The following is a 72,089-nucleotide window of genomic DNA, read 5'->3' as shown; positions in this document are numbered from 1 at the left end:
CAGGTGCTGCAGGAGGAAGACAGGAGGCGCGTTTCTTTAAAAAGTCCATGTGTGTTTATTTTTTGCATGAACCCCTAAGCAACAACAAAAGGTAAACGGCCTTTAGAGCCCCCCAAAACAACACAAAATGTCCTTAGTCGGGTTCTGCTCCCCCAGGCCTGTGGGCACACAGGCTGGGCAATGTCCAGCACACAGGCTGGGTCTGGAGCCACACAAAGGAGGGCTTTTCCCTCCCCAGACACAGACCATGTGCCAAACAGCCTTCATTATCTAGGCTGTAACCACACCCACAGGTGAAGGATGTGGGTAGCCGGACCCGCCCATCTCTCATAGCTACCCGCAACCAGGTGCACCAAACAACATCCTAGTGATTACATGCACTAAAGAAAAATAATCCGGGTTACATCACAGAGAGCAGCCCTCCCTGTGACACATACCTCCCATTCCTTATGCGGCCATTAGCCTCCAAAGGTCAGTACGGTGTTGCGACTCTCTTGGCCCCATTCCTTCTGTCTGGACTGACTCTCTGTTCCCATGTCCGCTACAGGGTCTCCTGCCTAGGCCACTCAGCCTTGAGCTAACAGAGGAGTCACTACTTCTACAGTATCTCCTCCATCCTTTAGGGAACCCCTAGTCTCTCCAGACCTCGGGTTGAAAGTGGCCACCATCTTCTTCGCATTTTTTGCAGCTGTTTATTGATCTGCCGCCTGTCCAGTCTTAGCTGCTCTACCTCTCTTAAGTATGCCACACAATATTCAAGGAGTTCTCGGATATTCTTAAGGCTCTCCATTGATTCGACAACGAAGAATGGAACCATCTCATCTTCACCAGCTACCTGCGCTTTGTCATCAGCTGGAATCCACACACTCGCCACACCAGACTTATCTATGATCTCCTGCATTATTGCATTATTTTTCTAAGTCTCCCAATGATTTTTCTCACCAGATTCTTGGGCACTTGAACAATGTCCTCCACCATTTCCGACCAATCTTGAGCTTTCTTTGCATGCTCCAGACGTTGAGCCGCTTCCTCATTCTTCAACAAGAGCCTCCATTTCGTGCAAAAACAGTGTAGGTGCAAGTCACTCAGGATAGCCACACGCTTCACCGTGATTTCCCTAGTCGACAGTATAACTAACTGCTTAGACTCTGGTGCCCAGTTCTCACTATGCGCTTCCACCTCCTTTCTAAATGCCTCATGTACAGCCTCACTGGCACAAGCTTCCCGCACGTCCTCGGGTACCTCTACCATTCACTGGAAGAGTGAAGTCTCACCTCCTCCTTGGATATAGCATTTGATCCTTTCATCCTGAGAGTCAGCGCGTTTTTTCAATTCGTCGACCTCCCTTGTGAGGCAGTCTGCATGGCACTTCCCCTGATGGAGTTCTTCCTCCCTGGAGGCCACTTCTTTGCTCAGTCTCTCCAGCTCACTTTCCTTCATTGCAATCAGATCAAGAGAGCGCGACAGTTCATTCTGTAGAGCGGAGAACTCATTTTTTTGACCATCAATGTATTTCTGGAGTTGGACCTTAGCTTCCTGCTTAGCCTCCTGCTCAATCTTGAGCTCTCGGAGAACTTTATCCCGCTCCCCTGCCAGGCAGCGCCTCTCGTCCTCTCTCTGGAGAAGCTCCTGCTGATGCATGACATGAGCCTCTCTGATACATGTGTTCTTCTCCTCCAAGTCTGCGGACAGTTCCCAGAGAGCTTGTTCACTTTGTGTCCACGTCTTTCACATTGAGCTTATTTTTGACTCCAAAGCCGCGATTTCCTCAGATTTCTGTTCTTTCAGACGCTTTAATGCGGCCTGTAAATCTGCCACTTTTTGCTTCTCATGAGAAAATTCTTTGGCGAGGTCCTGGAACTCCTGCTCTTTGTTGCAGCAGGTCATTTCCAGCTGAGACACACACGTGTTCTGCGTCCTTCTGCCAAGCAGAGTGCAGCTTTTCCTCGGTGGAGCGTATGGTATGAAGCAGCTTCTGCTCCTTCGCTTCCTTCTCTCCGAGCTGAGCCTTGGCTGCAAGACCTCGGACTCCAGGTGACACACCTGATCCAGCTGCTCGGAGTTGGCGACTTCCATACTCGAAACCTTCAACCTCTCGTTCGCCAGCTGTTGACAGACCTTGTGCTCTTTCTCCAAGCTTTGGATGTGCGCTTCCTCCTGATAGAAACTGTCGGCTCGCTCATTCCACATGCACATAACCTTTGTCAGTTTGTCGATTTGATCCTCTCGTTGTCTGGAGGCAGCGGTCGATTCGGACAGCTTCCCCTGCGGGCTCTCCATTTTTTCTTGGAGTTCTTCAACTGCGATTTTAGCTTTTGGAGCCCTACAACCACCCTGGGTCGGTTTTATTTTCCCTCTGTAATCGACTACCTCTGTGCTGGGGTTTGTCAGTGGTAAGGTGACCTCCTTATCAAGGACATTAGCCTTGTTTGCCCCTGACCCTGTCTCTTCTTCACCCCTTTTCTCAGAGGCTGTAGCCTGTCCTGCCTTTCTGCAGCCACCGTGTCCCCGGTGACGAGAGGAAGACTTGCCATCTGTACCCAGGTCCACTTTACCACAATCTTTTTCCATTGCGTCACAGTCTGAATGGGAGTCACCACTACTCTCCCTGTCACGCTGGGACATCAAGTCCCCACTTAAACAGGTGTCGGACCCCTTTCCTGGAGTTACCCCATTTTTAATGGTCACACTGTTGGTCACTAAGTCCCCAAGTTGGTCAGACCCACACTTTTCCCCGGTCACCCCTAACTCTGGGACATTGACCTTAGGGGGCGCTACCTCCTCCTCTTTAGGCATCACACCACCAGGAACCCTTACAGCTGCCTGCTGCGATGGGGCTCCCTTACGGTCATTCTGGCTCCCTGCTGAGCAATTAGATACTCCCCTTTCCTCCCACAATTCCCAAACCATTTAAAGTCCAGGCCTATTGCAATAGGGTATGGCAAGTCCAGGACTACAGGGACGTCATGGCTGGTAATAATTGTGGGTGTCTTAATGATTATCCTGGACACCAGATAATCCCTAGGGACACCATAGGTAAGCTATAGTCTGGACCACGGTGAGTCATTGGACGTGGTATATCTCGATTTTTCCAAAGCGTTTGATACCGTGCCGCACGAGAGGTTGGTACACAAAATGAGAATGCTTGGTCTGGGGGAAAATGTGTGTAAATGGGTTAGTAACTGGCTTAGTGATAGAAAGCAGAGGGTGGTTATAAATGGTATATCGATATTTGCAGATGATACAAAACTATGTAAAGCAGTTAATACAAGAGAAGATAGTATTCTGCTACAGATGGATCTGGATAAGTTGGAAACTTGGGCTGAAAGGTGGCAGATGAGGTTTAACAATGATAAATGTAAGGTAATACACATGGGAAGAAGGAATCAATATCACCATTACACACTGAACGGGAAACCACTGGGTAAATCTGACAGGGAGAAGGACTTGGGGATCCTAGTTAATGATAAACTTACCTGGAGCAGCCAGTGCCAGGCAGCAGCTGCCAAGGCAAACAGGATCATGGGGTGCATTAAGAGAGGTCTGGATACACATGATGAGAGCATTATACTGCCTCTGTACAAATCCCTAGTTAGACCGCACATGGAGTACTGTGTCCAGTTTTGGGCACCGGTGCTCAGGAAGGATATAATGGAACTAGAGAGAGTACAAAGGAGGGCAACAAAATTAATAAAGGGGATGGGAGAACTACAATACCCAGATAGATTAGCGAAATTAGGATTATTTAGTGTAGAAAAAAGACGACTGAGGGGCGATCTAATAACCATGTATAAGTATATAAGGGGACAATACAAATATCTCGCTGGGGATCTGTTTATACCAAGGAAGGTGACGGGCACAAGAGGGCATTCTTTGCGTCTGGAGGAGAGAAGGTTTTTCCACCAACATAGAAGAGGATTCTTTACTGTTAGGGCGGTAAGAATCTGGAATTGCTTGCCTGAGGAGGTGGTGATGGCGAACTCAGTCGAGGGGTTCAAGAGAGGCCTGGATGTCTTCCTGGAGCAGAACAATATTGTATCATACAATTATTAGGTTCTGTAGAAGGACGTAGATCTGGGGATTTATTATGATGGAATATAGGCTGAACTGGATGGACAAATGTCTTTTTTCGGCCTTACTAACTATGTTACTATGTTACTATGTTACCATGGATGCAGTGGACGTCCATCTTCCTACTGGGATCAGATAGACAGGGAGTGTGGCGGTCACCGGGCTCCCTGAGTCTAGAAGTCCAGACACATTTTCTCCATTGATCTCCACAGAACACCTCTGTGACGTCTTGTCAGATGTATATGTGACGCCCAAGAGACCGGGGTACCCAGCACCGGACCAATGGGGTCTGTCTGTTGAGGGGGGTGTCACGGGTGGCTTGACCCGGTGCTGTGGCCTCAGGCAATGCACAGTGTAAAGGGTATCGTGAGGGAACAGGCACTTACTTGATCAGCAGCAGGTTCTCCCAGCGGTGATGATCCCAATCCTGGATAGATGGCTATTGTCCAAATGAAAGACTGAGGCACTGAAATGTTTAACCAGTTTACTTTAACAAAAAAGGATTTACAACCAGTCCTGTCACCGGAGTCTGTATGGGAACTCTGAGTTACTTTGACCCTGCCGGGGTCTTCGCCTCTTATTGTACGCAATATCTGTGTGGCCCTGCTGCTGTATGTGAACTGGCTGCCGGCCCAATCTGTCCCCTCCGGGTCCTGGTTCGACGGGCAACCCAAGTCCTTTTATCGGCTTACCCCCTCCAGGAGTACCGCTGAACTCTGTGTCTGTTGCTGCGTCCGACCCTAGTGAAGCTGATATCACCTCACGTTTTTCCGGTTGCTGTATTATATGTAATGAATACAGCCACGGATCCGGTATCCGTCTTTGCGCCTGTTCTGGGTAGTGATTAATGCTACCCGGTTCTCACAATGTCCTTTTTCTCTATCCCTCTTCTCCTCAGGCCGGTGATTTAGGCCTGGTAACAGTCACAGGGCTGTTAGAGATTCAACTGTATGACCTAGAAAAAAGACGACTGAGGGGCGATCTAATAACCATGTATAAGTATATAAGGGGACAATACAAATATCTCGCTGAGGATCTGTTTATACCAAGGAAGGTGACGGGCACAAGGGGGCATTCTTTGCGTCTGGAGGAGAGAAGGTTTTTCCACCAACATAGAAGAGGATTCTTTACTGTTAGGGCAGTGAGAATCTGGAATTGCTTGCCTGAGGAGGTGGTGATGGCGAACTCAGTCGAGGGGTTCAAGAGAGGCCTGGATGTCTTCCTGGAGCAGAACAATATTGTATCATACAATTATTAGGTTCTGTAGAAGGACGTAGATCTGGGGATTTATTATGATGGAATATAGGCTGAACTGGATGGACAAATGTCTTTTTTCGGCCTTACTAACTATGTTACTATGTTACCTCTCACTCTCAGCTCCTTAGCCCAACTGCCATTTCTTCTCTCAGACCAGAATGGATCAAGGGGAGTCTCTGGAGCTCCCCCTTCTGGCCGGAGGTGGTAGTGCAGTCTTGCTATTTTAGTATTTGTACTTACTGTCAGTAACTATTTTTGTGGCAAATACCCCTAGGGGTGCCACATTCCCCCTTAGTTAAGAACAGTACTCCGGGACTGTGGGACAATAACATTTTGAAATAACAATTAATATGTACAGAATCTTAAAAATGAAAAGTTACAAAAACCACTCAAGGAAACAAAAATAGAGTTCTGTAAAAAAGTCACTTCAAATAGCGTCCATTAATACAGTTCTATCCTTGAAGGTATTAGGAAAGGCACTGTACTTAGTGTCCAGGAATTTAGTTCCATTTTTCCAACGGAGTTATCAATATAAAGTCTAAAGAAAGTTCAAAAAGAGCAAAAAGCAAAGTTCAAAAAGCAGTCTTTCCGGAGCTTTGATTTAGTGCCTCCGGGCTGATAAAAAGTTCAAGAATATGCAATAAGTTCATACAGACAAGTCTCTGTAGGCACTGGGCTTAAACGTTGCAGACTGATAACAATGACTATACTACATTTTCTGTTTAACTATATACGGCATAACATATATACAATTCACATTATGAGCTTTATAGTTGGTAATCTGCATACCTGGCCGGTAATTGACCCTGAGTACTACGCTGTGATCTACGTAATAGCGGTGTCTCTTCATGTGGTGTACTACTGTCTACTGCGGATGTAGTATCTGCCCGCTCTGCTAAAGATAATTCCACGACTATGGAGTTGGCAAGTCCACCGTGAATGGGATTACTCTGACCAGGAATCTGTTCTTCCTGGCCTGGAACCTCCTGTAGTACAGGGTCAGCCTCTTCCTGTCTTGGGACTTCTGGTATTGGGTTTGGTGTTGGGTAAAAGGCCACCATGGGAACCACTACTGCACCATGGTATGTTAGTAGGGTTTTGGGAAAGTCTCCTATACAGGTGTGATACACTTCCTCTTCTTTTTCCTTTACTGGTTGAACCTGTATGGGTTGAATAACTTCTGGTTCTGGCTGGACACCGTCTGGCTCTTTCAATGCTTCCGGACATAATTTAAGATTGTCTCTTGACACTAGTACAGATGTTAAGCCTCCGTTTTTGCTAATGAGACACATTTTAGGATTATCCACTCTTGTTGGTAAAACTGTGTAGGGTACGGCTTCCCACTGATTGTCCAGTTTATTGGTTCGACGATTTCTCTTGAGCACTTGGTCACCTGGTCTTAATGGGGTCGCTAGAGCATTCTGGTTGAAAGTTCGCTCTTGTCTTTCTCTAGTTTGCTGAAGGCTTCTTTCCACACTCTCTTGCACTTGGCGATACTGCTTTTGCCGTATGATATCCCAATTGGAGTCTTGAACTTCTGCGTCTGGTTTCAGAATTCCCATTTCTAGATCGATTGGTAATTGGCCGGGTCTTGCACGCATAAGGTAAGCTGGGGTGCAGTTGGTGGAGCTCACCGGGACATGATTATACAGATCCACCAAGTCAGGCAATTTCTCTGGCCATTGATTCCTTTCTGCCTCAGGTAAAGTCTTTAGTAGTTCTATTACAATATGGTTCATCTTCTCGCATAAGCCGTTTGTTTGTGGATGATAGGCCGTCGTCCGGATCTTTTTGCAACCATACATATTACAGAATTATCTGAAGATCTCTGATTCAAAGGCTGTACCTTGGTCGGTGAGAACCTGTTCCGGATATCCATGGGGTCTACAAAAGTACGTTTGGAACGCTTTGGCTGCTGTTTTTGCTGTCAGATCTTTTACGGGTATTACTACCAAGAAGCGTGAATAATGGTCCACGATGGTCAAGGCATAGACATAGCCAGACCGGCTTGGTGTCAACTTCACGTGGTCCATGGCTACAAGTTCAAGTGGTTGTTTGGTGATTATGGGCTGCAGTGGTGCAATTTGGTTCTTTTGATCGTTTCTTCTGAGGTTGCACGGGCCACAATTTCTGCACCACTGTTCGATTGATTTTCTCATCCCGACCCAATAAAATCTTTCTCTTAGAAGTACTTCTAACTTTTTCCAACCGAAGTGACCAGCACCATTATGGTAAGCTTCGAGGACCATCTTGACATCTTGTTTAGGCACGATAATCTGCCAAACCAATTCATGTGTTTTCGGATTGGTGTACCTTCTACAGAGCTTCCCTTGATACAGGAACATTTTGCCTCTCTCTTTCCAGAGTTGATGCGTCTCTTCTGGGGCATCCTCATCGGGATATGCACTTTGCTCAGTTAACAGTTCCTTCACCAACTTCACAGCCGGATTGCTGTCTTGGGTGTCAGCCCATCTATGGTGTGCTAACGGATTTAAATTCACCTCTTGTTGTTTCTGATAGGTACTTGACTGATGATGTTTTGCCTTGGGATGATGGAAGGCTGGTAGTTCAATTTCTTCAAGCTCCCCCATTTCTTCTTCTACATCTCTCAAGTGTGGCATCCGGGATAGGGCATCGGCATTTCCATTCTTGCGACCTGCTCGATACTTGATCTTGAAGTTGTAATTAGATAACCGGGCTATCCATCGCTGTTCTAACGCACCTAATTTGGCTGTGTCCAGGTGGGTCAACGGATTGTTGTCAGTATAGACAATAAATTCTGCAGCGGCCAGATAGTGTTTGAAACGTTCAGTCACAGCCCAAACTACTGCCAGTAGTTCCAATTTGAAGGAGCTGTAATTTTCTGAATTTCTTTCAGTAGGCCGGAGCTTTCTACTTGCAAAGGCGATGACTTTCTCCCGACCTTCTTGCTTTTGTGACAGCACCGCTCCTAGTCCCACATTACTGGCATCGGTGTAGAGGATGAAAGGTTGATGGTAATCAGGGTATGCCAGAACCTCTTCTCCGGTTAGTGCCTTCTTTAGTTGTTCAAAGGAGTCTTCCCTTTCGTCGTTCCACTGAAAAGGAGGGTTTTGGTTTGAAGGTTTCTTCGTCTGCCCTACCAAGGTGTCTTGCAAGGGTGCTGCCAACTTGGTAAATCCTTTTATAAATCTGCGATAGTAACCCACCAATCCCAGGAATTGTCTCACTTCTTTTGCGCTGGTAGGTCTTGGCCAATCCCTTATGGCGCTTATTTTCTCGGGATCTGGTGCTACTCCCTCCGAACTCACGATGTGTCCCAGGTACTGTACCTTTGGCTTGAGAAGGTGACATTTGGATGGCTTGACTTTCATGCCATACCTGGATAAGGCTTCGAACACTTCTGCCAGGTCTATTAAGGGTTGTTCGTAAGTCTTTGAGTAGACGATCACATCATCTAGGTACAGGAGGACGGTCTTGAAGTTCTTGTGTCCGAGGCAGCATTCCATCAGCCGCTGGAAGGTACCGGATGCGTTGCAGAGTCCGAACGGCATGCGATTAAATTCACATAGACCCATTGGTGTGGTGAATGCCGTCTTTTCCTTATCTCGCTCAGCCACAGGGACTTGCCAATACCCGCTTGTTAAGTCTAAGGTGGAAAAATAATTAGCAGATTTCAAAGCAGTTAAGGACTCTTCTATCCTAGGCAAGGGGTAGGCGCCTTTATGGGTGATGTTATTAATCTTCCGGTAGTCTACGCACATTCTCATGGTTCCGTCCTTTTTTTTGACAATCACTAGAGGGGCCGCCCAGGGGCTACAGCTGTCTCTTATTACCCCGGCCTGTTTCATCTCCCTCAGCATATCTTTTGCACATTGATAGTGAGCGGGCGGTATGGGTCTATGTCTTTCTTTTATTGGGGGATGGTCACTGGTGGGGATTGTGTGTTCTACCCCTTCTATCCGTCCGAAGTCCAATGGGTGTTTACTGAAGACTTGTTCATATTCCGTCACTAGCCTATACACCCCTTGTTTTTGATGGGTAGGTGTTGAATTTATGCCCACGTGTAGCTGTTGGCACCAATCCTCCATTTCTCCATCTGAGCCATTGCCTTCCACCTGACAGGTTGGTTCTAAGGGCTCAATGGTTGTGATGGCATTGTTGTCAACAGTATATAGCTTTGCCATTGTAGCATACCTTGGCAAAGTGACCTCTTCCTCTCCACAGTTCAAAAGTCGTACCGGCACTCGTCCCCGGTGTACCTCGACTATCCCTCGTGCTGTGAGTATAGTGGGCCTGCTGTCGGTGTACACTGGTTCTATTAAGGCTTGATAATCTCGTCCCTTAGTACCAATGGCTGCTCTACACCATACCAGCATTTCTGTTTTTGGTGGGATTACAATAGATGTTGGATCACTTACCCTCACACTGCCGATTTCTCCACCTGCAACTTCTACCTGTTGCCTTAACTTCAATACTTTTATTTCCCTCCGGAGAACTCTCTGCTGGCAGGATTGGGCAGTTTCAGCAATTTGCTGTAAGACAGAAATGACTTCGGAAAAGCAGTTCTCTAACACATTCATTCCTATCAATACAGTTGGTTCACAGTTCCGCCGGTCAACATCAACAACAATTATACCCTGTTTCTTCAATTCTACTTTACCAATCTTTATGGTCATCTCCCTGAATCCTAGTTTCGGTACCAACTTAACTTACCATTACTGGCCCATATATCTAGTTCAACATCAGAGGGCCCTTTATCAATATCTGCATCAGCCCAGTACCTCTTATAAAGGATATACGGTATAGATGAAATCTGGGAACCTGTGTCCAGCAAAGCGTTGAGGGGCATTCCGTCCAGCACGATAGGGATAATGGGTCGTCCTCCGATGTACCTGTCGTGCCAGGGTGTTGGGCCTTGAAAGTTCATTCCTGCGAAGCGGCCCGCATTCCCAGGGGATTCCCATTTAAATCACAATCTCGTGCAAAGTGGCCTGGCTGCTGGCAACGGCGGCAAATGGGCTGTCCATCCGGTTGGTAGCGGTCGCGGGGTCGTCCTCTCCATGTCGGGTATCTCCGGGGTCTCATCCATGGAACACCTTCTCTACGGTTTGACAACTCCATCTTGGGTCCTCTCATCTCCTGCATGGTTTTAGCCATTGAAGCAACAACATCAGTTAAAGAGTCAAGCTTTTGTTGAAGAGCCTCATTAGTACTGGGCCCCAGGGGCTTAGCAATGGCCCCGGACATAGCTGATGTCACTGGTACTCCATGTTGTTGAGGAGCCTCTGCCATGAGTTGCGCAGGATCCTGATCCCGAGGTGCCTCTGCCAGCTGGAGACGTATAACGCTCTCCTTTAATTGGGCAAATGTCAATTCAGGGTTCTTAAAAACAAGCATGCTCACATGCCCCCGGTGAGAAGGGGTGTAGAGTCCCTCAATAAATTGATCTCTTAGCAGTTTATCCGCTCCGGTGTTAAAAATGGGTTCAGCCAGTGTAAGTGATTTAAGGGCTTCCTGCAGGTTTAAGGCAAAGTCTCTCACGCCCTCATTAACTTTTTGTTTGCAATTAAAGAATCGTACTTTAGCTTTGCTGCTGGCAGTGGTTTCAAATGTAGCTTTTAATCCAGCAAATATGCGTTCAACAGTGCCTTTTAGATCAGCTGCCCATGCTGTGACTTCTCGCTTAGCATGGCCACTTAACTGCATCATCAGGAAACTAACACGCTGAACTTCACCCACAGGGAACATGTCAAAATGGGCCAGCATCTTTTCTCTGAAATCGTCAAGGGTATTAGGCTCACCTTCATACATTGGAAGCCATGGGCCACCCGGGGTATATGGCATCAGCACCGGCATGATGGGCGCCACTCCTTGCACCGCTGCGCTGCCGGACTCTCTATTGACACTCTGTCTTTCAGCTGCATTAGCGTTGCCGAGTGCTGCGGCGTCTCCGTGCTGCGACATACTGTGCCCCCTTAGTTAATCCGGACCCTTCCGGTCCTCCGCTTCCGTCGGGATAGTGTAGATTCGTTCCGCTGTGCAGCAGGATCGATTTTCCCCTTGCTCTGATGTCAGAGCGCTCAGCTTGGTGCCGCCCACAATGACACGCCCCCTGCTGCTCCCACCCACCGCGCTCTGTAATGGCGGATTCTGAAGTTTTTCAGTTAGACTGGGGCTCAGGTGATGGCGTAGCTCAATTAACAGTTTCGTGCCTAACGGTTATGAAGTGATTACCTCAGGGGATGGCGGCCATCTTTACTCCATTATAACCAATGGGGAAAAGTCACTTTCAATAGTTTTCAATGGGGAATGGATTTTTCTTTAATAAAGTCAATTTTCAAGATTTTTCATCCCAGTTTTCACAGTTTTGGGCTCCAATCACGGCACACAATACCCGGTATACGGGCTGGCTAGATCCTGTTCGTGACGCCAATTGTGACGCCCAAGAGACCGGGGTACCCAGCACCGGACCAATGGGGTCTGTCTGTTGAGGGGGGTGTCACGGGTGGCTTGACCCGGTGCTGTGGCCTCAGGCAATGCACAGTGTAAAGGGTATCGTGAGGGAACAGGCACTTACTTGATCAGCAGCAGGTTCTCCCAGCGGTGATGATCCCAATCCTGGATAGATGGCTATTGTCCAAATGAAAGACTGAGGCACTGAAACGTTTAACCAGTTTACTTTAACAAAAAAGGATTTACAACCAGTCCTGTCACCGGAGTCTGTATGGGAACTCTGAGTTACTTTGACCCTGCCGGGGTCTTCGCCTCTTATTGTACGCAATATCTGTGTGGCCCTGCTGCTGTATGTGAACTGGCTGCCGGCCCAATCTGTCCCCTCCGGGTCCTGGTTTGACGGGCAACCCAAGTCCTTTTATCGGCTTACCCCCTCCAGGAGTACCGCTGAACTCTGTGTCTGTTGCTGCGTCCGACCCTAGTGAAGCTGATATCACCTCACGTTTTTCCGGTTGCTGTATTATATGTAATGAATACAGCCACGGATCCGGTATCCATCTTTGCGCCTGTTCTGGGTAGTGATTAATGCTACCCGGTTCTCACAATGTCCTTTTTCTCTATCCCTCTTCTCCTCAGGCCGGTGATTTAGGCCTGGTAACAGTCACAGGGCTGTTAGAGATTCAACTGTATGACCTCTCACTTTCAGCTCCTTAGCCCAACTGCCATTTCTTCTCTCAGACCAGAATGGATCAAGGGGAGTCTCTGGAGCTCCCCCTTCTGGCCGGAGGTGGTAGTGCAGTCTTGCTATTTTAGTATTTGTACTTACTGTCAGTAACTATTTTTGTGGCAAATACCCCTAGGGGTGCCACATATAACTGATACAGGATACCAGACACGCGCTGTTCGAACACTGCTCCCAGCAACAGTCCCTTGACACATTTGCTGCCGCCCTTTTTGGGCCACCACCCCTATTTGGGTCACTGCCCCCTTTTGAGATTCCACCCCTTTTTGTTCAACCATCCCTGTTTGGGTCACCGCCCACTTTTTGGGACTCCACCCCCTTTCGGGCAACCATCCCTCCTTGGGGTGCACACCATGGACTCCCCACGGTCCTCTCAGGTCCTTCACCTCCTGTGCACAGCAGTCTATCTGCCCCAACAGTTCCCCACAGTGAGGCTCTGCACTGCTCCACACAGCGAGGCTCCGCACAGCTCTGCACGGCTCTGCGCCTCTCTGCACAGCTCCGCAAGGCTCCGCTTTGCAGATTTTGTAGACTCGTCGATCCACAGCAAGCCTCCCGGAGTTCGTGGACCCACGAATTCACAGCAATTACCTGCTGTACTCCTCCCAGGTACCTCCTGGACTGATGCCCGCAGTCTAGCACCAACTGTAGTGATCCTACTCACTCAGGTGCAGCAGGAGGAAGACAGGAGGCGCATTTCTTTGAAAAGTCTGTGCGGGTTTATTTGCTCCATAAACCCCTAAGCATCAACTATAGGCGGCAAAACAACACAAAATATCCTTAGTCGGGTTCTGCTCCCCCAGGCCCATGGGCACACAGGCTGGGCATTGTCCAGCACGCAGGCTCGATCTGGAGCAACACACAGAGGAGGGCTTTTCCCTCCCCAGACACAGACCATGTTCCAAACAACAGCCTCCATTATCTAGGCTGTGACCACACCCACAGGTGAGGTATATGGGTAGCAAGACTTGCCCCTCTCTCATAGCTACTCGCAACCTGGACCAAGGTACACTAAACAACATCCTAGTGCTTACGTGCACTACAGAAAAATACTAATCTGGGTTACATCACAGGGAGCAGCCCTCCCTGTGACACATACCTCCCATTCATTACGCGGCCATTAGCCTCCTTACAAGGGGTATTCACAAATTGGTAAGTTTTTTCACATCCATGGGACAGGAGATAACTGTCAGATCGCTGGAGGTTCGACCACTGGGATCCACACTGATCTTGAGAATCAGGACTCTAAAGAGCCCAATGTGAAATTAGCGGTAATCGATTATGTGCATGTCACGCCATTCATACGTAATAGGAAAGCCGGAGATAGCCGAATGCTGCTAACAACGAATGGAGTGGCTGTGCACATGATAGACCCCTGCTCTATTCACATGGAGCTCGAGATTGGTGGATGTCCCCGTGGCTCTCAGCTATATTTGAAGGTTTGTGTAAGAATGAATAAACCGACAGTGTGTTTAATCAAGCACCATTCCATTCACACGGGGCTCGGGATTGTTGGGGGTCCCAGCTGTCAGACCCACAGCTCTCAGCTGTTTGGAGGCTTGTGTAAGAATGAATAAACCGACAATGCGTATAATCCTTTTGGATTTACACGCTACAGACATTATCTCCACATGGGTTAAATAGGGAGTATGAAGTTTCATACTAATATATTGATGTTATCCTTTGTTTTCTCTAGATGACTACGGGTTAAATCATCCTCCGTATGGGTTTTATCCTTTGGCTAAAATTGTACAATATTTGTGATACTCATATTTGTTTATATCCTCCGTGGGTCATTTATCAATAATGTTGTCCGATAAGATTGTTTTGATTTAACATAGTGGTACCTGGTTGTATATTGTTTATTGTCTATCACATTACTTAGTCTAGTGCTAATATGGTCTCTCTTTCCCCCCCCTCCCCCTTTTTTTCCAGCATTCGAGCGGTGTATAGAGCTGGGGCCGTGATTTCTTCTGCGCGTGCGCACAATCTCGGTACTTTCCGACTTCTCTCGGCTCTCACTCGGTCTTCACCTTCCGCTCTGATGCACGTAACCTTTTTCACCTTGACCCGGAAGTACTCGTACCGGATCAGGTAAAAGCCGACCACACGCTTGCTTCTTCTCACATGCCTCCGTAACAGCGGTCACAGCTTTCAGGTCCCCTGCATTTTTATGCGACGCCTTCTTGTGGCTTACCATACAGGTATTGTTCTAGCGCTCATTCTGTGTATACTGTTGAGATACTTCTCGTTTGCCTTCCACTTACGAGTTTTCGTACGTATTTCTCTACAGTGGGTTTCCCTACCCGGTACCTTGTATTGCAAGTATGGTTTTTCCCTTCTTTGGTTTACACACATGGTGGTGGTATATTGGCACCCTTCATATTAGCAGTTATTTCCTTACTTTTCCAGGTACCTATATGCTAGTATCTTCTCACATATAGGGAACTATATTCTTATTTGTTACATATATGGTGACTCTTTAGATGGTTCTCCATAGACGCATTAGTTACATGTTTGGAAGCCTTCAATATATATAAATATTACTCAGTGAGTTTATATAACTCTAAATTAGCTCGATGGCATCTTTATTTTGTATATATACCATGTCACATTATACAAGGGAAACATGAAGTAATGTTTTCTGCAGTGTCTTTTTATTTTATAGTGGTTTTATTACCGTCTTTGAACTACATTATACTTATGCCTGTATATATTTCAGAAGGACATCTTAATCTCTTGAAAAAGGCTTGTCTAGCCGAAACGTTGAGGAAGATATTACATTTGTCCACGCAGAGTATATATTTACGTTTCTGGAAACCTGATGGTGTGTTATGCATTTATGGAAACTGCTGATGCATTGATGAAAACTGCTGATAAATAAATTACAAGCAAAATTTCTTTGGACTTTGTAGTGTGCCGGAGTTTTTTCCTTCTATATATTTTGATTCTCCTGAGCACCTCCAGTATTAGTGAGCATCTTCGTGATCGTGATATTAATGCGTATAATCAAGCACCATTCCATTCACACGGGGCTCGGGATTGTTGGGGGTCCCAGCGGTCAGACCCGCAGCTCTCAGCTATGTTTGGAGGTTTGTGTAAGAATGAATGGACCGACAGTGCGCATAATTGACCACCGCTCCGTTCACACAGGGCTCGGGATTGGTGGGGGTCCCAGCGGTCAGACCTGCAGCTCTCAGCTATGTTTGGAGGTTTGTGTAAGAATGAATGGACCGACAGTGCGCATAATCGACCACCGCTCTGTTCACACGGGGCTCGGGATTGGTGGGGGTCCCAGCAGGCGGACCCATACCGCTCAGCTATCTTTTGGAGGTCGATTTAAGAATGAATGGACCAACAGTGTGCATAATTGACTACCGCTCCATTCACACGGGGCTCGGGATTGGTGGGGGTCCCAGCGGTCAGACCTGCAGCTCTCAGCTATGTTTGGAGGTTTGTGTAAGAATGAATGGACCGACAGTGCGCATAATCGACCACCGCTCTGTTCACACGGGGCTCGGGATTGGTGGGGGTCCCAGCAGGCGGACCCATACCGCTCAGCTATCTTTTGGAGGTCGATTTAAGAATGAATGGACCAACAGTGCGCATAATCGACCACCGCTCCATTCACACGGGGATCGGGATTCCCACAGTGATTGAAAAGTTAATAACTTCTAAACTTGAAAACACCTCTCTAAAACACCATTGTTGCACCAAATACTAGACTCTTACGTAGACCATTGAATATCCTTTTCCATTGCATTGCCAGTATAATAAGAAAAGATAGCTTTAACAACTCACTAATTCCAAGGGATTTTTCTTAGTTTAATGATAGATACGTGCTCACATATACATACACCAACACAGTATCCTGACACTTAAAGACGAACCGTCATCTTTCCTGACATTTGTGATGTAGCAGTGACATAAATTCTCCCTGAAATAACAGTTCTTAGACCTCTGTGTTCATGGAGAGGAAAGCAAACAAGAAAACTACTGTGTGGGAACAAACGGGGTGGTAATGTTGTATGGGGTCCTTTAGGGACGAACTTTACTAATGTATTGGAGCACAGAGGGGGGCCATTACTACTGATACATTATTATTTTATAGTGGCTACAAAGGGGATATTACTACTATCTGATGGCACAAGGGGGGCTTTTATTTTTGGCTAAACTGTGAGGCACAAAAGGGGGTACTTGTAGTTTGTAGGGTACTAAGGGGACACTATAGTATTTGTGCAGAAGTGGGGAAAAAGTGAGCAGTGTGATTGAAAAGCATTTATCCAAAGATGTCTGTACATTATATTCTGATAGATGAGTGTTGGCGAGGAGAAGTCATAATGGAGGTGTGCGCCGGATAGAGAAGAAAAAAGAAGTACTTAAATTGGAGAAGACATTACATGTGAGTCGCTGGATTTATTGTATTGCATCTACTGGAAAAGTATGCAGGACGCCTGGTCAGAATGGTTATCTGTCCCAGTATGGCCACTGGTGGTAATACTGATCTCTGTATAGTGGGTTTTATTCAGTGGCAGTATTGTGGTATTACTCTGTCACTACTGTATATGCTGCTAATGTGTGATCATAGCATGGCAGTATTATTTGGGCCTTGTATTCTGAGATTAATGGTTTTCTTTACAATTAGTTTGGTGATATTGTTTTTTCATTAAGGGGAATGTGTCAGTAGGATCAATCCTCCTAACCCGTCTATATGGGCATGTAGATCATAGGAAGCCGAATAACATGACGCCTTGATATCTGCGATCCGATGTCTTATTCTAGAGAAACCTGTGTTTTTCTTAATATGTAAAAGAGCTGTTAAGATCTCTGTGCCCGATATAGCTTTCCCCAAGAATCTACCTGCAGAGCTTATTGTAAATGACAGCTCGTTAATAGTGTGAGACATGTAATGACTGACAGTCTGCGCTCCTGATCGACATGTCTCACACTGGTAACTGTGCCTTTTCATTGAAAATAATCTGTGGAGGCAGATTCTTGGGGAGATCTATGTACGGACCGTAGATCTTAACAGCTCATGTACATATTAAGAAAAATGTGGATTTCTCTGGAATAAGACATCGGATCGCAGATAACAAGGTGTCATTTTATTCAACTTTTTATGACCAAACATTTTATTTATTTATTATACTCACTTATGTAGCGCCATTAATTCCACAGCTCTTTACAGACATCATCTCTGTCCCCATTGGGGATCACAGTCTAGATTCCCTATCAGTATGTCTTTGGAGTGTAGGGGGAACCGAAGAACCAAGAGGAAACCCACGGAAATACGGGGAGAACATACAACTGCTTGAAGATGTTGTCCTTGGTGGAATTTGAATCCAGGACCCCAGCGCTGCAAACCAACAGTGCTAACCACTGAGCCACCATACAGTGCTATCCACTGAGCCACCATTAATCCCATTGGCAGATTTCCTTTCACTTTTTTTTTAAAGCTATACTGTCATATATTTTGAAAGGGACAAACTTAACTTTATAGACCTTAGCAAAGCCGCTTGGTTCTGTGCATCTGCGCGGACCGGTTGTGATTCATAGAGTGTTGCAGACTTCTTCTATCCGCCTATGACGTCCTTGTGCCTTAATAAAGCGTAAGGACAGACAGGGGTTATATTCATGATATGCCTCAATGTTTCTTGTTTTTTTAAGTTGCAGTTAATTGGACGTCAATGTCATGTATACGTTTTTGCCACTTTGTTCATAGTTCCAGATTTTTCACCTCCTCCTATAACCCGTTACTACTTTCCCGAAACAAGACACACGATACATAAAGTAACTGTTCTGTGGTATGACCTGAGATGTGTACAGCCTCTAATCCGCCTCAACATTCCTTAAAAGTATTTTTGCCTTTCTGGTCTGTGGATTTATACTTTTTTTTTTTTGTCTTCTTTTTTTTATTAAAATGCTAATTAATTATACAGGTCTTCAAACATATTTAAAGAAATGACAGATTTTTCCAGAGGGATTAATTAGATTTTGAATCTTTTATACTCTTTAATATTTGCAGAAGGGTGAACATACGCTACATGACACTATTACATTAAAAGATGCTATGTAGTAGATAAGCAATATGGTGCTAGAGATGTCAGCTCTGTTTTCCACTGTGTTAATTGAGTTTTTGTTTAATTTGACTGTTCTTCTTTAATTTACCTGTAGTCGTTGAGGTGACTGAAAGAGGGGGCTGATAATTTATGGTGTCTGGTGTGAGAAGAATACATAAAAATCACAATAAAGGATGTCATGCATAGTTTAAATAACATTTTTATGTTAAATACTTTTTTTTACATTTTTTTTTTGCAAATTTTCCTAGTGATTAAATTTTAAAAATAATCCTGATTTTATTTAAATCTTTACACTGCATAAAAAGCTGAATTTTTCTACATTGACCATGTACTTAGACCTCTGCACAGGTCACAGAGCATGTGTGGCGTTGCTGGGCCTCCCTACCCAACAGGCACAGTCATGGTCACACCCTCCGCGGCCGCGTGGAGTCCTGACCGGAGTTTATAATGTCTGCTAGTTATGGATCCTATCCCCTGTAGAACTTCCACATGCTTGCTGCGTCCCCTACATGGCTTTTTGCAAACTGCAAATAGGAATTCTTATAGCTTGCTTACAAAAATGGCTTTCTTCTAGCCTCGGTGATGTAAAATTTGAAGAGAAGGTTCCAGCATTGATAGTTCTGAGAGGTTTATTTAATGGGTACAGATTTTAGGAGCAGCTAGGAGAGCTGGATAGGACTGGCTGCTTCCCTATCTCCAATCTAGGCCTGGCAGCTGATATAAAAGAGCAGCTGAGCTGCTCTATAGTTGCCTATGCAGAGAGGTGGAAATACCTCTGGTATGCTGGTCAGACTGCCAGAAACTGATCAAGTGTAGGCCTATGTTTCTGGTGAGTCTCAGCCAGCGAAAAAAGGTGTGTGGATTGACTAGGAAGGACTCTGTCAGTGTTACTGTCACTGTATTTTCTTATATGATTTCAGTTTATGCCAGAAAAGGGTTGTTAGAAAGTTGCTGAACATGTTATGGTTTTTTTGTGTAGTAAACCTCCCTGAGTGAAGATGACACCTCATGCCTTTGTGTACCTCAACTGCTGCCAAAAGTGAGTGAATCCCTACAATTGGTGGAAAATGCGGGCACAAGTTCCAGGGAGCACAGAGGACTGCTGCATAAAGATTGTATGTTCTGGATAAAGACATCTACAGCACTCCATGCATGGGCAGACAAAATGGAGGAGCTTGTTATACATCTGATCCAGGTTAATATCCAGCAACAGCAGACCAAGCAGGAGACCAAGAAACTGATCATGCAGCAGCTTCAGCAACAGCTGTGCCACCAGCAGCAGATGGAGCTCTTTGCAGAGGCTGTCCACGGCAGGTAAACCGCACCAACCCAAAACAGAGGTGACAACACCCACCTGAGGAAAACAGTAAGAGGGGAATTGCAAAAGATGACGCTGGGTGACAACATCAAGGCATTCCTGACGGTTTTCAAGAGAGTGATGGACTAAGATAAGTTGTTTCTGGTGGGTGGAGGCTCTGGCGCTATATCTGACTGGAAAACCTGGATCAATTTATCCTTTCTCTGCCAATGCTAGTTCAGTCCTGGATTGCTCAGGAAGATTCCCATAATGCAAATGACCTCGTAGACTTGGTCTAGAGGTGCCGGGCAGTTGAGGCTTCCCTAGGCTGTCAAGGGAGCCTGACAACTCCTTTCAGGGATACCTGAATGAAGGGGTTCCAGGCTACGTGTGGGTGGCACTCAGGGTTCCAGAAGGGGTCAGAGCCGTGTTGTAGGGATACATCTCGGGACATTATCTGTTGGAGGTGTTGTGCTTCGGGCCATATATCAGTCAAGCGTCCCATGACCTCAGAGCCAATAGACTGCAGCCTAGGCCGGCGCTGCTTCTACCTTGCATACCCTGCCTGAACCGCTGTGTCTCAGCCTGGCGAAGGCAATAGAAAAGGAAAAAGGCCAATACATACAGTGAAGAAAATAATTATTTGATCCCTTGCTGATTTTGTAAGTTTGGCCACTGATAAAGATATGAATAGTCTATAATTTTAAGGGTAGGTTGATTTTAACATTGAAAGATAGAATATCAAAAATAAAATCTAGAAAATCACATTGGATAAATTATATAAATTTATTTGCATTTTGCAGTGAGAAATAAGTATTTGGTCTCCTACCAACCATTAAGAGTTCTGGTTCCTAAAGAACTGTCAGACGCACCTAATCAACTCGTCACCTGCATTAAAGACAGCTGTCTTACACAGCCACCTTTATAAAAGACTCTTGCCACAGACTCATAGTCAAACTCTACAACATGGGCAAGACCAAAGAGCCTTATAAGGCTGTCACGGACAAGATTATAGACCTGAACAAAGCTGGAATGGGCTACAAAACCATAAGTAAGATGCTGGGTGAGAAGGAGACAACTGTTGGTGCAATAGGAAGAAAATACAAAATTACTGTCAATCGACATTGATCTGGGGCACCATGCAAAATCTCACCTCCTGGGGTATCCTTGATCATGAGGAAGGTGAGAGGTCAGCCTAAAACTACAATGGGGGAACTTGTTAATGATCTCAAGGCAGCTGAGACCACAGTCACCAAGAAAACCATTGCTAACACATCACGCCGTAAAGGTTTAAAATCCTGCAGTGCCTGCAAGGTCCTCCTGCTCAAGAAGGCACATGTGCAGGCCCATCTGAAGTTTGCCAATGAACACCTGGATGATTCCACGAGTGGGAGAAGGTGCTGTGGTCAAATGAGACAAAAATTGAGCTCTTTGACATTAACTCAACTCGCCGTGTATGGAGGAAGAGGAATGCTGCCTATGACCCAAAGACCACCATCCCCACTGTCAAGTATGGAGGTGGAAACATTATGTTTTGGGGTTGTTTCTCTCCTAAGGGCACAGGACTACTTCACCACATCAATGGGTAAATGGATGAAGCCATGTACCGTAAAATCCTGAGGAACAACCTCCTTCCCTCCGCCAGGACATTAAAAATTGGTTGTGACTGGGTCTTCCAGCAAGACAATGACCAAAAACGTGCAGCCAAGGCAACAAATAAGTGGCTCAAAAAGAAGCACATTAAGGTCATGGAATGGCCTAGCCAGTCTCCAGACCTTAATCCCATAGAAAACTTATGGAGGGAGTTGAAGCTCCAAGTTTTCAAGCGACAGCCTCAAAATTTTAATGATTTAGAGATGATCTGCAAAGAGGAGTGGATCAAAATTCCTCCTGACATGTGCGCAAAGCTCATCATCAACTACAAAAAATGTCTGAATGCTGTGCTTGCCGACATTGGTTTTGTCACCAAGTATTAAGTCTTGTTTGCCAGAGGGATCAAATACTTATTTCTCACTGCAAAATGCAAAAAACATTTATATAATTTATACAATGTGATTTTCTGGATTTTATTTTTTATATTCTGTCAATGTTAAAATTAACCTATCCTTAAAATTATATGCTGTTCATGTCTTTGTCAGTGGGAAAACTTACAAAATCAGCAAGGGATCAAATAATTTTTTCCTTCACTGTATGAGAAGTGCACACCTAATGAATCAATAAAAATACATTTTTTATCAACACCAGGGACGAATCAAGACTTAACAGTGTCAAAAATGTAAACCCCCAAAAAAGGTACAGCATTACAATGCCCCTGAGGCCACAATAGGCAAAGCAAATGCTATACTGTGAGATCATGGACTTTACAAACAATGTGCTAATCTGCATAGAAAACTTCCTATATATTTTTATGCCATGACTTCTATCCAAATTAATGTTAAAGGGTCTATATGGTGTAGCTATAAACCACACCACTAATCATGGTGTGATTCAGTGGGTGTTCCCATTAAAGTGCAATGTAAGTGGGAGTCGCCACAAAAGTGCATGTGCACAGTATGTAATAACCATACCATAAGCAGCCATATAGAGATATGCGAGCTGTGCAGCCGGACAGCTCACAGACAGAGGAGATTAAAAGATGGATGGAGTGGGCAATCTTGGAGAGAGGGAAGGGGGAAAAAAGTTTCTAGCACCAACTCACTTCAGCTCATGTAAAGAAGTGATCATCCATGAATAATAGAAACCTGGGATAGAAGGGGTGTGAGGAACAAGCCCCATTGCTGTGGTGCAGTTTCATCAGTAATAGTGCTAAATGTTATTCCCCAGGAGAAGGGAACCGATGTTCGAGTTCCACATTTTGCTAGGCATAATGATCAGTTAGGGACCGAGGTGATGTGACAGGCATACGACAACCTCCTCAAGGCACAATCCAGGGAGTATAGTCGGTTGACTCAGATGAAACACTTTATACCTGGGGATCGGGTGCTGGTATTCGTGCCCACAGTAGGGAGTAAGTTCCTCACCAAGTGGCAGGGGCCCTATGAGGTGATTGGGATTGGTGAGGACCAGTATAATGTTTACAAACCAGCAAAAATGAAACCCCACCAGGTATATCATATCAGCTTGGTCAAACTTTGGCGAGACAGTGTTCACTGTTGGCTGGTTGAAAGTGCCCATTCCCCTGGCTTTGGGCTCATGATGTCTCCGAAGCTTTGCAACCTTATCTTTGCAAAACATACCAATAGCATTGGAAGAATTTCTAAACTACTGAAGGTTCCAGTGAACACTGTTGGGTTATTATCCAGAAGTGGAAAGAACTTAATTTAACCATAAATCAGCCACAACACAGTGCTCCCTACAAGATTTCAGACAGTTGAGTGAAAAGAATTGTAAAGGTACCTTCACACATAACGATATTGGTAACGATATCGTTGCTATTTGTGACGTAGCAACGATATCGTTACCAATATCGTTATGTGTGACAGCGACCAACGATCAGGCCCCTGCTGGGAGATCGTTGGTCGCTGAATAAAGTCCAGAACTTTATTTGGTCGCTGGACTCCCTGGAGACATCGCTGGATCGGTGTGTGACACCGATCCAGCGATGTCTTCACTGGTAACCAGGGTAAACATCGGGTAACTAAGCGCAGGGCCGCGCTTAGTAACCCGATGTTTACCCTGGTTACCATGCTAAAAGTAAAAAAAAACAAACACTAGATACTTACCTACCGCTGTCTGTCCTCCAGCGCTGTGCTCTGCACTCCTCCTGTACTGGCTGTGAGCCGGAAAGCAGAGCGGTGACGTCACCGCTCTGCTTTCCGGCTCACAGCCAGTACAGGAGGAGAGCAGAGAAGCAGAGCACAGCGCTGGAGGACAGACGGCTGTAGGTAAGTATCTAGTGTTTGTTTTTTTTTACTTTTAGCATGGTAACCAGGGTAAACATCGGGTTACTAAGCGCGGCCCTGCGCTTAGTTACCCGATGTTTACCCTGGTTACCATGCTAAAAGTAAAAAAAAACAAACACTAGATACTTACCTACCGCTGTCTGTCCTCCAGCGCTGTGCTCTGCACTCCTCCTGTACTGGCTGTGAGCCGGAAAGCAGAGCGGTGACGTCACCGCTCTGCTTTCCGGCTCACAGCCAGTACAGGAGGAGAGCAGAGAAGCAGAGCACAGCGCTGGAGGACAGACGGCTGTAGGTAAGTATCTAGTGTTTGTTTTTTTTTACTTTTAGCATGGTAACCAGGGTAAACATCGGGTTACTAAGCGCGGCCCTGCGCTTAGTTACCCGATGTTTACCCTGGTTACCGGCATCGTTGGTCGCTGGAGAGCGGTCTGTGTGACAGCTCTCCAGCGACCAAACAGCGACGCTGCAGCGATCCGGATCGTTGTCGGTATCGCTGCAGCGTCGCTAAATGTGAAGGGACCTTAAGACTTGTCCAATAGCCAAGGACCACCTGTGGAGAGCTACAGAAAGACCTGGAATCAGCCAGTACAATTGTGTCAAAGAAACTTATAAGTAAAGCACTCAACCTCCATGGCCTATATGTATGTTCACCACGCAAATCTCCCTTACTGAGCAAAAAGCATGTTCAAGCGTGTTTAAAGTTTACTCAACAACATTTAGACAAGCCTGTGAAACACTGGAGAATATAGTCTGGTTAGATGAGTCCAAAGTTTATATCTTTGGATGCCATAATGTTTGGAGACCAAAAGACACTGCATATCACCGCAAAGACACAAAACCAACAGTGAAGATTGGAGGTAGGAACATCATGGGGTGGGGCTACTTTTCAGCATACGGCGCTGGCAAACTTCATGTCATTGAAGGAAAGATAAATGGACAAATGTAAAGAGATATTATTGATAAAAATCTGCCATCTACTAGGAGGATGAAGATGAAACAAGGGTGAACATTTCAGCAAACAATTATCCCAAACACATAGCCAAGGAAACACTCAGTTGGTTTTAGAGAAAGAAAAAAAACCTGCTAGAATGGCCGGAGCCAATCACCGGACCTAAATCCAATAGAACATTTTTATAATGAACTAAAGATCAGAGTTCTTAGTAGGAGCCCACCGGACCTTCAGGATGTGAAGAGTGTTTGTGTGGGCCAAAATCACACCTGAGCAATGCATGCAACTAGTTTCTCCATACAGGAGGCATCTTGAAATTGTCAACACTAATGAAGACTTTTGTACAAAGTATCTACTATATAATTGTCTAAGGGTTACTTCCGTCTGTCTGCCTGTCTTTCTGTCTGTCTTTCTGTCTGTCACAGATATTCATTGGTCACGGCCTCTGTTTGTCATGGAAATCCAAGTCGCTGATTGGTCGCGGCAAAACAGCCACGACCAATCAGCGACGGGCACAGTCCAGAAGAAAATAGCAGCTCCTTCCTCCCCGCAGTCAGTGCCCGGTGCCCGCATACTCCCCTCCGGTCAGCGCTCACACAGGGTTAATGGCAGCGTTGACCGCGGTGTAACGCACTCGGTTAACGCTGCTATTAACCCTGTGTGACCAACTTTTTACTATTCATGCTGCCTATGCAGCATGAATAGTAAAAAGCCAAGACAAAAAGAAAAAAAGGTCGAGCTGCACAGCCTTATCTTTCAGCAGATCAGCGGCGATGATTCACAGCAATCAGCCTTCAGTGCAGGGGGTGCTCCCATGGAAGACAACTGTGTACACATGACTAAGAGCAGAAAAATGCGGCAGCACTCACCCTGTAGTGGTCCAATGCTTTTATTCAAGACATGAGGATTTACAGCTTCACGGTCCGAGGGAGTGCAGGTGAACGGGAGGTGAGCAGGGAACGACGACGGCCGTTTCACGCTGATCAAGCGCTTCAACAGGTCTTAATAGTAAAAAGATCTAATGTTAAAACTAATTAAAAGAATAAAAAATCGTTATATACTCACCGTCCTTCGGCCCGTCGGATCCACAACAGGCCTTTCCCACTCGTGACGCTCCGTTAACCGGTCCATGCTGCGATCTCGCGAGACCGCAATGCACTCTTCAGACCGGAGCGTCGGTAACCGCTTCGATCTGGGGGCCAACGGAGAGTGAGTATATCACTATTTTGTATTTTAATTCTTTTTTTTAACAGTGATATGGTGCCCACATTGCTATAGACTGCGTGGGCTGTGCAATATACTACGTGGGCTGCGCAATATACTACGTGGGCTCGGCAATATACTACGTGGGCTGGGCAATATACTACATGAGCTGCGCAATATACAACGTGGGCTGCGCAATACACAACGTGCGCTGCGCAATATACTACGTTTGCTGCGCAATATACAACGTGGGCTGCGCAATATACTACGCGGGGTGCGCAATATACTACGTGGGCTGCGCAATATACAACGTGGGCTGCGCAATTTACTACGTGGGCTGCGCAATATACAACGTGGGCTGCGCAATGTACAACATGGGCTGCGCAATGTACAACATGGGCTGCATAATATGATACGTGGGCTGCGCAATATGCTACATGGGCTGTGCAATATACTACGTGGGCTGCGCAATATATTACGTGGGCTGCACAATATACTACGTGGGCTGCGCAATATACTATGTGGGCTGGGCAATATACTATGTGGGCTGGGCAATATACTATGTGGGCTGGGCAATATACTACGTGGGCTTGGCAATATACTACGTGGGCTGGGCAATATACTACATGGGCTGGGCAATATACTACGTGAGCTGGGCAATATACAACGTGGGCTGCGCAATACACAATGTGCGCTGCGCAATATACTCCATGGGCTGCGCAATATACAACGTGGGCTGCGCAATATAAAACGTGGGCTGCGCAATATACAACGTGGGCTGCGCAATATACTACGTGGGCTGCGCAATATACTACATGGGCTGCGCAATAATACTACGTGGGCTGCGCAATATACTACATGGGCTGGGCAATATACTACGTGGGCTGAGCAATATACTACGTGGGCTGCACAATATACTACGTGGGCTGCGCAATATACTACGTGGGCTGCGCAATATACTATGTGGGCTGGGCAATATACTATGTGGGCTGGGCAATATACTACGTGAGCTGCACAATATACAATGTGGGCTGCGCAATACATAACGTGCGCTGCGCAATATACTACGTGGGCTGCGCAATATACAACGTGGGCTGCGCAATATACTACGCGGGGTGCGCAATATACTACGTGGGCTGCGCAATATACTACGTGGGCTGCGCAATATACAACGTGGGCTGCGCAATTTACTATGTGGGCTGCGCAATATACAACGTGGGCTGCGCAATGTACAACATGGGCTGCGCAATGTACAACGTGGACTGCGCAATATGATACGTGGGCTGCACAATATGCTACGTGGGCTGTGCAATATACTACGTGGGCTGCGCAATATACTACATGGGCTGCGCAATATACTGTGTGGGCTGGGCAATATACTATGTGGGCTGGACAATATACTATGTGGGCTGGGCAATATACTATGTGGGCTGGGCAATATACTACGTGGGCTTGGCAATATACTACGTCGGCTGGGCAATATACTACGTGGGCTGGGCAATATACTACGTGAGCTGGGCAATATACAATGTGGGCTGCGCAATACACAATGTGCGCTGCGCAATATACTCCATGGGCTGCGCAATATACAACGTGGGCTGCGCAATATACAACGTGGGCTGCGCAATATACTACGTGGGCTGCGCAATATACTACGTGGGCTGCGCAATATACTACGTGGGCTGGGCAATATACTACGTGGGCTGCGCAATATACAACGTGGGTTGCTCAATATACAACGTGGGCTGCGCAATATACTACGTGGGCTGCGCAATACACAACGTGCGCTGCGCAATATAGTACGTGGGCTACGCAATATACAACGTGGGCTGCGTAATATGCTACGTGGGCTGCGCAATGTACAACGTGGGCTGCGCAATATACAACGTGGGCTGCTCAATATACAACGTGGGCTGCGCAATATACTACGTGGGCTGCGCAATATACAACGTGCGCTGCGCAATATAGTACGTGGGCTACGCAATATACAACGTGGGCTGCGTAATATACTACGTGGGCTGCGCAATGTACAACGTGGGCTGCGCAATATACAACGTGGGCTGCGCAATATGCTACATGGGCTGCGCAATATACTACGTGGGCTGCGCAATATACTACGTGGGCTGCGCAATATACTACGTGGGCTGCACAATATACTACGTGGGCTGCGCAATATACTACGTGGGCTGCGCAATATACTACGTGGGCTGCGCAATATACTGCGTGGGCTGCGCAATGTACTGCGTGGGCTGCGCAATGTGCTGCGTGGGCTGCGCAATGTACTGCGTGGGCTGCGCAATGCACTGCGTAGGCTGCGCAATATACTACGTCGGCTGTGCTATACACTACGCATATATATTCTAGAATACCCAATGAGTTAGAATCAGGCTACCATCTATTAACCCTGTGTGACCAACTTTTTACTATTCATGCTGCCTATGCAGCATGAATAGTAAAAATATCTAATGTTAAAAATAATTTTAAAAAAATAAAAAATAGTTACATACTCACCCTCGGTTGGCCCCCGGATCGAAGCGACCGGTTACTGATGCTCCTCGCGATGCCACGGTGACCGCTCCATGCATTGTGGTCTCGCGAGATGATGACGTGTGGTCTCGCGAGACCGCTACATCATCATCTCGCGAGACTGCAATGCACTCTTCAGACCGGAGCGCGCGAGGAGCATCGGTAACCGGCCGCTTCGATCTGGAAGGTGAGTATAACTATTTTTTATTTTAATTCTTTTTTTTTTAACAGGGATATGGTGCATACTACGTGACTGGCCAATATACTACGTGACTGTGCAGTATACTACGTGACTGTGCTGTATACTACGTGGCTCTGTGCTGTATACTACGTGACTAGGCAATATACTATGTGGCTGGGCAATATACTATGTGGCTGGGCAATATACTATGTGGCTGGGCAATATACTATGTGGCTAGGCAGTATACTACGTTACTACGTGTCTGTGCTGTGTACTACTTGGCTCTGTGCTGTATACTACGTGACTGGGCAATATTGTTATGACCTGGTGGTTAGGAGCACCCGGAATGACCTGATAGTTAAACCTCATACAGGACGAGCTCTGGGATGTGGGAGCTCTGCTGACCGCAAGCCCTAATCCTATCACACACACTAGAAATAGCCGTGGAGCGCTCCTGACCAGACCTAGGCGCCTCGTCACAGCCTAAGAACTATCTAGCCCTAGAGATAGAAAATAAAGCCTACCTTGCCTCAGAGAAATTCCCCAAAGGTAAAGGAAGCCCCCCACATATATTGACTGTGAGTAAAGATGAAAGTCACAAACGCAGAAATGAAACAAGTTTCAGCAAAGGGAGGCCAGACTTACTAAATAGACAGAGGATAGGAAAGGTAACTTTGCGATCAGCACAAAAACCTACAAAAGACCACGCAGAGTGTGCAAAAAGGACCTCCGCACCGACTCACGGTGCGGAGGGGCCACTCTGCATCCCAGAGCTTCCAGCTAGCAAGACAAAATCATGATAACCAGCTGGACAAGAAAACAGTGAACAAATAAAGACTATCAGGAACTTAGCTTCTGCAGGAGAAGGCAGGTCACCAGAGAGATCCAGGAGCGAACTGAAGCAATGCAAAAAACATTGACAGCTGGCATGGAGTAACGATCTGAGAGGAGTTAAATAGAGCAGCCAACCAAAGGATAAACCACGTCACCTGTGTAAGGAACCTCAGAAGCAGCAGCTTCACTCATAGCCACCAGAGGGAGCCCATAGACAGAACTCGCCGAAGTACCATTCACGACCACAGGAGGGAGTTCGACAACAGAATTCACAACAGTACCCCACCTTGAGGAGGGGTCACCGAACCCTCACCAGAGCCCCCAGGCCGATCAGGATGAGCCAAATGAAAGGCACGAACAAGATCGGCAGCATGAACATCAGAGGCAAAAACCCAGGAATTATCTTTCTGACCATAACCCTTCCACTTGACCAGGTACTGGAGTTTCCGTCTCGAAACACGAGAATCCAAAATCTTCTCCACCACATACTCCAACTCCCCCTCGACCAAAATCGGGGCAGGAGGATCAACGGAGGGAACCATAGGCACCACGTATCTCCGCAACAACGACCTATGGAACACATTATGGATGGCAAAAGAAGCTGGAAGGTCCAAACGAAATGACACAGGATTAAGAACTTCAGAAATCTTATATGGCCCAATGAAACGAGGCTTAAACTTAGGAGAGGAAAGCTTCTTAGGAACGTGACGAGATGACAGCCAAACCAAATCCCCAACACGAAGTCGGCGACCAACACAACGCCTGCGGTTAGCGAAACGTTGAGCCTTCTCCTGGGACAATGTCAAATTATCCACCACATGAGTCCAAATCTGCTGCAACCTGTCCACCACCACATCCACACCAGAACAGTCCGAAGGCTCAACCTGCCCTGAAGAAAAACGAGGATGGAAACCAGAATTACAGAAAAACGGAGAAACTAAAGTAGCCGAGCTGGCCCGATTATTATGGGCGAACTCAGCCAAAGGCAAGAAGGACACCCAATCATCCTGATCAGCAGAAACAAAGCATCTCAGATATGTCTCCAAAGTCTGATTAGTTCGTTCGGTTTGGCCATTAGTCTGAGGATGGAAAGCCGAAGAAAAAGACAAATCAATGCCCATCTTAGCGCAAAAGGACCGCCAAAACCTCGAAACAAACTGGGAACCTCTGTCCGAGACGATGTTCTCTGGAATGCCATGCAAACGAACCACATGCTGGAAAAACAAAGGCACCAAATCAGAGGAGGAAGGCAATTTAGATAAGGGTACCAAATGGGCCATCTTAGAGAAGCGATCACAAACCACCCAAATGACCGACATCTTTTGAGAAACAGGGAGATCAGAAATAAAATCCATGGAAATATGCGTCCAGGGCCTCTTCGGGATCAGCAAGGGCAAAAGCAACCCACTGGCACAAGAACAGCAGGGCTTAGCCCGAGCACAAGTCCCACAGGACTGCACAAAAGAACGCACATCCCGTGACAAAGAAGGCCACCAAAAGGATCTAGCCACCAAATCTCTGGTACCAAAGATTCCAGGATGACCAGCCAACACTGAACAATGAATCTCAGAGATAACTCTACTAGTCCATCTATCAGGGACAAACAGTTTCTCTGTAGGACAACGGTCAGGTCTATCAGCCTGAAACTTTTGCAGCACACGCCGCAAATCAGGGGAAATGGCAGACAAAATTACCCCTTCTTTAAGAATACCCGCCGGCTCCGGAACACCCGGAGAGTCAGGCACAAAACTCCTCGACAGGGCGTCAGCCTTCACATTCTTAGATCCCGGAAGGTATGAAACCACAAAATCAAAACGGGAGAAAAAGGGCGACCATCAAGCCTGTCTAGGATTCAAACGTTTGGCAGACTCGAGATAAGTCAAATTCTTGTGATCCGTCAAGACCACCACGCGATGTTTAGCTCCTTCAAACCAATGTCGCCACTCCTCAAATGCCCACTTCATGGCCAACAACTCCCGATTGCCCACATCATAATTGCGCTCAGCAGGCGAGAATTTTCTAGAAAAGAAGGCACAGGGTTTCATCACCGAGCCATCAGAACTTCTTTGCGACAAAACAGCCCCTGCTCCAATCTCAGAAGCATCAACCTCAACCTGAAAAGGGAGCGAAACATCTGGCTGGCACAACACAGGGGCAGAAGCAAAACGACGCTTCAACTCCTGAAAAGCCTCTACAGCCGCAGAGGACCAATTGACCACATCAGCACCTTTCTTGGTCAAATCAGTCAACGGTTTAACAATACTGGAAAAATTAGCGATGAAGCGACGATGAAAATTAGCAAAGCCCAGGAATTTCTGCAAGCTCTTCACAGATGTCGGCTGAGTCCAATCGTAAATGGCCTGAACTTTAACAGGGTCCATCTCGATAGTAGAAGGGGAAAAAATGAAACCCAAAAATGAAACCTTCTGAACTCCAAAGAGACACTTTGACCCCTTCACAAACAAGGAATTCGCACGAAGGACCTGGAACACCATTCTGACCTGCTTCACATGAGACTCCCAATAATCCGAAAAGACCAAAATGTCATCCAAATATACAATCATGAATCTATCCAGGTACTCTCGGAAGATGTCATGCATAAAGGACTGAAACACAGATGGAGCATTAGAAAGCCCGAATGGCATAACCAGGTACTCAAAATGGCCCTCGGGCGTATTAAATGCCGTTTTCCATTCATCACCCTGTATAATTCGCACAAGATTATACGCACCACGAAGATCTATCTTGGTGAACCAACTAGCCCCCTTAATCCGAGCAAATAAATCAGACAGCAGCGGCAAAGGATTCTGAAATTTGACTGTGATTTTATTAAGAAGGCGGTAATCAATACAATGTCTCAAAGAACCATCCTTCTTGGCCACAAAAAAGAACCCTGCTCCCAATGGTGACGACGACAGGCGAATATGACCCTTCTCCAAGGATTCCTTTATATAACTCCGCATAGCGGCGTGCTCTGGCACAGATAAATTAAACAGACGGCCCTTAGGAAACTTACTACCAGGAATCAAATTAATAGCACAGTCGCAATCTCTATGAGGAGGTAGGGGACCAGATTTGGGCCCTTCAAATACATCCCTGTAATCTGATAAGAACTCAGGGACTTCAGAAGGAGTGGAAGGCGAAATTGACAGCAATGGAACATCACCATGTACCCCCTGACAAACCCAGCTGGACACAGACATAGATTTCCAATCCAACACAGGATTATGGACCTGTAGCCATGGCAACCCCGAAACGACCACATCATGCAGATTATGCAACACCAAAAAGCGAATATCCTCCTGATGTGCAGGAGCCATGCACATGGTCAATTGAGTCCAGTACTGAGGCTTATTCTTGGCCAAAGGCTTAGCATCAATTCTTCTCAATGGAATAGGATACTGCAAGGGCTCCAAGAAAAATCCACAGCGCCTGGCAAACTCCAAGTCCATCAGATTCAGGGCAGCGCCTGAATCCACAAATGCCATTACAGAATAGGACGACAGAGAGCAAATCAGAGTAACGGACAAAAGAAATTTAGACTGTACCGTACCAATGATGGCAGACCTAGCAAACCGCTTAGTGCGTTTAGGACAATCGGAGATAGCATGAGTGGATTCACCACAGTAAAAACACAGCCCGTTCCGACGTCTGTGTTCTTGCCATTCAGCTCTGGTCAAAGTCCTATCACACTGCATAGGCTCAGGCCTATGCTCAGAGAATACCGCCAGATGGTGCACAGCTTTGCGCTCACGCATGCGCCGATCGATCTGAATGGCCAAAGACATAGACTCATTCAGACCAGCAGGCGTGGGAAATCCCACCATGACATCCTTAAGGGCTTCAGAAAGACCCTTTCTGAAAATTGCCGCCAGGGCACATTCATTCCACTGAGTAAGCACAGACCACTTTCTAAACTTCTGACAGTACACCTCCGCTTCATCCTGACCCTGACACAAAGCCAGCAAGATTTTCTCTGCCTGATCCACTGAATTTGGTTCATCATAAAGCAATCCAAGCGCCAGAAAAAACGCATCAACATCACGCAATGCAGGATCTCCTGGCGCAAGGGAAAATGCCCAATTTTGAGGGTCACCACGCAACAATGAAATAATGATTTTTACCTGTTGAACGGGGTCACCAGAGGAGCGGGGTTTCAAAGCTAGAAACAGTTTACAATTATTTTTGAAATTCAAGAACCTAGATCTATCCCCAGAAAATAAGTCAGGAATAGGAATTCTAGGCTCTAACATAGGATTCTGAACCACAAAATCTTGAATGTTTTGTACCCTTTCAGTGAGATGATCCACACTAGAGGACAGAGCTTGAATGTCCATATCTACACCTGTGTCCTGAACCACCCAAAGGTCTAGGGGAAAAGAAAGACAAAACACAGTGCGAAGAAAAAAAAATGGTCTCAGAAGTTCTCTTATCCCTCTATTGAGATGCATTAATACTTTGGGCCAGCTGTACTGTTATGACCTGGTGGTTAGGAGCACCCGGAATGACCTGATAGTTAAACCTCATACAGGACGAGCTCTGGGATGTGGGAGCTCTGCTGACTGCAAGCCCTAATCCTATCACACACACTAGAAATAGCCGTGGAGCGCTCCTGACCAGACCTAGGCGCCTCGTCACAGCCTAAGAACTATCTAGCCCTAGAGATAGAAAATAAAGCCTACCTTGCCTCAGAGAAATTCCTCAAAGGTAAAGGAAGCCCCCCACATATATTGACTGTGAGTAAAGATGAAAGTCACAAACGCAGAAATGAAACAAGTTTCAGCAAAGGGAGGCCAGACTTACTAAATAGACAGAGGATAGGAAAGGTAACTTTGCGATCAGCACAAAAACCTACAAAAGACCACGCAGAGTGTGCAAAAAGGACCTCCGCACCGACTCACGGTGCGGAGGGGCCACTCTGCATCCCAGAGCTTCCAGCTAGCAAGACAAAATCATGATAACCAGCTGGACAAGAAAACAGTGAACAAATAAAGACTATCAGGAACTTAGCTTCTGCAGGAGAAGGCAGGTCACCAGAGAGATCCAGGAGCGAACTGAAGCAATGCAAAAAACATTGACAGCTGGCATGGAGTAACGATCTGAGAGGAGTTAAATAGAGCAGCCAACCAAAGGATAAACCACGTCACCTGTGTAAGGAACCTCAGAAGCAGCAGCTTCACTCAGCCACCAGAGGGAGCCCATAGACAGAACTCGCCGAAGTACCATTCACGACCACAGGAGGGAGCTCGACAACAGAATTCACAACAAATATACTATGTGGCTGGGCAATATACTATGTGACTGGGCAATATGCTATGTGGCTCTGTGCTGTATACTACGTGGCTGGGCAATATACTACGTGGCTGGGCAATATACTACGTGGCTGGGCAATATACTACGTGGCTGGGCAATATACTACGTGGTTAGGAAATACACTACGTGGACATGCATATTCTAGAATACCTGATGCTTTAGAATTGGGCCACAATCTAGTTAAATAAATTTAATTAAGCGTGTTCTATACATTTTCTTTGTGTCAATTCTCACTTTTACACATAACTTAATTTATGGACATCTACGGTCTGATTTCTTTGCCTTGGTGGATTGGGTGGGTTGTTACCGACATCTGGTGAACTTTTCATCTCAATTGCACCTTTAAAAATATATATATACACCTAGAAAATTGGTGACGTGTTCAATACTTATTACCCTATTACTTATACCATAATTTCCCACGGGATCAATAAAGTGTATCGTATCGTATCGTACCCGCTGTATGTGTGTGTATATATAAATACTAGATGGTGGCCCGATTCTAACGCATCGGGTATTCTAGATTATGCATGTCCACGTAGTATATAGTATATTGCACAGCCACGTAGTATATTGCACAGCTACGTAGTATATAGCACAGCCATGTATATATTGCACAGCCATGTAGTATATAGCACAGCCCACGTAGTATATTGTACAGCCATTTAGTATATTGCACAGCTATTTCGTATACTGCCCAGCCACGTAGTATATTGCACAGCCACTTAGTATATAGCACAGCCCACGTAGTATATAGCACAGCCCACTGTTATGACCTGGTGGTTAGGAGCACCCGACCTGATAGTTAAACTCATACAGGACGAGCTCTGGGATGTGGGAGCTCTGCTGACCGCAAGCCCTAATCCTATCGCACACACTAAAAATAGCCATGGAGCGCTTCTGACGCTCCCTAGGCGCCTCGTCACAGCCTCAGAGCTAGCTAGCCCTAGAGAAGAAAATAAAGCCTAACTTGCCTCAGAGAAATTCCCCAAAGGAATAGGCAGCCCCCCACATATATTGACTGTGAGTAAAGATGAAAGTCACAAACGCAGAAATGAAATAGGTTTCAGCAAAGGGAGGCCAGACTTACTAAATAGAGGATAGGAAAGGAATCTTTGCGGTCAGCACAAAAACCTACAAAAGACCACGCAGAGTGTGCAAAAGGGTCCTCCGCACCGACTCACGGTGCGGGGGGTGCCACTCTGCATCCCAGAGCTTCCAGCTAGCAAGACAAAATCAGGATAACCAGCTGGACAAAGAAACAATGAGCAAAAATAACAATAAGGAACTTAGCTTCTGCAGGAGAAGACAGGTCACCAGGCAGATCCAGGAGCGAACTGAACCAATGCTAAAACATTGACAGCTGGCATGGAGTAACGATCTGAGTGGAGTTAAATAGAGAAGCCAACCAAAGGATAACCCACGTCACCTGTGTAAAGGAACCTCAGAAGCAGCAGCTTCACTCATAGCCACCAGAGGGAGCCCATAGACAGAACTCGCCGAAGTACCATTCACGACCACAGGAGGGAGTTCGACAACAGAATTCACAACAGCCCACGTAGTATATTGCACAGCTATGAAGTATATTGCACAGCCATTTACTATATTGCACAGCCATTTAGTATATTGCACAGCCACGTAGTATACTACACAGCTATTTATTATATTGCACAGCCATTTAGTATATTGCACAGCCATTTAGCATATTGCACAGCCACGTAGTATATTGCACAGCCACAGAGTATATAGCACAGCCCATGTAGTATATACTCACCTTCCGTCCGCAGCTGTCACCGCCACATGTGCTGCACTGTTTCCTGCTGTCGCAGCCATCATCAATAACCACGGCCGTCATCACTGACCGCGACCGCAAATTTAGTCCCCGGCTTTTGGCGGCGGTAGGCCCAACAGCGCCCATGGTCCCATCCGGCTCCGCCTTCCTCATGGCGACTCCGCCCCTTTGCACCTTTTCTGGCAGGGCCTGTACTGGCAGTCCGCGACCCGCGGCCGGTAATGTAGTCCTCGGCTTAGCCGCAAATTTAGTCCCCGGCTTTTGGCGGCAGTAGGCCCAGCAGCGCCCATGGTCCCAGCCGGCTCCGCCTTCCTCACGGCGACTCCGCCCCCTTTGCAGCATTTCTGGCTGGGCCTGTACTGGCTGGCCACGACCCGCAGCCGGTAATTTAGTCCCCGGCTTTTTAGCGCGGTAGGCCCAACAGCGTCCATGGTCCCGGCCGCCTCCGCCCTCCTCATGGCGACTCCGCCCCCTTTGCAGCGGGGACTCGATCTGCATACTTCCTGGCCTCCCCTGCCCTTTTGTGTATGCCCACTGGCTGGCCGCGACCAATGAATATCCGCGACAGACAGACAGAAGTGCCCCTTAGACAATTATATAGATAGATATATATTGTAGGGTTTCTACTCATTCAGCTGTGATTGAGGTATGCACAGGAAGTGGTTTCAGTAAAAATGGCGAGGCTGGTTTATTAAAACTTCATAACATGCTCAGCATAACCAAACAAAAAGACAGCTTTTACTGCACAGAGTGAAACAGAAAGTACATAGTTGATACAGTAGTGTGGGTTCTTCCACTCTGGTTAGACCAGCTGTTGAGTCCTTTAGCAAATACATGCAATACTGGAGGTCTGCAAACCCCAAGACACAGACACTGAATGAGACAATTGTTCTCTTTTTTATATGCCATACCACGCCCCAGGGTGGGGATATGTAAGCAGTTATACCCACCCATCTCTTTGACTGCTCATAAACCCGGCTATGATATGCCCTATTAACTCTCTCAGCACTATAAGTGCTGGAGCCTGCTTTCCCTGGCTTACATCATCAAAGCTACCAACCTCGATGATACATATCACCTCTCATGGACTATCTGGCTGCCATCTTACATGCACCCTCTCTGCTCAGAGCCGAGGGGCTTGGAATCTATCGCCGTCAAACAGTGGACCCTCAACAGGGCATCAGCATTGCCATCCAGTTTCCCAGGAATATGCTCCACATGCAAGCTAAACTCTTGAACTGCTAGGAACCAACTTGTCACTCGGGCATTGTTCCCTTTCTTTTGCCTAAACGGCCGGGTATTTGTGACTGCTCGGAGATTTTGTTTTCATCACGGCAGCTGAATGATTTACAGCTACTAGCCTGCTTGATTACATGTGGGGATTCCCTAGGAACCAGGCAACCCCCACATGTACTTAGCCTGGCTAGTAGCTGTAAATCATTCAGCTGCCGTGATGAAAACTAAATCTCCGAGCAGTCATAAAGACCCGGAGGTCACCCGAGCGTGCTCGGGAAAACCCGAGCAACGAGTACCCTCGCTCATCACTAGTTGCAACCACTTTTGAATCAAGTGTAGAAGGTCGAACATTAAGGACCGAGGAGGTGTGTCACCGTTGCATCCTGTAAGGCCAAGTCATAATAGGCCTTCTGCGATTTCCCCTTTAGATACGGCACAAGAAACTCCACCTACTGCTCCGGAAGCAATTTTTCTAGTTCCGCCACTCTTTGAAGACCATCAGGAATGCCTCTGGATAATCACCTGGGATCATTTTTTGCAGGGCTCTCCTTACCGTCTTCCACACATGTGAGTCTTTAATTTGACTTGTGTTGGGGCGTTGCCCTGCCACGGATCGCCTCAGTTAGGAGTTCCATTGGCTGCCTGTGCTGCTGCTGCTTCTGCTTATGCCACTGCTGCTGCCATAGGTGTTGTTGCTGAAGATTAACCTGCACCAGTTGCTTTATCAACTCGTCTATGTTTTCTGCTTTTGCTCCTGCAGTCACTTTAACCCAGGACATGTGGTATCTCTGCGGCAGTCACACATGCTCAGGATTCGTGCGTGTGCTTCTAGCACCAATTGTAGGGTTTTTACTCACTCAACTGCGCTTGAGGTAGGCACAGAATGTGGTTTTCAGTAAAACATCCAGGTTGGTTTATTACAGCTTCATAAACCGCTCAGCACAGCCAAACAAAAAGACAGTCTTTTCTGTAACAGAGTGAAAACAGAATGTAAATACTCCATACAGTAGTGCGGGTTCGCTCGCTCAGGTTGGTCCAACTCTTGAGTCCTTCAGCAAACACAAGCAACACTGGAGGTCTACACACCTCCAGACACAGACACTGAATAAGACAATATGTCTCCATTTTATCTGCCATAGGTGGGGATATGTAAGCAGCCAGTCCCCCCATCTCTTTGACTGCTCGTAAACCCTGCCCTGATACGCCCTACCAACTTTCTCAGCACTATTTGTGCTGGAGCCTGCTTTCCATGGCTTAAGGTACCGTCACATTTAGTGACGCTGCAGCGATCTAGACAATGATCCTGATCGCTGCAGCGTCACTGTGTAGTCGCTGGAGAGCTGTCACACAGACAGCTCTCCAGCGACCAACGATCCCGAAGTCCCCGGGTAACCAGGGTATACATCGGGTTACTAAGCGCAGGGCTGTGCTTAGTAACCCGATGTTTACCCTGGTTACCAGTGTAAATGTAAAAAAACCAAACACTACATACTTACATTCCGGTGTCTGGTCACGTCCCTCGCCTTCAGCTTCCCGCACTGACTGAGCGCCGGCCGTAAAGCACAGCGGTGACGTCACCGCTGTGCTCTGCTTTACGGCTGGCCGGCGCTGACAGTCAGTGCGGGAAGCTGAAGGCGAGGGACCTGACCAGACACCGGAATGTAAGTATGTAGTGTTTGTTTTTTTTACATTTATACTGGTAACCAGGGTAAACATCGGGTAACTAAGCGCGGCCCTGCGCTTAGTAACCCGATGTTTACCCTGGTTACCAGTGAAGACATCGCTGAATCGGCGTCACACACGCCGATTCAGCGATGTCTGCGGGAGATCCAGCGACGAAATAAAGTCCTGGACTTTCCCCAGCGAACAACGATCTCCCAGCAGGGGCCTGATCGTTGGTCACTGTCACGCATAACGATTTCGTTAACGATATCGTTGCTACGTCACAAAAAGCAACGATATCGTTATGTGTGACGGTACCTTAACATCATCAAAGCTACCAACCTCAATGATACATATCTTCCTTCACGGACCTGTCCAGTGGCCATCTTATACATATATATACAGTACATATGTATATATATATATATGTAAGAATTTATGAATTTGTGTATAGTACAGATTATGTGTATCTTCTAGCCCTGACAATTTAATGTTTTGCTTGTTTACATGTTTGCAAGAACAGTCACATGGATCTGAAATGTATCCATATACTCTATGTAGAGTAGAAAATTACATAAATTGAAAACAGTAAAACAAAAAAGACACATAAACAGATGCGGAATTATTAAAATTATACTTAAAAATAATAAAATTATACTTAAACACATAAAATTAAACTAGATTGCAGTGAATAGAAATGGCTGGTAACATATGCACAGTGTAAAACGATGATAAGGAACATACATATAACACAGTAATTGCCATAGACTAGAGCCTATTGGATTGTCAAGAGATACTTGATAGCCTGTATATATATTAAATTGCTGGTAGTCTATTAAAACACAAGGTTGCTTGTACGTATCCAGGAGGATGGCATATTCTATGAACAAGAATAAAGCTGTAAACCTTGCAGAATCTGTGGGTGCTTTACATCATTTACCATTGGTTAAATTCAGGATCCCCCTTTACACGTCTCTGGGACTCCTCAATGGCAAGCTTGTCTGTTTCCTAAACTCCCATTTAATTAAATGGAGGAAGTCTCTCTATTTGGTCTTTTCCTCGATGTGACAGCCATCACTACAGGAATCAGCGGTCCCTCTGTGGTTTATCTGTCATCTGCAGTCGTCTCCTAGGGTCCCTGATGAACATCGTCTTTTTTTTCTACTTTCTTACAAAGCGGTTGTCCCATAAACAACATACAGTAAAGCTGCTATTCGCAGTATAGGTGATAAATATGTGATTGCCGGGAGTCACACTGCTTGGATCCCCACTTATTACAATTTAAGGGAGCCCAAAGTTCCCTGTGTGACCACTTCTCTATTAACTTTTTATGGTTGTCCATTTTTGGGGGAAAGTTATATTTTTACCTAAATGCAAATATTTTGGGCTAAGAATCATTTTTGCACTTGGGTTTAATAAAAAAAAAATTCACGATTCGGCTTTTACCAGCTCTTTCCTTCAGCAGTAACACAGGGGTGGGGGTCCCATTCTATCCTTCTTTTGTTGTGAAGTCTTACAGTTGACCATTAGCCCCTTGGAACTGTCTCTTGTAGTAATTTTCGGCATTATCCTCATACATATGCAAATGTTACTTTCAGGTTCCATCCCGGTAACGATATTAGATCACACACCATTTACATGTTTATGGTACGAGGTGCGCCAGTTCCCTCCTACTGGAAATGCCGCTATAAGTCTACCTGCCCGCGTTCCAACATAACACCGCCATACAAATGCCCGTCCTTCCGCATATACACACATATATCCAGGGAGGGAATGATTCTATTTACCAGAGCCTAATGCTTTTTATAATTGTTTTGAAAACAGATTTTGCTTGGTCCCAGGATGGCACCATCATTGTAAATTAAAGCATAATTAGCCTCTTCCCTTTTTATATTCATTAACTCTCCGGCGTTAATGATGCGGAGGGATGGAACGAGAAAGAGGGGTGAAAAAAAAAGGAGGAAAAAAAACAAAACAATTTGGATTGGGGAGTCCAGGAATTAAAGCGGTGATTTAGATAACGTGCTGGATGTATTGCCGCTTACGCATAATTAAACAATTGCTCAATTTAAACTTGGAAACGGGAGTGAATGTTGATTATACGGATTTAAGCTCGTGGGCGATTAACCCCTTATCTACCCAAGAGGCCTGCTCAAATGCTTTTCTCGTATTCTAAAGGCGTCAAGTAATGTTGGACTACCATTCCTATCATGCTGCACTGCATGGTTGACAGATTACTTTTTATTACATGTAATGGTATATAGCCATAATGCCTCGTTACATAGTGATAGGTAAGCTGGCCATTGACTAATGTAGCCCTACTGTATCTCTTTGCATGCACTATCAACCATGACCACCAGGCAGCGTCCTACTTTCATAACCACCATGCAATGTGTTAATTACAAGCCGTGGCCACCAGTCTGTGTCTTACCACCCTGCAATATATGTCTGCATTCCTGTATTACTAGCTTTAATTATTAAAGGGGTCTTAAGATTTCTGCTTTGCCGGGAGCGGTGCGATCCTGAACTTTGAGAGTCCAGACCAGCAGCATGGTCACGCCACTGATCGGAACTGTGGTCTCTCCCAGGCTATTAGCAGTAGTAACTTTGCCTCAGCAGCATAGGGACTAAAGCTGGTTGGATCCACCAATCCATTCAGCTTAAAGGGGTTGTCTGACCTTGGGGGTACAAGTCTGCAGTCATTCTGTGTGACTGCAGATTTGTGAATCCTCACAGCGCACTCACTGTTCTCTGGCACCAGGAGCGCGCGATCATGTTCATGTAAGCGATTTGCATACTTCTGGCCACATTCTGACTAGACGTGTTAGGCCTCAATTGTATTGAGCCAGGCTGTGTGTGTGCACGTCTAGTCAGTATGTGACCGCATATAGGCAAATTACATACTTGTGGTCATCATCTCGGCGCTAGGATCGGACAATCCCACCAGCGCGCGGTTCGTGTTATGGGAGGATTCAGAAGTCTGCAGTCACATAGAGGTACTGTAGACCTGTACCCCAAGGCTGGACAACCCCTTTAAGAACAGCACAAGCTGTCTGTAAAGCACAGGGCCTGCTCGCGCCGCTCCCTCCTGTCCTAGGTAAACAGCCAGGCTTGCGACTCCAGGGTGGCCGATAAACTAGACAAGGAGCTGTAGCTGTATAAAATTAAAAAATCTTTTTGTTCTTGAGGAAACAGATGATTTTTAAGAAGGAATAAATTGCAAAAATACATGGATTCAAGGATTTTTCAATTATACCCATTCTTGAAATTGAGAGAACCCCTTTAAATCATACTAACATTGCTGGTGGGACATTTAAATGCATTACATAGTAACATAGTAACATAGTTAGTAAGGCCGAAAAAATACATTTGTCCATCCAGTTCAGCCTATATTCCATCATAATAAATCCCCAGATCTACGTCCTTCTACAGAACCTAATAATTGTATGATACAATATTGTTCTGCTCTCTGAGAACAAGCAGTGCTCTATTCACCTTTCTCCGGTCCCCTGATGAATCTCCACCACTGGTCCCAGTGCAGCTGAGGCCAAAGATTATCTGAAAGGAAGCGACCCCTTTAAGTTTTACCCCCTGTCTTGTCTAAAAACACCCCCAAACCAATAATGAACTCCCACTTTTGTGCAAGATTTACATAAACCGCTCCCTTTTTCAGCCCATGATGTCCCCAAAATTGACAGCATTGATTCTGAAAAATTAGGACTTTCCTGGTGAAATTTGGGACTGCACAGAATTTATACTATACCATAAATGAAGATTTAGAACTGTCACGGATCCCGGGTGTAACTACTGCCGGGAGACTACTCGCCGCAGTAAGGGAGCCCAGTGCAGAATGGCAGAGAACTCACCAGGTAGCAAGCAGGACCTGAACCATGTGACAGAGGGGGAGTGGCCAGGGACAGAGCCAGGTGCCATGGTGCAAAGGAGGCGAAAGGCACCGGAGAGTAGTCAAACGTGCTGAGGTCAATAACCGGGAGATAAGCAAGGTACTGGAGGGTGAGGCAGAAGGATAAGTCAGGTGGAATCTGGAGGTCAGAAAGCCGAGAGAATCAAACAGAGCAGATGGAGCACAGAGAGCAAACAAACAACACAGTATGTACATGCACACCAGGGGGTCAGGCACAAAGACAAAACAAAAGTATAACTGACAGAGAATCCTAGTCCAGCATCCAGCGTGGGTATAAATATCCCTCCCAGATCCAAAAAGAGGCCACAACAATTAACCCTGAGAGGGCAGGGCATTAACCCTGTCCAAACCATGACACTAACATTTTCACTGCCACAGCTGCAAATCTGAAACATATCAGGCCTTGCGACCCTCCCATTATCGGTTTCTAAAAGGACATCACCGGCGATGTCCAGATGTAAGGCTTTATAGTATCAACTCATCAGAGAAGACAGAGGATTAGGGATTATAAAGTTTGTACATGATGTGAGTGCATCATGGTGGTTGCTGGTGGCTTCTTGAAGATTATTCTATTTATTTGTTCATTTATCTTGTTAATTAACTTTGTTAGCTTAGCAATCAGACAATCCCTGCATGTGTTGCTGCTGTTGAACAGCCGAGAGACATGGAGACTCTGAGACTCGAACATATTTTTCAAGCACTCCGGAATCACTCGGTTAGCACCTGAGTATGCTCAGATAACACCTTATTCCAGCACATTTCCTCATCACTAATCTCTATATAGTGCCATCATATTCTACATCACTTTACAGATGTAGTCTGGTTAGAAAAATACAGCCAAGTGTGCTTTATGGCCATGTCACGCTGTATTTTACAGTATTTTACAGTATATGCAGGTTAATATATGTATCGACGCTTTACAAATTTAACATCTCTGTAGACGCCTATTTATCCAGCAAAATTCAAATTTGCCATTCTGATCTCCATATTTTTGTAGTTGTATACAATAGTACATCAGTTTATTATTTGGGAGATAACACTGTGTGAGTGGAAACTGTGTGCAGCATGTAAACACAGGGAGAGATCTGTGCTGTTGTCCTCATGCTGGATGTTGTGAAGAAACAGCTACGGGGTAAAACCTGTCAGTACGTGTTCTCCGCATTTTGTGGCTATGAACTATGTGTGTATGTAGTGAGAGACTTAGATAAACATATAGAAGAAGGTATGCCCATCATAGTAATGAAACCCATTAGAAGCCAAATGTCACGATGCATAGTGCGACCCAATGGGGGTCGGTAAGCAGACGGCATAACAAACTCACAACGGGATGGAAAAGGGGGGAGGAAGGCCTTATCAATAGGGAAATGAAGGAATTGTGACCTCCTGCTCAAACCTGAGCCTTTCCCTGCACTCCCCTAACACCCTAAGTGTGTCCTTCCCCCCCCCCCCCACCGTCAGGAACCTCGTCCCTCACTGTCACCTCACACTGCCATGGCTAGTGCACTGGCTGGCAAGGAGCGCTAGCCTCACCACTGCAGATAGTATCACACAGGGGACAGTGACAAATACGAAAGGAACAAGGAGAAAACACCACACTTAGCTTCCAGACTCATCTGCCAAGCTCCACACCGCAGATGACACTGAAGCCAGACTCCAAACTCTACTCAGCGTAGGATATGACACCAGGACCTCAAACAGCTGATACATTCGGGCACCAGAGAGCTCCTCACACATCGGCTGGTCTCCAGAGAAACTCTATCACCAACAATCAGCTGATGCATCAGGTGACCATTTAAAGGATGGTGGGAGTGGTCACCACCCACATCAGCTGACCCAGGAGCACTGCCTTTCAGAGATTATCTACAGCATTCTGTAATGCTGTAGATAAGCCCCCAGTTCGACCTGCAAGTAAAGAAAAATAAGTTATATTATATTATACTCACCCGGGGGGGCGGTCCGGTGCATTCCAGTCTGATGGGTGTCGCAGGTCCGGGTCTGGCACCTCCCATCTTCTTGCGATGCCACCCTCCTGCTTCTTCATCCATCCCTGGCATCGGGGCTCCTGCGCAGGCGTACTTCTCTGCACTGTTGAGGGCAGAGTAAAGTACTGCAGCACACAGGCGCTGGGAAAGGTCAGAGAGGCCCGGTACCTACGCACTGCAGTACTTTGCTCTGCCCTCACAGGGCAGAGAAGTATGCCTGCGCAGGAGTGCCGATGCTGGGGAGCGATAAAGAAGCAGGAGAGCGGTGTCGCAAAAAGATGGGAGGTGCCGGACCCGGACCCGGACCTGCGACATCCATCAGACCGGACTGCCCCCCGAGTGACAATAATATAAGTTACTTTTCTTCACTTGCAGGTCGAACCGGGGTTTATCTACAGCATTATAAAATGCTGTAGATAAGCCCTGAAAGGCGCTGGCCGCATCTTGTAGCTGCAAAATTTGCTGTCAAGTTCCCTTTAATCCTCTGCTCTTTCTGGGATTTTCGGTCCAGTGGACAGTCATTTGTCTACACACAGAGGAAGCTGGCAATCACTGATAGGACCGCCCACTGGACCCAAAATCCTAAAAAGGATTAAATGACTAAAACACAAGTTACCGTATTTTGCGGATTATAAGACGCACTGGATTATAAGATGCACCCCAAATTTTGAGGAGAAAAATAGAAAAAAAAAGTTTTTTTAATAAAATGGTGGTGCTTCTTATAATCCATGCGTGTTATTGCTTACCAGGGGTGGTGGCTGTGCTGAAGCGGGGTCTCAGGGTCGCTGCTGGAGGAGGCATAAGTGGAGCGTTGCTGCAGGGTGAGATGAGGGGGTGTTCGGATGTGTGCAGTTGCTGGTGTTCCGTGGTGCGGGGGCTCTGCCAACATTTGGTGAAAGCCCAGAGCCCCCGCACTTACATGGTTTACTATGCGGTGGACTCCAGGAAAATGCTGCCGGGGGCTGCGCATGCGCTGATGGAGATATCGGCACCAAGATCTTGGGAGATGAGATTTCAGCGCTGAGCTATTGAATCCTTCCCCACAAAATTATATATCTATCTACTCAGCTCCCCTGCTCTATAATATAGTGTAGTGCCTGTCAACAGGTTTTTTTTCTGCCTCATTTGAGAGCAACATAATGTAGGGCAGGACCCTGATTTCAGCCATGTAAGTGGATAAATAAGTGACCAAAATACTTGACTTTTTAACTCCAGAGTGGCTACAATGGTTGCAATTTTGTATCCTCTTAAACAGGCTTGGACTGGCCTACAGCAGCATCGGGGAATTCTCCGGTGGGCCACCACACTCTTATATAAGCAGTACTAAGCATAATATACTTGAATCACTATGTACAAAGAAAAGTAGCATCATATTCAGTTAATAATCTACCCAGATCATTGCTATTTTAATTTGTGATTAATGTCTCATTAGCATGTAGCTGAAAAGAGGGGCCCCGGAGTTGGACACTGGTGGGCCCTGGGACACCCCAGTCTGACGCTTATCTCATCAACCATTATCTCTGAAGGATGAGTAGAACTAAGGGATATTCCTGAGCGAATGTAAAATGTTATGACCAAGTTAGAGATTGTTTGCAAATGCAAACTCTGATAATAGAGGGAAATGTTATATATACTAATGAATGTAACTACAGTATATACTCTGCAAGGCAGCGTTTTATGAAATGTTTTGTAGTCACATACAAAATCCTAAAGTTTTACCGAATCCTTATTCCTGACAGTTTCACCACTGGCAATAACTTCCCTTGTTATACCATCAGATTGGTAACTACTCCATATAAGTCATTCTGTTAATTCAGTGTTGGCCGTTGCTCACTGTAGAAGGCAGCAGGCTGCCAGGTATTAGATCTGTAGTAGATGTAATAATACCTATTTGCCTGCAAGCAAATCTGCTTGTTTATTGCACATTTCCGAACACTCCATGCTTTCCTCCAGCCATAAAACAACTTCACATTTCTCTGCTAGGCTTTTTTAGAATTTGCCAATTGCAGAACATTTAAATAGAACTACAGACTTTTTTCCAAGCTGCCAAAACAAGATGAGAACATGTTCGGTTCTCAGAGCAATCAGCGAGAATTTTATAATCCCCATCTGTTTATGCCAACAAACAATTTTCTAGCCAGAAACTTGTAAAAAAAAAAAAAAAGGGAAATTTGGCTACTGTGACTTGAATCAGTTTATTCCATAAAATTGCAACAGCCAAAGCAATTTAGATGCTGAACACTTACACCAAATTGTAACACATTCATTTCCTAAGACAATTACCTATTCTAAGGCTGAACTGGATCCGTGTAAGTGAGGAGCATTGTTGAGAAGAACGAAAAAAATCCAGGCGATTTTCCTTCTCCAAACAAGTACAAAATATACAGTGGGTACGGAAAGTATTTAGACCCCTTTAAATTTGCTACTTTTTGTTTCATTGCAGCCATTTGGTAAATGAAAAAAATTTTAATTTTTTCTCATTAATGTACTCTGCACCTCGTCTTAACTGAAAAAAAACAGAAATGTAGAAATATTTGCACATTTAATAAAAAAGAAAAACTTATATCACATGTTCATAAGTATTCTGACCCTTTGCTCAGCATTGAGTAGAAGCACCTTTTGAGCTAGTTCAGCCATGAGTCTTCTTGGAAATGATGCAACAAGTTTTTCACACCTGGATTTTGGAATCCTCGGCCATTCTTCCTTGCAGATCCTCTCCAGTTCCGTCAGGATGGATGGTGAACGTTGGTGGACAGCCATTTTCAGGTCTCTCCAGAGATGCTCAATTGAGTTTAGGTCAGGGCTCAGGCTGGGCCGGTCAGGAATGGTCACAGAGTTGTTCTGAAGTTACTCCTTTGTTATTTTAGCTGTGTGCTTAGGGTCATTGTCTTGTTGGAAGGTGAACCTTTGGCCAAGTCTGAGGTCCAGAGCACCCTGAAAGAGGTTTTCATCCAGGATATCTCTGTTCTTGGCCGCATTCATGTTTCCTTCAGTGATGACCAGTCGTCCTGTCCCTGCAGCTAAAAAACACCCCCATAGCATGATGCTGTCACCACCATGTTTCACTGTTGGGATTGTATTGGGCAGGTGATGAGTAGTGCCTGGTTTTCTCCACACATACCGCTTAGAATTTTTACCAAAAAGTTCTATCTTCATCTCATCAGACCAGAGAATCTTATTTCTCATAGTCTGGGAGTCCTTCATGTGTTTTTAGCAAACTCTATGGAGGCTTTCATATGTCTTGCACTGAGAAGAGGCTTCCGTCGGGCCACTCTGCTATAAAGGCCCAAATGGTGGAGGGCTGCAGTGATAGTTGACTTTGTGGAACTTTCTTCTGGAGCGCCCCCAGACACAGGGCCACGAGTTCTCAGTACCGGGTCTCTCTGGTTCGGTTCTGAGGTTGTCACAGTGGCTAGACCCTGTCCGCGACCCTGCTAAGGGGCGTCCAATAAAGGTGGTGCAGTCTGTCAGGGGTTCGTGATGCCACCTGTGGTGTTCGGTCAGGGTGACCGACGCTGCTGTGGGGTCCGCTGGGGTGATGGAATGGCAGCTGGATGGTAAACCTTCCCACAGGTGAAGTATGTCCCCAGGGCTTCCCAGTAAGGTAGATGGTAATGGTGTAGGCTGCAGTGAATAACGAGGACACAGGGTTGCAGTCTCTTTAAATCTTTACTGAAGGCTTCAGGATCCACAATCCAGAACACGTTTAACAGGGCTATCTGAGACCGGCCGGTCCGATGGGCACATCCAGAGTTTCCTTCGCAGATGGAAATCGTTGCCTACCACTAGCGCCTGTGTGTTGTAGTCCTACCCTGCTGAGCATTCGGAATAGTCCTCACAACTTCTGTTCTCGTTCGTTCGTTCTCTACAGCTCTCTCTTTCTTTAGTTCCAGATGTTACTAGTTCAACGTCCCCCAGGTATGTTATGGCTAGGACGCACCCGTATGACGGGAAGGCCTGGAGTTCTTCCGGGACCCTAGAGATGCCCCTCTCCCACAGTTGCCCCCTATGTCTTCGTAGGTGTTTAGGTGAGACAGCCAACCTATGATTAACTGTCCTGTGGAGTTCGGAGTAAGGCCTAGAGTCAGTTACTCCTGCGGTGTTCCGGCCACCGGCTACACGCCTCAGTAGGATGTTGCCTCGGTCTCACGGCACGACTCCTACTGGTACTCCTTTGTGTTTGATCTCGTTTACACTGTTCCACAATATCCTTCCCTTCGTGTCTCTCTCTTGGATACCGCCGCGGGGTGTGCAAGCGCGGTTCCGTTACGTTCTGTTCTGTTCGCTAGGCACCTGCCAGGTTCCCACGCCTGACAGGGACCCCCCTGTGTCTTCTCCCTGCAACACCCCCTGCCACGGGATGTTACCTGAATCCAACCCAGTCAGCTTCTGACTAACTTCCTCCCCGACCCCTAGTTTTACCAGTGTGAGGAGTGGCCCAATAAATAAAGCCCTTTGCTCCCCCTAGTGGCCGGAGTGTGAAGTGTAAAGTGTTCTGGTAATACCTGGTCAGGAGAACTCTTTTAGTGCCATCCGACGTACCATCACTCCCCTTAGTGGCAGAGCGTCATACTGCAACGACCAGGTCTCTGGGGCGCTGCACTTCCATCTCCCTACTGCATCTCTGGAGCTCAGCCACAATGATCTTGAGGTTTCTCTTTACATCTCTCACCAAGGCTCGTCTCCCACGATTGCTCAGTTTGGCTGGACGGCCAGGTCTAGGAAGACTTCTGGTGGTCCCAAACTTCTTCCATTTAAGGATTATGGAGGCCACTGTGCTCTTAGGAACCTTGAGTACTGCAGAAATTCTGTTGTAACCTTGGCCAGATCTGTGACTTGCCACAATTCTGTCTCTGAGCTCCTTGGCCAGTTCCTTTGACCTCATGATTCTCATTTGGTCTGACATGCACTGTGAGCTGTAAGGTCTTATATAGACAGGTGTGCGCCTCTCCAAATCAAGTCCTATCAGATTAACCCCTTAGTGACGGAGCCAAATTTTTTAAATCTTACCAGTGTCACTTTATGTGGTAATAACTCTGCAACGCTTCAACAAATCCCAGTGATTTTGAGATTGTTTTTTCGTGACACATTATACTTTATGATAATGATAAATTTAGGTCAATATGTTTTGTGTTTATTTATAGAAAATATCAAAAATTTGAGAAAAATGTTAAAAAATTAGCAATTTTCAAAGTTTGAATGATTATCCGTTTAATACAGATTTGTCACACCACAGCAAACCATTAATTAATAATATTTCCCACGTGTCTGCTTTACATCAGCACCATTTGTAAAATGTTATTTTATTTTGTTAGTATTTTAGGAGGTTTAAAAATGTAGCAGCAATTTTTCATTTTTTCAAGTCCACATGGAGAGAAATAGAACCGGAGAATAGAAGCCGCGCAGACCACAATAAAGGTATCAGAGTTACACACACACTCTGTTTATTAGCCTACGCGTTTCGTGGCCAACAGGCCACTTCATCAGGGCATCAAGATTCATCAGTAAAAACAGGTATATATACCTACAAATACAATAAAAAAAAAATATATACAAACATGTATAAACCCCACCCTCTTACGACATCACTTCTGGTGAGAACGCCCACTTTAAATCAAAAATTTATAAATACACCCATAACATTAATTACAAAACATTAAAATACATAAAACACAATAATCAATCTTTAGAACTACAAATATTAATCAATAAATAATAAAAACAAATATATATAAACATTTCTGGTATCTAGATCAACCAGGATCAGAACTCACATATGAAGAAACCTAAAAACTATCCTCCAGAGAATAAACCTCCGTCTTATACCACTACACCACCTGGTGGTCTTAGGTGAGGGCAACTATTTATCCTGGATCCACCAGTTAAACCCATTCAAGACGCTATCATATGTTGACCCATAATAAAGGAAAAACAAACACAGGGCTCATATAAGATAACAACATCACATAATATGAAGTAAAAAAGTAAGGGAAAGAATGGGTTCCCATATGTTCAATTTCCACAACTCTTTTCGGATATGAACCCATATGATCTAGAGGTCTACAAACACTACAAAGGAATAAGCAGCACCTCAAACCAGTTAACCACCGGAGTTCATGAAAAATGGGGGGCACTGAGGTCCATAGTCTCTCCCCCCGACGACCATACACGGAGGAACTCCTACAATCAAGAAAATCCATCACAGAAGAATCTCCGTGAGATGAAACTCATGATATTAATTACTTATAGGTACCTAGAAGAGGTCGCTAACCTCATTCAATCCACCAGGGCTTAAGGTGCCCAACTTAAATATCCAATATGTTTCTTTTTTACCCAGGACCTCCAATCTCCTAGGAGTATTAACAGGCACATGGTCAATGGGAGTAACAGATAATTTAACATTCCCATGATGAACTATGGTACAATGTCGCGACAATCCATGTTCAGAAAAACCTCTAAGAATATTAAACCTATGGGAGTTCACACGTTTGTGAAGAGGTTGAGAAGTTCTTCCCACATACTGTTTACCACAGTTGCACTGAATCAAATAGATTACGTAATCTGTCTGACACGTCATTCTAAAATTGATATTAAAAACCTTCCCTTTTTTTGCAAACGACGTGAAGCTGTCAACATTGTTACTAATAGATCTACAACATTTACACCTACGTCCATTACATCGGTAAGAACCGTAACAGCCAATCCATTCTTTACCTACTAAAGTGCATCCAGAGGAGGAAATCTTAACTACACTAGGTGCCAAAACATTTTTTATGGTAGGAGCCCTTTTAAATGTTACTGTTGGTTTCATGGGAACCACCTTATTAAGGATCGGATCATTTAAGATCACACTCCAATGTTTTTCTAATATATTCCGTATTTGTACATTTTGTGACGAAAAAGTAGTAATAAAATTTGTTTCAAAAAGGTTTTCTCTAACACCCTTATTTCTGTCAAGATGTATAAGCTCATTTTGGGAACAACCCTTGACGGAATTGTAAGCCTTTTTAACAAGCTTCACCGGATATTCTTTTTCCTGAAATCTCTCCCTAAGAATTTTACTTTGTTCCCTAAATGCTGTATCAGAAGTACAATTTTTTCTAATCCTATAATACTGATTCCTTGGGATGTTCCTAAGCCATGGTCTATGATGGTTACTTTCATAGTGAACATACCCATTGGCATCCACTCTTTTAAAATGGTTTTTGGTCATGATCTCTCCGGCATCATCAATATAGATGTTCAAGTCTAAAAAGGTGACACTTTTACTATCCACACAGGGAGTGAGCTCCAAACCCCAATGATTATCCCTTATGGCATCAAGGAAATCAAAAACCGTATTATCAACATTATTATAGATAATAAATATATCATCTATAAAACGTTTGTATAGAACCAGATTCTGTTTATGTTTACAATGGAGGACATACCAGGACTCAAAGGCAGCCATGAATAAGTTAGCATACGTAGGCGCTGCCTTCGACCCCATGGCAGTCCCCCGTATCTGGTGATAAATAGTCTCCCCGAATGTAAAAAAATTGTTCTCTAAAATAAAAGTCATGCTTTTCAACAGAAACTCTCTTTGGGCCATGGTCACATTCGATAATCTATCGATGTATAATTTAAAACATTGAAGGCCAATAGTGTGGTCAATGTTAGAATATAAACCAGTCACGTCAATAGATATAAATAAAAAATCATCACCCCATATAAGTCCCTGCAATTCCTGTATAAGGTGGGTAGAGTCCCTGAGATAAGAACCCAAATTTCTGACAGACTCATTCATAAAGGAGTCCACAAATGCTGCTAGATTTGATGTTAAAGAGTTAATCCCCGCTATGATCGGTCGTCCAGGTGGGTTAAACTCATCCTTATGAACCTTTGGGAGATGGTAATAAACTGCCATCTTTGGGTTTTTTACCCCAAGGAATTCTTTCTCGCTCTTATTCAGAATTCCCATTTCATCAGCTGTTTTAACTAACTCCTTATATTTTATTATCGCATTCTCATATTCAGCCCTGTTGGAAATATTATAAGTCCCCTCATCTGACAAAATCCTATTAGCCTCTCGGACATAAGCATCCAAATCTTGTAGTACCACTCCTCCACCCTTATCAGCAGATTTTATTACCAAATTTACATCATTTTTGAGAGTCTTAATGCCCTCAATTTCAATTGTTGTCAGATTGTTAATCGATCCTCGCTTAAAATTCAAGGACTCGAAGTCATTCAAAACCAAGTCTACGTAGGTTTTTAGATGGTGACCCTGGCTATGGAAGGGGTAAAATTTAGATTTATCCTTTAGTTGGCAATGTTTGATGTTATCACCAACCATCTCAACCGTCTTATTTCTATCATCTTTTAAGCAGAAATGTCTTTTTAAAGTTAATTTACGGATGAAATGTTGAAGGTCCATGAAAAGATCAACATCTTTAGATTTATTATTTGGGCAAAAAGACAGGCCCCTATTTAAAACCTTTGTTTTACCTATGGTGAGTTTGTGTTTAGAAAGATTAAAAATATTACCTCTTCTTTCAAGCTTACATCCATTTTTTCAAGGAAATTTACAACATTTATTTTTTTAGGGAACTATCCATGTTTGAAGTGACTTTAGGGGTCTCATATATTGGGAAACCCCCAAACGTGATACCATTTTAAAAACAGCACCCCCTGACATATTGAAAACTGCTGTCAGGTAGTTTATTAACCCTTCAGGTGCTCTACAGGAATTAATGCAAAGTGGTATGACAGAAATGAAAATGTGTATTTTTACCACCTAAATGTCGGTAACTTCTGAACAGGTTACAACAGCCGTCAGACTCTAAAGCCGCTATTTGGTCATGAATTGCCATCGCAAACATCAGGACCACACAATCATGATCTGAGACCACCAATTGGGATAAAGAGGAAGCCCCCACTTTCTATTAACCATTTATAATGATGTAGTCATTATTGAAAGCAGCATCTAAGGGGTTAAACAGATATGGACGGTGCAAACACTGATCATGGCTGATACAGCAAGTTGTCAGCTACAGTGGACAGCCTACAGCTGCTGGATTGTCACCTGTATGGGGAGGCTATTCTCTTATATCTTAGGTCAGTTAAAAGACGTATTGGCGGTCATTAAGGGGCACACAGCTGGACTCCAATGAAGGAGTAGAACCATCTCAAGGAGGATCACGAGGAAATGGACAGCATGTGACTTACATATGAGTATCTGAGCAAAAGGTCTGAATACTTATGACCATGTAATATTTCAGTTTTTCTTTTTTATTAAATGTGCAAATGTGTCTACATTTCTGTTTTTTTCAGTGAAGATGGGGTGCAGAGTGTACATTACTGAGAAAAAATGAACTTTTTTGAATTTACCAAATGGCTGCAATGAAACAAAAAGTGAAAAATTTAAAGGGGTCTGAATACTTTCCGTACCCACTGTATATTTGCCTATCATGGGAGGATTATCCAACAAAATAATGATAAAGTAACATGCACAATAAACACTTTTTTTTACAGGGACTCTGTCACTAGTTTTTTTGCTTTGTTATCTGAGAACAGCATGATCCAGGGGCAGAGACCCTGATTTTAGAAATGTATCACTTACTGGGCTGCTTGGTGTAGTTTTTGATAAAATATTTGTTTTGTTTCTGATTTAGCAGTCCTCTAAATGCTGACCTCTGTATAACCCCGCCCATACCACTGATTGACAGCTTTTTGTGTACACTGTGCATAGGCAGAAAGCCGCCAATCATTGTTGGGGACAGGGTTACACAAAGCAAGAGAACTGTATGTCATGAGTCAACTAGTCCTCTAGTGATAATCTCCTGCTGATAAAACACTGCTTTTATTGAAACTACAACAAGCAGTCCAGTAAGTGACACATTACTGGAATCGAATCAGGGTCTCTGTACCTGCATTATGCTGCTCTCAGATTAAATGACAGTGTACACTGTGCATAGGCAGAAAGCTGCCAATCAGTGGTGCAGCCGAAGTTACACAGAGCAGGATGACTAAACGGCACGAGACAACAAGTCCTCTTGTCATAATCTTCTGATAAAACACTAATTTTGTTGAAATTACATCAAGCAGCAGAGGAAGTGATACATCACTGGAATCAGGGTCTCTGCCTCCACATTATGCTGCTCTCAGACTAAATAACTAAAACTTGCTGACAAATTACTAATAAAAGGTCTGTAAACTGTACAGGTAGGTATAATAGGAAATTATTTCTACACTGGCTGCCCATATATATTATATGATTAATGCTGGGCATCACTCGGGGTGCAGTCACCTTTATTGACCTGACCCTATCTGGGAGTTGACAGACCCTACCTCCTAGTGAGTATTATTATATGATTATTGCAATTTATATTAGGCAGTACCAGCAGAGATCACTCTGGCGACATTTGCTATCAGCTACATGCATTGCTCCACATGGTAATGCGCACCTATGCTCTCAAATTTGATATTAGAATATCGCATAGTGAATATCTTTGTGGGACATTTGGCAGGAATTGTATTATTTATACATTATATTTCATTTCTCTTTAGAATGCCAAATTTCACCCATTAATATATCTGGCCGGAGCCTTTCCTGCTGGTATCTGCTAGCACTAGATAGACTTACCTTGCATGTTTATTCACGGAGGCATGTTTCTTAGGATTATTTTTCCTTAAGGGTCTGTCTGTTCATTATGTCCCCATATACAGAGGACGTTCATTACATGTGTACAGGCATATGTTTTATGCTGTTTTTTAAATGGTTATAAATGTTTTTAATGTCAAGCACTGTGTGTTTTTTGGGTCTCAATAAAATTTTGATTATCTAATAGCATTGTGGCTCAGTGTGCACCGTTTTTTGCGCTTCCTTTTTTCTTTTTCTTTGTGCATGACAATTCAGGCGCATAGGTAGCACCGGGCATATAACAAGTTTAACACCGTGGTGGTGCCCGCTCAACTCTCTTTCCAACCTAGTAGAGCAGATTTGGCTTTTTTGACCTGCTTCAGACATGATGCATAGCTAAACCCTGGATTCTGGCAGCTTTCCTTGGAGAATCTTAGTCTATTCCTTATGGGCAATGGCCTTTAGGTCACTAATATTCTTGGATTGTCAAAAATCAAAAAAATTATAAGAACATGCCCCTGCTTTGAACAAGCAAGACACAAAGGCAGTGAATGTTCCTAGGGATACAGCAGACAGCATAGTACTGAGTTCAAAGATAAAGCAATTCCCGCTATACGGACTGGATGTGGCAGAAAGATGAAGCCATCACCAGCTGCCACCAGATTCCTGAGGAGGAAGGTGATCAAAAACTCTTGAGTGACTGCAAAAGACCTGCAGCAAGTTGTGTTGGCAGCAGCACTGAAGAATCAGTAAGTAATATACTAAATGCTGATGGTCTCAAACTCCAAGACCTATACCTCTTCTGATCCTAAAACACAATAAAAGTCAGCTCCAGTATGCTCAAAACCATATAAATAAGCTTCAGAAGTTTTATGATTCTGTCAACTAGAACAATGAGACAAAGCTGGAATTTTTAGTCTTCATGGATTAGTAGAAAATCTGGAGGAGGAAGAATGAAGCATAAACTAAAAAGAACAACCAGCCAACAGTGAAGCATGGCAGGATCTTGATGATGCCTACACTGAATCATGGTGGTGGCTAAATGATGCCTATATTGAAGCATGGTGGTGGCTAGATGATGCCTACAGTGAAGTATAATAGTGGCTCAATGATGCCTACAATGAAACATGGTGGTGGCTCAATGATGCCTACAGTGAAGCATGTTGTTGTCTCAATGTGGCCTACAGTAAAAGCATTGTGGTGGATAGATGATACCTATAGTGAAGCATATCGGTGGCTCAGTGATGCCTACAGTGAAGCATGGTGGTGTCTCAGTAATGCCTACAGCAGGGGTGTCAAAATGCATTCCTCGAGGGCCGCAAACAGGTCATGTTTTCAGGATTTCCTTGTATTGCACAGGTGATAATTTAATCACCTGCACAGAATGATTCCAGCACCTTGTATAATGCAAAGGAAATCTTGAAAACACGCATGGTCTGAGGCCCTCGAGGAATGCAGTTTGACACCCCTGGCCTACAGTGAAGCATGGTAGTGGATCGATGATACCTACAGTGGAGCATGGTGCTGTCTTGATGATGTCCATGGTACTGCTTTTGCTTGTGGCAATCTGTATTTCCCATAAACTCTTTACTTCTGATGACTCCCTGCACTCTCTAGTGCACTGCTGCTAGCCCGTCATTCAAAAGACACCATGCTCTGTAAAAGCTTTTTTGGTGGTATAATCCTGAGCAGCGTACACTTTAGAAAATTGGTTGTATTTCAGAACTTTATATCGTGAGTGTGGATCATCGGGCAATAAGTAGGATTTTAGGTTTACCCCTATGAATTACCATCATAGCTATAGCAGAGCTATACCAGCTATGTTGCGCTCATTTTCTGATTAATCTACAGTATAAATGAGTTTTCCAATGGGGAGTTGTTGGCAAGAATAGTGCTGCATAATAAAAAGTCACAGTTTTTCGAGATCTGCTACCTTTGCATCTTTTATACCTATGCCCCCTGACAAAAACCCTTTGATAATGATGACCTAGCCTTTCAATAGGTTATTAATATCAGATTGGGGGAACACATTCCCTTACTGATCTGATATTGATGACCTATCCCGAGAAAAGATCATCAATTTTATAAGCCCAGAAACCCCTTGTTACCAAGTGGTGTTACACATTCCCTCTAAGGGTAAGTTCACACAGGGCGTTTTTTCTGCGTTTTTTTCTGCAGCAAAGCCTGATCATCTTGGCAGGAAATAAGCTGCACCAAAAACTCAGGTTTAGGTGTGTTTTTGGCCGTGTTTTTGGTGCGTTTTTTTCATGCATTTTTTTTTCTCTTTCTGCATGCCAATAAAGTTGAGTGCACACAGAGAAAAAAAAACAACTTCCTGTAGATAGAATGAATAGATAGGATAGATTGATAGAATTAATACATAGAATAGATAGAATGAATAGATAGGTAGAATAGATAGAATGAATAGATAGATAGATAGATAGATAGATAGATAGATAGATAGATAGATAGATAGATAGATAGATAGATAGATAGATAGATAGAAAAGATAGATAAGATAGAAGAGATAGATAAATATAATAGATAGAATGAATAGATAGATTAAATAGATAGAATAGATAGATTGATAGAATAGATAGATAGATACATTACCTGCGGTAACCTCTTCCCCGGCATTTTCCCACGGTGCAGAGTTTACCTCCGGTCAGGCAGTGAGCGGGCGCAGGCTCGGTGATTTCACCGCTAGTTACTGAGCCTGCGCCCGATACTTCATTCATTCCCCAGTAACTTACAGCCGGGAGTGGTCGCATTAGCATCGCTCCAGGTTGTAAGCTTTATCTCCCCCAGATACTGTGTGGGACACTCGGTATATTGGACTACGACGGATCAGCGAGTATACTTTTGCTTTTTTATTTTATTTTTCTTACAGAAGATCGAGGGCTTTGCTTTGGAATGGCAGAACAATAAAAACATGGCCAAAACTGTGTGGTGTTTTATTTCATTAAAAGATTTTTTTCTGCATGTGTGTGTGTGTTTATTTAACCCTTTAATATAGGATTAGTAATGGATAGGTGTATTATTGACGCCTCTCCATTACTAAGCTGGCTTAATGTCACCTTACAATAGTAAGGTGACATTAACCCCTTATTACCCCGCTTGCCACCGCTACAGGGCAAGTGGGAAGAGCAGGGCAAAGCGCCAGAATTGGTGCATCTAATAGATGTGGCTTTTCTGGGCAGCTGCGGGCTGCTATTTTTGGGCTAGGGGGGTCAATATCCATGGCCCCTTACCAGTCTGAGAATACCATCCCCAGCTGTGAGCTTTACCAAAGCTGGTTGTCAAAAATGGGGGGGACCCCATGCCGTTTTTTATAATATTTATTTAAATAATTTAAAAAAAAATCAAATCGTGAGGACCCCTCTATTCTTGATAACTAGCCTGCTGAAGCTGACAGCTGAGGGTTGCAGCCCCCAGCTGTTAGTTTTGTCTGGCTGGTTATCAAAATTAGGGGGGAACCCACACCGTTTTTAAAAAAACATTAAAGCACAGGAGCGGCAGATGAAAACTCCCATCCACCACTCCTGCACTCACTGTAATTAGTGGCTGTAGGTGTCAACTGATGGGAGCAGTAGTCCCATCAGCTGACACCAGTGATCAGAGGTGAAGTTTACACCTCCGATCACAGCTGATCGCTCCCGCTATCTTCTGACAGCAGGGAACAGCGGCTCTCTGACCGGCGGGGAGGATTACCCCGCCAATCAGAAGCGGTGTTTGCGGCGCCGTCATGCATATGACAGTGTGGGATACACTAATGTCGGGCAGGGGGGTCTGTTGCTGGATGACAGGTTGTATAGATGCATCATACAGCCTGTCATCTAGATGTAGCAGAGCCGGGTGTGACATCACATCCGGCTCTCCTTGACTTTTCAGCTGCAAATACGCTGCAAGAAAAGCCAACCTAGCGTATATGCAGCGTTTTTTCACCATTCAAGTCTATGGGTGAAAAATGCTGAAAAAACGCTGAAAGAAGTGACATACCCTATGTAAAAAAAAAACCGCTGCAAAGCACAAAATACTGACAAAAACCCAATGTGCGTGCATGAGATTTCTGAAATCTAATAGGCTTTGCTGGTATTGTAAAAGCAGCTGAAAATTAGCATACAAAAAGCAGCAAAAAATGCAGCAAAAACGCCCTGTGTGAACTTACCCTAAATGTGTTATTGAATAAGGTTTGCTCTCTCTGTATCTATAGTTCTGCTACGTTGTATTGTTAATGTGGACACCATTGCTAAGAGAAGATGGATGAATATCCTCAAGAGATTAAAGCACCATTGAGAGTTAAATGATTACTCTCAAAAAGCGAGAAGTTTAATTTGTTGCAGGGACGTTAAGTGCTTTTCAATTAATTTTGAGCAATTTAAAACAATGCAATGTGCTTAAATTGTACCTGTTGCATTTCCACCAGGGAAACGGCTATGGTTGCTAATTATAGGAATGCAGCTTTATCTACATACAGAAGGAACATCAATGTGATTGGAGCCCACAAATGAGCTAAAAATGTAATTAAAAATACATGCAGATACATTAGAGGGGTTGTCCGGCTTAGAGAACTCACTTCCATATACCATGGTAGGTAATTCTAAGTTAGTAGAGAGGATCCACTAGCTGAGCCTCTTGTTGGGTTATCTATATATAGAAAACTTGCTTCGATACATGATGTGTAACTGACATATAATCACAGATGTAATGGCAAATAATGTGTGTACAGACACAAAAGGGAGTCTGTCAGCCCAATCTGTAAATATAAGCTACTAGATGGTGGCCCGATTCTAACGCATCGGGTATTCTAGAATATGTATGTATGTATATAACAGCCACATAGTATATAGCACAGGCCACATAGTATATAGGAGCCATGTAGTATATAGCAGACAAATACTATGTGGCTGCTATATACATACATACATACTGTACATATTGTAGAATACCCGATGTGTTAATACAGGCCACGCAGTGTATAACAGTGGCCACGCAGTATATAACACAGCCCAAACAGTATATAACACAGCCCACGCAGTATATAACACAGCCCACGTACTATATAACACAGCCCACGCAGTATATAGCAGCCACGCAGTATATAACACAGGCGACGTAGTATATAACACAGCCCAAACATTATATAACACTGGCCACATTACTATATAACACAGCCCACGCAGTATATAACACAGCCCACACAGTATATAACACAGCCCACGTACTATATAACAGCCCACGCAGTATATAGCAGCCACGCAGTATATAACACAGGCGACATAGTATATAACACAGCCCAAACAGTATATAACACTGGCCACGTAATATATAGCACAGCCCACGCAGTATATAACACAGCCCACGTACTATATAATACAGCCCACGCAGTATATAACACAGCTCACGTACTATATAACACAGCCCACACAGTATATCGCAGCCACGTAGTATATAACACAGGCAACATAGTATATAACACAGGCCACGCAGTATATGACACTGGCCACGTAAAATATAGCACAGCCCACGCAGTATATAACGCAGCCCACATAGTATCTAACACTGGCCAGGTAGTATATAGCAGCCACGCGGTATTTAACACAGCCTACAAAGTATATAGCAGTGTGGGCACCATATCCCTGTAAAAAAAAAGTTATATACTCACCCTCCGGCGTCCAGCGAAGCTCTGTCGATGCACGCGCGGCTGCCGCCATCTTCCGTTCCCAGGATGCATTGCGAAATTACCCAGATGACTTAGCAGTCTCGCGAGACCGCTAAGTCTTCTGGGTAATTTCGCAATGCATCTCTGGGAACGGAAGCTGGCGGTAGGCGCGCGCAGCTCGGCGGACTACGGAAGGTGAGAACAGCAGGTTTTTTGTTTTTTTATTATTTTTAATATTACATCTTTTTACTATTGATGCTGCACAGGCAGCATCAATAGTAAAAAGTTGGGGACACACAGGGTTAATTGCAGCGTTAACGGAGTGCATTTCCCGCGGCATAACGCGGTCTGGTAATGCTGGCATTAACCCTCTGTGAGCGGTGAGTGGAGGGGAGTATGGAGCTGGCGCCGGGCACTGACTGGACGGAAGTAGGGAGGGACTAATTCTCGGCCGGACTGTGCCCGTCGCTGATTGGTCGTGACAGCCAGGACAGGCAGCTGGCGAGACCAGTCAGCGACGCGGATTTCCGGGACAGACAGACAGACGGAAGTACCCCTTAGACAATTATATAGTAGATACACATAGCCATGTAGTGTATATAGCCCCTTTAAAACTGACGCCTTTACTGTATTAGTCCCCATGTTGGCATAGTGGACTTACAGACAATGTATTGCTTCTCTGAATTATTAAATATGCAGATTGTCTTTTTAGAAGGAAGAGGACTTGAATTCTAGCATCACCTATTGGAAGTAGCGATCCTAAAAGTCAGTATCAACCCTTTAACTAGAGTTCAGGTCCTCTTCATCTTTATAGAGACAAGTAACATAGTAACATCGTTATTAAGGTTGAAGGAAGACTTTAAGTCCATCAAGTCCAACCCATATCCTAACATGCCCTAACATGTTGATCCAGAGGAAGGCAAAAAAAAACCCATGTGGCAAAGAGTAAGCTCCACATTGGGGAAAAAAATTCCTTCCCGACTCCACATACGGCAATCAGACTAGTTCCCTGGATCAACACCCTAACAAGGAATCTAGTATATATACCCTGTAACCTTATACTTATCAAGAAAGGTATCCAGTCCCCTCTTAAATTTAAGTAATGAATCACTCATTACAACATCATACGGCAGAGAGTTCCATAGTCTCACTGCTCTTACAGTAAAGAACCCGCGTCTGTTATTATGCCTAAACCTTCTTGCCTCCAGAAGTAGAGGATGCCCCCTTGTCCCTGTCTCAGGTCTATGATTAAAAAGATCATCAGAAAGGTCTTTGTACTGTCCCCTCATATATTTATGCATTAACATAAGATTACCCCTTAGTCTTCGTTTTTCCAAACTAAATAGCCCCAAGTGTAATAACCTATCTTGGTATTGCAGACCCCCCAGTCCTCTAATAACCTTGGTCACTCTTCTCTGCACCCGCTCTAGTTCAGCTATGTCTTTCTTATACACCGGAGACCAGAACTGTGCACAGTATTCTAAGTGTGGTCGAACTACTGACTTGTATAGAGGTAAAATTATGTTCTCCTCATGAGCACCTATGCCTCTTTTAATGCATCCCATTATTTTATTTGCCTGTGTAGCAGCTGCCTGACACTGGCCACTAAATGTGAGTTTGTCATCCACCCATACACCCAGGTCTTTCTTATTGACGGTTTTGCCCAGAGTTTTAGAATTAAGCGCATAGTTATACATCTTATTACTTAGTTGCGTATTTCATTTCCCAAAAGAGGTTTGCATTGCCTATAAGTCTCCTTACACTGGCTTGGCACTCCCCACAAGGAGAGCTGTTACCCCTTAGAACTCCGTCAGAGGCCTCTCATCCAGCCAAACCCGACTTCTTGTTTTGCATTGATGAGAGTAAAGCACCCAGAAACAGGTGTCTGCAAATAAGAGTGTCTGGTTTGGTTTTTATCCGTAGTCATGTGACAAGGCTCGACAAAGGATCAATATGGACTTTTAGGATTGTTACTTCCAATAAGTGGCACTAGAGTTCAAGTCCTCTTTTTCTCTGAAAAGACAAATTGCATGTTGCCTTAAATATTTAATGCTTTTTTGCTTGGAGTAATTGCTGTTCTCCTGAATCCGGTGTTGTTTTTATTTATTTTTTTGCTGCTCCTCTCCATTCATGAGATATGGCCCCCTCTTGTCTGTACATAAATCTAGTCTTTTTTATATGTAAGTAAGTAGGTGTGTTTTTCTTAAGAATCACACCTAGTTGTTTAAGAAGACTGTATTTGCACTGTTGAGTAAAAGGGTAACAATGTTTTGAACTTTTGACTTTCAGGCTCAATCTCACCATCCACTACTACTTCGAACGTGAGACTACCATCATTTTATAGACAATCATCTTGGCTATCTAATACATACATTTAACTTGCAACTATTTAGCATATGATTAGTTTCAGATTTTTGTCATGTCACAGCATTGTTACTGTTTTGCTCCAAAAAAATCCCAATTTTTTTTTTATTATTTTGTAAGTATTTCATAAATCCATCTTTGGCTTTCACCACTGCCTGAATCCTTGTGGGCTGCTCTCAATGGGATTCAAACATGTCTTGACGGAAATCTAATTCCAGGTCTCTTATACACATTCCCAAAGTTGGTGCATACTGGTCAACTCACTCGGGTATGTATACTGCTTTTTCTTCAACTCTACCCACAAGTGTTTGATTGGGATAAGGTCTGGGGACTGTGAGGGCCAATCCAGCACCTCTACTTCATTGTCATTAAACCATTTCTTTGCCAATCTCACGTATGCTTCGGGTCGTTGTCGTGTTGGAACATTATGTCTTCTTTTTCGTACCCATAGTACTCGAGTGTACGAAGAAATTCATCTTGTAGGATACTCACATACAGCTGATCATTGAAACCACCATCGGTCCTGGTAAAGTATGCAATGACTTTGGCTGTAAAGCAACCCCATATCATCAGACTTTCTCTACCAAACTTGACAGTTCCTTACATTTTTCGATCCATTAGCACCTTTTCACCTTCTTTCTTGACACCTTTGCACCCATCAGAGCCGAGTCTATTGTCTTTTATCTCATTGCTCCAAATCGCCCGTTTCCAATCTTCTACTGTCGACTGTTCATACTTTTTTGCAAATTCAAGACAACACTCCTTATGACGATTTTGTGGTCGAGACTTCTTTACCTTTTAAGGGCCACCATTCCAGACTAGTGTAATTTGCCTGCCTATTAGGAAGTATACGAGCCACCTCCACTGCCGTGTTTGTCTTGCTAGACCTGATAGACCTTGTGATGAGCCGACTTGTTGACTCCGATATTTTGCCTGGACGTCCACCTCTTGGCTTTTAAATGGATGGACGGACTTCATTTCGTATTCTTCCAGCTGTCATGGCGCTCACATGATGCAGTTTGGCAATTTTCTCGACCAAGAAACCACTACCGATGAGCTGGATGATGCTTTTTCTCTTGGGAAATCTTCTTCATGGCTGCTTTTTGATTCAAACCAATGACCTTTTGCTTGGGAATCAAGGACAGGTTGTGATTTGTAGTATTTAGGAAGAAAAAGACTTTTAAACCACCACCACTTTTCCAGTAACAATGCAGTAACATGACAAGAATCTCCATAAGTAATCATGCGCTAAAGAGTTGCAAGTCACATTTATGCATGAGATAGCCAAGATGATTGCCTATAAAATGATCGTAGTCTCACGATCAAAGTTGTAGTAGATGGTGAGAGATGGAGCCTGAAAGTCAAAAGTTCAAAACATTGTTACCCTATTGTTCATCAGTGTACATACAGGGAAGAGGGAGTCATATCTCAGAATTGGGAGTCACAGGAACAAACTAAAGACAATGCCGGATTCAGGAGAACAGCGGCATTTACACCAGGTAAAAAAATGACATATTTATGGCAAGTGAGAGGTCCCCTTTAAGTGTGATATTTTTATTTACTACACTTCATTTCGCTTACGACTTATGACCATATTGTTGGGACTAGTAAAGAAACAGTTAAGAAATCCTGTTCTTTCAGTCTTCCGTTATTAATGTATAAGACTTGGACAGATCTCACCTTTGCAAGAAGTTGTAAGGTGGCAGTATGTCTGGGAGCGTTTCTTACAAGGGTCTTATAAACCAGAGTCTCCTATTTCATATAACCTGATATTGTAAGACACAGTTGACATTTATTTATTTTTTTGCTTCAGCCTTGCCAGGTATATGAACTGTACAATAAGATCCAGGGACAATTAGAATTTCTGCCTCATTATCGTGGTAATCGTATCAGCGGGATAATGAGGTATTAATGGAGATTTAATGTGCATCTCAAAGCAGAATCCCTTGGAGAAAACACATGAGGAAATTGCTGTAAATTCAGTTAATGATGGAAAGGTCCCGAAACGAGATATTTCCACTGGATGAAAAATGCGCCATGTAAATGAGATAGAATCAAGGTCATGGGCTCAGCGGGGACTGTGCAGAGAGGAGGTTTTGGAGAGAAGGGAATATATCTGATGAAAAACAGAAGACATCTCGGGCACAACCAAATTTGGCGGTGATCCGTAAGATCAGGGAAAGCAACCATAATGAAAAACCATCAAAGAGTGTACCATTGAAAGCCAAGTGGGCCATTCTTCTGCTAAAAGTCAAATGGGTGTAGATATGTGTATGGATCAAGGCATGCATTCACGCCTCTCAAATAACTAGAGAGGACCAAAGAAATTTGCATGACCTATGTATAGCGGCAAGTCCGTTTACCATGGTTGTTGGATATGATCCTACCTGCCAGAATCCTGTAGTTTTTTTGTGATTTGTAGGCCACAGCTATGAAAAAGAATTGATAACCCAAAACACGTAGGCTTATGAATCCTAATCTTTTTTTAATCTTTATTCACAATTTTTTTTTTTTACATCCATAGAACATTATATATTTTCTATGGACTTTTTCATCCATTATTACATGGAAGCCAGCTCGGTGTGTTCTCCACCCTCCCTGCACAACACCCTGACCAGAGACAGTCCTTTCTCGAGGCTTCACTGCTTGGAATCCTTAGGTTTCCTTTTTTTACCGAAGCTATGACATGGTGAGATGAATATTCATCTTTTTTATGTATACAATTTTCTGCACCATCATTGTTGCCGAATGACACATTCTTGACTTCTTACAACACCTACAAGTCAGAAGAAACGTTAGGGATGTCAGGTGGTAGAAGGTAGTTCACACGGCTCCTATCTGGCAGCAGCAGAATAGTGATGTGACCACTGATCTGGGGTCCTGCAATTGATTCCCTCAACTGCAGAAATAACTGATAATGATAGATCTAAGCAGACTTTGGCTCAGAGTATCTCCAGGATCCTCCATTAAAGCCCAAGCTCTGAAACATTAATGGAATTCAAGGATCCAGTAGAAGATGACGACATTTAGACTTCACTTTGGAGCCAACCATTTGCAATCAGGGTCTATTTCTTATGGGTTTGTTTCACAATTAACCTGACCATTCACATTAGATAGCTATCTGCCCAACGAGCTAACCCATAATAAAAATGCATGCTCGGTTAGGCATGCACCTCCAGTTGCAGCTTATCTCACCAAGAACAAGAGGATCACACAGTTGCAAACCCAAATGTGGAATCCTTATCTCCCCAGACCTCTGCCATAGGAGGACAGCCAGGAGGCATCCATAGACATTAGCTAGTCAGACAATTTAGAAGACATTAGTAGGTTTGTCCAAATACCATGTAGCGAGTAGCCAGGATGGCTTTAGACATCATTGATCTTATGGCCCTGCAGTGATAACAACCAAGATATCCATGTAATTTTTGAACATGTATAGGTTTCGTATAGATGGGGGGATAATTTATATCTGTAGTGTATAGCTATGGCTTCACTTATGAACATGGCAAGAGTCTAGAATGATGAACAACATATTTAAATGGGGTTTTACCACAATTACAACTTATCACAAAGGAAAAGTAATACATGTCTGAAGCTGGGGGTCCCACAGATCCCAGTGTTCCCTCTTGAAAGTAACATGAATGTGCATGCATACTGTCACTCAATCCATTGTCTGTGAGACTGACAGAAATAACAGAGTGTTGTACTTGGCAATCCTCATTAGTTCCATAGACCAGGAACTGATTACCAGTACATATGTGCACGACTTGCTGCTCCATTCTAATTCCAATCCAATGGGGCTCCCAGCAATTGGGGCCCCAGTGATCAAAGACTCATTCATCCAGTACAGAGTAAAGACAATTGGGAAGGGAACATTGAGCGTAGTGAGGAAGGTCATTGGCAAAAAAAAATTTTGGACCTGATTCTGCAACCATCCCTGAATGAGGCACACGGATTATCTCATCTATATCTAATACATCAGGTTTATCGGACAATTCAATATCTATCTGTGTTTGCAGATACGCTCTGTCAGAGGTGTAAAACACAAACTGCAAAATTATTGCATATTTTAAGGGCTTGTCCTCACTTCTGTAGCCCTTTCTAAGTAAAAATATTTCTAAAGGTGCTATTGACATAAAATTCTCACCAGATGTTGGTAACAACTAGTGATGAGCGAGTGTACTCGTTGCTCGGGTTTTCCCAAGCACGCTCGGGTGACCAAGTATTTATAACTGCTCGGAGATTTAGTTTTCATCCCGGCAGCTGAATGATTTACAGCTACTAGCCAGGCTGAGTACATGTGGGGGTTGCCTGGTTGCTAGGGAATCCCCACATGTAATCAAGCAGGCTAGTAGCTGTAAATGATTCAGCTGCCGCCATGAAAACTAAATCTCCGAGCAGTCATAAATACTCAGAGGGAAAACCCGAGCAACGAGTACACTCGCTCATCACTAGTAACAACCCATCCAATCCACACAGGCAAAGGAATCAAACCATATATGTCCATAAATGATGTGTAATAATGAGAAATTACATCAGGAAAAAATATTGAACACATGAATAAAAAGAGGAGCAAAAAACCATGGAAAGTCATGATACCAGATGAAATCTATCACTAGTTAGAAAGCAATCCTGCCATTTAGTGAAAATTAATATCAGCTGATTCAACTGATGGCCTATAAAGGTGTCTCATTACCATGGTACCACACAAGAAACATCTCATGATGGGTAAAACCAGTGATCTGTCTCAAGACCTTAGCAACCTTATTGTTGCAAATACTGATGGCATTGGTTACAGAATAATTTCTAAACTAAAGGTTCCAGTGAGCACTCTTAAGTCCATAATCCAGAAGTAGAAAGAACATCATTTCACCATAAACTGCCCACGACCATATGCTCCTTGCAAGATTTTAGTTAGAGGTGTGAAAAGAATTATCAGAAGAGTTGTCCAAGAGCCAAGGACCACCTATGGAGAGCAACAAAAAGACCTGGTATCAGCAGGTACAATTGTTTCAAAGAAACATATTCACCACCTATTTCACATAAGCCTTATCATAAGACTTGACGACAGATGATTGGAGAAGAGAATATGCTTGTGTTAGGAGTTTAGGTAAATCACATGTTCCCAAGAGCCCCTCCAATTTTGAAAAGCCTAGGGACAATGGCGCCTTCCCAAACTGTGCATGCACTGCATGACAAAGTTGTATGTTTAGGATCTTATTCTTAGTGGTATTGGAAACTCCATATCTAGCTGGAAATCTTCAAAGGTAAGCAATTCAGAAGTAGCTGAGAAAATATCAAGGGCAAATTTGACACCATAGTTCGCCCAGACCACATCAAGCAAAGAATATAAATGTGGAAGGTGAAGATTAAAATAAAGGGACACCCTGGGCAAAATTAATGAATTTGCGAGCCCCTCAATATATTCTGTGCTTTTGCCCATACTCTAGCTACTATCATTAGAGTGATTGGAGCTGATGAGACTGTAATGTATCTATAGAGTAGATTAGTTAACCTTTCATAAGAACCCATCAGCGCTCTTGCTAGTGCAGTGGCGGCTGTCACGGGTTTACCGTGACTAAGAGGAAACAGAAAACTGCAGCGTCTGACTTCTCCTACTCCTGCATTGATTAGAAGCACTTCACCTTCATATTAAATGGTGTAAAGGTATATGAGTAGTGCAGGGGTTAATCTGCTCAGTTGAGAGCTCATGGAAGATTTTCTGCATTAAGGCTCTCAACTGTGCACTGTTAGCCAATCCCATTTCTTATAAAATCTGGGTTCTGGCTAGCACTCATTGTCAGAGTAGCTTATGCTGCATGGCTGGAGGTTTTTGATGGATGTTATTGGAGAAGGCGTTTGGTGGATTTTATCTGGGACTGTTGGTAAGTTTTGAATGTGTTATAATTCCCTTTCTACTACTTTGGTTTAACCCCAATCTCCACTCCCCAGTGTTTACATCTATTGTTTATGTTTATATATTTGTATGATCGGTATTTTCCTTTATCCTTGTTTGCATTACCTTGTTAGTCTGGTTGGTGTATTGGTGTGGTCGTCCTCAAGGAACACTAAGTTAAAGGTTCCCTCTTGGAAACTGGGTCCCAGGTTCATCGGTCCTTATAAGATTGTGGCCGTCGTCAATCCTGTAGCATTCTGACTTGCCTTGCCGCCCACTTTTAGGATCCATAATGTGTTTCATCGATCTTTACTAAAAAAATATGTTGCGTCTTCTGTACCATCACCGCTACCACCATCTCCAGTAATTGTGGGTGGAAATTTGGAATTCCAAATAGCCAAGATCCTTCATTCTCGCTCAGTTTGTCTGTCTCTCCAGTATCTGGTACACTAGAAGAGATATGGTCCTGAAGAGAGGATGTTGGTATCAGCATCTGATATCCATGCGGCCAGATAGATCTGGTCTTTTCACGTGGCACACCCTGATAAACCCAGTCATGAGGTTTCGGAGGTGCCTCGTAGAAGGGGATACTGTAGTGAGGTTTAACGCAACAGAGAGGAGCCAGAAGACCGCAGTGCATGATTTCTCCTACTCCTGCACTGATTAGAAGCATTTGACCTTCATATTAAATGGTGTAAATTTATTGTAGCAGTGCAGGGGTTAATCTACTGACTTGAGAGCTCCTGGAAGTTTTCCTTCATTAAGTCTCTCAGCTATTCACTGTTAGCCACTCCCATCTTCTATATAAACTGGGTCCTGGCTAGCACTCATTGTCAGAGAAGCATATGCTGCATGGATGGAGGTTGTTGTTGGTGGTTATTGGAGAAGGCGTTTGGTGGATTTATATGTGACCGTTGCTAGGTTTTGTATGTGTGATACTTCCCTTTCTTCTCCTACTTTGGTTTAACCCCATCTTCCACTTCCCAGTGTTTACAATATATCAAAGATATCCATGATATCAAAGACATCTAGAGATCCAGAGTACCAGATATTTTGTACAAAACCATAGCCAGGAATACTCTACAGGACAGCAGCCAAGACATCATGGTTCCATCACACAGTAGCTTAGAGCTAGACCCTAAACACTAACTATCTGAACAACTACAGTCTTTCAGCAAAACTTTAGAACAAATATGTAATGGCAGTCCCAAATCTGTGACCCTAGAAATAAAAGGTAAATAATGTTAAAGCAGTTAGGATGTGGTAAGATAATCTTGATCAGTACATCCACTGGAGCTCTTTATAACACCCAAATGTCTGCACAGCCATAGGTAAAAAAAAAAAGCCAGAATAGTGGGGTCTTTTTCCCTCTTTTATTCTCACATTGACTATGAGGGGCAGCTTCAGCCCACACCAGTGCATTGTCAGGAGATGTGAAAAAATGGGTAAGTCTCCCATGTACTAGTCTTAGCTTTGTAGGGAATAACGGAGTATTTATACCTCTTCACTTGCAAATTGGTTCGGCCTTCAGCAAATTGAGTATGTTGTTTTCTGACAGCAACTGAGAAATTCGAGTAAAATGAAACATTTTTGTTATACAGCCCCTCACCCTCAGGCCAGGGCCGGACTTGGACAAACAAGCAGCCCTGCCACACAAACCCCACCAGCCCACATACTATAATACTCCCCCCACACCCAATCAGTGGATTTTGCTATACTTTGTCATGCGCTCAACACTCCTCTTAAAGGCTTTATTTGAAGAGCCATTTGTGAATAGCGCCGCAGTGCGTATGATTGTCCACAGGTCCATTTACATGCTGCTCTTTATAGCGCCGGTTCTGGGGATCATGGGGGTCACAGCGGTCGGACCCCAGCAACTGCAAAGTTCTCAGGATACTGGATTACTTGGCATAATCCATTTAAATGGGTTTTCCAATATATATTTTTTTAATTTTCCCATAGGAATACTGAAAATATAAACCAATATTAATCCTCCCAAAGACCAATGTCCCCTCTCCAACTACAAGACAGGAGTGGTGCTGTGCAGCAGGGCCGGCTCCAGGTTTTTGAGGGCCCCGGGTGAAAGAGTCTCAGTGGGCCCCCCCTTTAACACATACCCCGATTCATGATCGCATATAAACACAGCCATGTAGTATATA

This window comes from Ranitomeya imitator, chromosome 2, assembly GCF_032444005.1.
Source record: "Ranitomeya imitator isolate aRanImi1 chromosome 2, aRanImi1.pri, whole genome shotgun sequence".
In the NCBI taxonomy this organism is placed as follows: Eukaryota; Metazoa; Chordata; class Amphibia; order Anura; family Dendrobatidae; genus Ranitomeya; species Ranitomeya imitator.
This window is presented reverse-complemented; position numbering follows the sequence as displayed.